This window comes from Phoenix dactylifera, chromosome 13 (genome assembly GCF_051530095.1).
Source record: "Phoenix dactylifera cultivar Ajwa chromosome 13, Ajwa_hap1_PhDact_Kaust_v1.1, whole genome shotgun sequence".
Classification (NCBI taxonomy): domain Eukaryota; kingdom Viridiplantae; phylum Streptophyta; class Magnoliopsida; order Arecales; family Arecaceae; genus Phoenix; species Phoenix dactylifera.
This window is the reverse complement of record NC_143202.1, coordinates 28,667,467-28,739,555: the sequence shown is the minus strand read 5'-3', so window position 1 is coordinate 28,739,555 and position 72,089 is coordinate 28,667,467. Positions and strand designations below refer to the sequence as shown.

The following is a 72,089-nucleotide window of genomic DNA, read 5'->3' as shown; positions in this document are numbered from 1 at the left end:
TTTAGGGTTAGTACTTGATGTTCCTTTTGGAACCCAAACTTTCTTAAATTTAAGCTTATGATTATTACTCAATTTGTTTTGACTGGACTTTCTATAGTTACATTCATATGCTTTATGTCCTAATTTATTGCAGCAATGACAAATAATATTTTCATTTTTAGCTTTTACAAAAATGTTCTTTAAGTATTTTTGTTTCCTATTTGTTTTATATCCTAATCCAGCCTTATCATATACAGCTTTTTGACTATCAAGAATCATATTTAATTTGGTTGAACTAAGTGTAAACTTATCTACTAAGGATTTATATTTTTCAGCATCTTCTTTTAACTTGACATTTTCAGCAATTAGATTCTTGGTTTCATTTGTGAGTTTCCTACTTAATGTTTCATAGTTATGAGATAGTTTTAATTTATCTTTGATAAGAGATTGATTTTCTTCTTTTAGAACTTTATTTTTATTGATTAGTTTTTTATGTTCTTCCATGAGTTCTAAAAATACATCATGTAGTTCATCAACAGTAAAATCACATTCAAGTTCAGAATCTACCTCATCGTCATTGGCCATATGGCATATTTGGGCCGTCTCTTGATGATCTTCCTCTTCCGAACTTGACTCCTCACTTTCACTCCATTCAGCCATGAAGTTCTTCTTTTTAAGTTTTCTTGCCATCCACTTTAATTCCGGGCAATCTATCTTATAATGCCCGAGTTTGTTACACTCATAACAAATAGATGTTTCTTTTCCCTTTTCTTTGTCCTTACCCTTTTCTTTGCTTAAGCTACCTTTGAAGAAGAGTTTCTTTTTATGAAATCTATTCTTACCTCTCATGAATTTTCTGAATTTTCTTCCAAGCATAGCCATTCCTTCTTCATCAAATTCATCATCATCATCAGAATCTTCCGACTCTGTTTGTTGTTTTAGAGTGGTAGACTTTAGGGCAATGGTCTTTCTTCTCTTGACCTCATCTTCTGAATTTTGCCTCATGGTCAACTCATGGGTCATGAGTGATCCTAGAAGTTCCTCTAATTGCAGTGTATTGAGGTCCTTTGCTTCCTGAATTGCAGTTACCTTGGCCTCCCAAACTCTTGGTAGAGACCTGAGAATTTTTCGCACCAATTCAGAATTAGTATAAGACTTTCCTAAACTCTTTAGCCCATTTGTAATTTCAGTAAAACGAGTAAACATATCAGTTATGGACTCAGTGGATTCCATTTTAAACAATTCATACTTATGTACTAATATGTTTATTTTTGACTCCTTAACTTGATTAGTTCCTTCATGTGTGACCTCAAGTTTGTCCCAAATTTCTTTTGCAGAGATGCATGTAGATATTCTATTGAATTCACTTACATCTAATGAACAGTAAAGTACATTAATCGCTTTAGCATTTAATTGTGCTAATCTTCTATCACTTTCATTCCAATCCATTTCTAGTTTGGGTATGATAGTGCCCTCTATACTAATTGTGGGTGTGTGAGGTCCTCTAGTTATAATATACCACAATTCATAGTCTAGAGCTTGAATGAATATCCTCATCCTAGCTTTCCAGTATGTGTAATTTGTGCCATTAAATAGAGGAGGTCTATTTGTGGATTGCCCCTCACTCATAGAACATCCCACTTGGGTTGTCATGATCTTTAACTCTTGATTGTGAGATCAATAAATACTATTGGAGCACCTTGCTCTGATACCACTTGTTGCCCAAGGTGACAAGCCAAGAGGGGGGGTGAATTGGTTTCTCTTAATTTTTACTATATTACTTATGTCAATTTATGAGTTAGTGGAATTTAACAAAGCACAATACAAACACACAAGAAGTATAGTGGTTCGGTGCTCTCCTAAGCACCTACGTCCACTCCCCAAGCGACCCCTTGGGAATTTACTATAATCCCGCGGATTACAGTTGGATTGTTTTCCGGGCTCACAATCCAAAAACCTTTACACTTTGGTTTTCCGGGTTCACCAAAAACCTATGTTGGTTTTACGGGCTCAACGAACCTATGTTGGTTTTCCGGGCTCACCAACGAACCTTTACAATTGGTTTTACGGGTTCACCAATAAACCTACACCGTTGGTTTTGCGGGCTTACCAACAAACCTTTACAAGGTGATTAATAAAAGAAGTAAGAAGATTTAAGCTCCTAGATGAGCAAATATAACAATATAATCTACAAAGAAGAGTTTAGAGAATATAATCTACAAAGAAGAGTTTAGAGAATAGTTATCGCTTGATGAGACTTCTCTCTTCTTTGTCAAGGATGCTTCACTCTTCAAGGGTGGATGGAGCTCTTAATGACTCTTGAAATCTGCTCAACCACTTTCTTTTTACTCTTGAATGAAGCACTTGGATGAAGAAGATTAGGGCACTTATCTTTCTTGTGTACTCTTTGATATTTTGCAAAAGTATGTTCTCTCTGATGAATAGTGCCACTTTAAATAGTTTCCTTCATCCATTGGACAAGCTCCAATGGTTAGAATTCAAAAACTAACCGTTACTCACTGTTGGAAGGACAAAAAGTACTTCTGCAGAACTAGCCGTTATGCTTCTGCCCGTGCTTGGGTCGACTCAACTTTTACTGGGGTCGACCCAACTTTCACTTGGGTCGACTCAACCTTTCCTTGGGTCGACCCTCTCAGAACCACAGAAACTTGCAATTCAGCCTTCCTTCACTTGGGTCGACTCAACATTTCTTTGGGTCGACTCAAGGTTCAGTTGGGTCGACTCAACTTCCACTTGGGTCGACCCTCTCAGGGTTTCCAGAGAACCTATTCTGTCAATGTATTCTGTCACTGCCTTTGGGTCGACCCTCTCAGTGTTTGGGTCGACTCAAGCTTGGGTCGACTCAACTTCCTCTTGGGTCGACCCTCTCAGTGTTTCCAGAGAACTGTTTTCTTGAGGCTTGAGAGGCTTGAGGTTTGGGTTGACTCATGCTTTCCTTGGGTCGACCCAACTACTGTTCATCCGTGCCATATTTTTGCAGAAGTGTGCCAGATGCTTTCTTGATGTGCCGGGGTCGACCCCAATCAACCTTGGGGTCGACTCAAACCACACTTTACTGCAACTCAAGGTTAGATTCATCCATATAAACAATGAAATGCATCTTTATATAATTATACGAATATACTGAGAGTAACAGACTTATAAATGAAGTATCGAATTAACTTGTAACATACTCTTGATTATTGCTTGTTAATCATCAAAATACCACTATCATCCTCAACTCGAGCATGTGCCAGAACTTCTGAAACACTTAGAGTCGACTCGTAATCTTCCGGAGTTGACTCGAGCTTCAGACTTTGGTTCAAACTGAGTCCCATACTTAGCCAAACTATATTGAACCAAAGCTAGAGACACTTAAACATAAATTCACAAATATTTGCCTGAAACACTAGATTGAATTCATTAGTATAACATAAGATATACTCAAATGCTTTGAGTTCATCAAAATCAAATAGGGTTATAATCAATCACTCCACAATCTCCCCCTTTTGATGATGACAAAACATTGAGTATTTGTAAAGTGAATTGCTCAACCAAGAAGTGATTCATAGCAAAGTTTTGAAATGAATTCAAATATCTAGTTTTTTTTAATTTATCCAAAATTGAAAGGTATGAAACAGTAAATCCTGAAATTAAAGCTCCCCCTTTCATTTGGAATTATATAAGCCTTCATATCATGCAATCAATTGTTTGGCTTATATGTGTTTAGTAAATTTGCTTTCTTAAGATTTCAGATTCTCCCCCTCAACATATGCATTCAATTTTGTTTAGGTTCTCTGAATTTTCTTTTAATGTCTTGAAGCTTTTGAGCTTAAATTTTTAGTTTTAGAGAAAAAATCTGACAATTTGTTCTTGAGTATGATTCAACTAATCTCCGAATATTTCTTGAATAGATTCTGGAGATTACTCCTTGAGAAGCCGCAACAGAGAGATAATGAGCCTCGAGGTATCGAATCCACTAAGAACAAATTACTTTTTGCATTAAGGATTTTCTTTTTTAGTGATTCCCTTTACATTTCAAATCTACATATTTTCTCCCCCTTTTTGTCATCATAGCAAAAAGGCAGAAAGCACAGAAAAGTACAAGAACTTAAGAATGCACAATTTTGAAAGGAAATTTTTACTCATTGTATTAAATTCAAATTTGAGTACAAGTGTGATTACATATCAAAAAAAAAAGTCCTCAAGGGACTGTACATCACAAAAATAGATAAAAAATATACTAATTTTTCTTTGTAGTGGAGGATGTGGCTCCCGTACTCAGTCTAGTGTGTTTGATGACCATGCTTAACCCCTCATTGACGTTCCCTAGTTGTTTGAGAATCTCCAAGGTGGTTCTAGACTGTGTCGAGGAAATCTTGTTCACACTCTCCTGGAGGGTGTCAAGCTTGAAGATCAAAGCATTAGCTAGCCGCTCTGCACCCTGACTCTGGTTGCCTAGCTCATGTCTGATGCTGTCTCGCATCTTCCTTGTGTCGTCCTTGACGTCACTCATGTTCCAATATTGAGCTTGAACTAGGCTTCGTACATTGAATATTTCCTCCTTCAGGTATGCAACCATCTCTGTCACGGCTGCCAAGGAGGGGACTATCTCGGTGGAGGGAGCAGTCTGAGGACCTCGTAGCTCTCTCAGCAGATCATCCCTCAGCTCCCTCACTATCTCCTGCCTCAACTCTCGGAGCTGCTCAGAAGATATCCGAACCTCCAGGGGCTGCTGCTGAGAAGGTGGGGCAGTGGAGGTGGAGGGCTCAGTATAGGTAGGACTAGAGGTGGAAGAAAAAGTGGGAAGATCTGTATAGTGCTCCTAGTCATGGTCAGGGCTAGGGGAGTGATGAGTGGTAGGGTCAGATGGTGTGGATGTGGATGGTTTCTGTTGCTGGTGGTCCAAACCGAGAACGATTGGCACAGCGATGTGAACGGGGTTCCCTTTGAGTTGCTTTGGTTGCGCTCCGCCTTCCGCCGTGAAACCTGCAAACAAGCCTCGCACCACCACCGGGGTAGTGGGGGCCCTCCGACGATCAAGTCAGAGGAGATCGAAGGAGAAGGAGAAGGAGAAGGTAGTAGGTGAGTTGATACTCTGGAAGATATATCTTACCCCCCCTCCCCCCAGCCTCATATATATCAGGCTGGGGGGTTTTTCCGGGGATTCGTCATCGTGTGGCACGATGGGGCTGCCACTGACATGGCCGTTACAGGGCGTCGTGGGGCAGCGCTGGGTACAGCCATGGCAGGGCATAGTGGAGCTCCGCTTTGTACGGCTGTTACAGGGGATCATGGGGCAGCGCCGGATACGGCCGTTGCAGGGAGTAGTGGAGCAGGGGGCCGCGGCGTGCCTCAGAGGAACAGTCTGTCGTTGTCGAGAGATTGTCGACTCGGGGTCGGATTGCTGGATCAAGGGGCAGCCGACTCGGGGTCGGGCTGCGGAGCCGAAGATATCCGACCCGAGGTCGGATTGCTGGATCAAGGGGCAGCCGACTCGGGGTCGGGCTGCGGAGCCGAAGATATCCGACCCGAGGTCGGATTGCTGGATCAAGGGGGAGCCGACTCGGGGTCGGGCTGCGGAGCCGAAGATATCCGACCCGAGGTCGGATTGCTGGATCAAGGGGCAGCCGACTCGGGGTCGGGCTGCGGAGCCGAAGATATCCGACCCGAGGTCGGATTGCTGGATCAAGGGGCAGCCGTAGTCTTCCTGGGCGCGCACGCTGGTCACGTGGGGCGTGGTGGCTAAGTTCCCCCGTAACAGTAGCCCCCCACTCCCGAGCCTGGAACCAGGAGGGGAACGGGTGAAGGGAGTGATGCTTCGAGATTGCCGCCATCCCTCGGAAAGGCGCGCGCGCTCCGAGCTTCCCGCCTTCTTCATGGCGTATGGCAGTTGTCGCTGATCTGGCGGTCTGCGGATTTCGGCGGACATCCTTCCTTAATGGCGTCGATTCGCCTTTGGGGCGCGAACAAACTTTCGGCAGCCAGGCGTCCTCTGGCGTCACCGAGGTGTCACCCGCCTTTCCACCTATTTAACCGGGGGGCCCTCCCCCGGCCGCCTTTCTCTTCACAGGCATCTTCAAGTTTCTCTCTTGTGCCGCTGCCTTTGCCGCCGAACTGTTCGTTTGCTCCTCCTTTGACGCTCTCAGAGCCGTTCTTCCTTCCTTTCCGGTGAGTTGCCCCACTCTTCAATTTAGGGCTCTCCGTACTTTCTCCTTTCGTGTTAGTGTACTCCAGTCGTTCCGGTGCCTTCCCCCCTCTTGACCCCGTCCTGACCGTAGGTTCACTGGCCATTAGGGATGGACGAAGTAAGGGCGGACCGCATTCAGTCGGAGCTGGTCCCTGAAGACCTAGATAGGTTCGTGGCCCGGTACCACCTTCCCGAAGCCTGCAACATTACGCTCCCGGGGCCTGAGGAGAGGATGTCCCATCCTCCTCCAGGGAAGGTCGCCATCAATGAGGACATCTTTCGGGCTGAGTTCCGCTTTCCCCCCTCGGACTTAGTCGTGCAGGTGCTTCGGGGTTTAAGAGTGGCGCCGACGCAACTGGTGCCGAACTCATGGTGTATCCTGACGGCCTTTCAGGTTCTCTGCCGCATGCATGAGGTTCCCGCCACCCTGAATGTCTTTTGGAAATGCTACGCCCTGAACGGCCACCCCCGGGACAGAGGGTGGTGGTACTTCGGGGCGCGGCGAGGGTGCGGCCTCGTCAAGGATGCTCCTTCCTCCAATCACGGCTGGAAGGAGCGTTTCTTTTTCATTGACGTAGATCCCTCTTGGGGAATCGGGACAACCTGGGAGACGCCGATGAAGTCCCCGATCGGCTTATCGAGGTTGTCGAGGGAGGAGTCCGATGGCGTTGCCGTCTTGAGGGGGCTGGTTGCCGAGGGCCGGCTTCCCCCGGTGGCCCGCCTTATTTCCGAGGATGCCTTGGTGAACGTCGGTCTGAGCTCGGTCTCCGCCGACCGTGAGCCCGCCACCACTTCTTTTTTAGCTCTTTTCTCCTCTTTCGTTTCTTCTTTCCATCAGTTTCTCAGTCTCCGACCATCTCGTCCTTTTTGCAGAAATCGACGACGTCATGCGGTCGGACAAGGCGATGGCTGTCAGTAGGGCATCCCTACTGGAAGCGGTCCGGAGGAAGAAACGGACTCCTCCGAGCGGGGTCCCACCGGCGAAGAAGTCCCGCCAGCAGGCGACTCCGACGCCGACAGACGGGTCCGGACCCACCGATCAGGGGGGCGCCGCGGGCTCGGACCGACAGTTGACGCCGTATCAGCCCTCCGGTGATGAGACTACCGCTTTTTCGGAGGCGTCACCCGGGCGCGCCCGAGACGGCCGGGTCGGACGCAATCGGTCCCCAGCCCGGCCTTCGACTCGGTCGGCTTCGGATGATACGAGAAGGAGCGCGCCGAGGCCCCGGCCGAGCGGGACCCTGTCGATTTCTGGAGCGGCCCCCGCCCCGAGCACGGTCAGCATGACTCTCCCCCAAGCAATGGGTAAGGGTAAGGCCGTAGAACCACCGTCCGGCTCCGGGGCGAAGTCGGGGTCAGCCTTCACTTTCGCCGGCGCCCGAAACCTCATCGAGACGGTGCTGCTGGAGAGTGACCGTAGGCGGGTCCGGCAGATGGGGATCCCTGACGTCGGAGCTGCCAGCTGCGTCTGTCTCATGTCGGTGAGTGTTCTTCTGACCGCTTTCGTCATTTATAGGCTCTATTGATCCCCGCCTGACACCCTCATTTTTTCTATCTCTTAGCTCGCCCAGTACATGATCCGTCTGGAGGAAAGCCACGAGGAACAGGCGAGGCTTCTGGCGAGGGCCGAGAGCCGACTGAAAGCTGTAGAGGAGGGAGGCCAGGCTGCAGCAGGGAGGACGACCAGGGACCTCGAGACGAGGCTCCAGGTGGCCGAAGAGCGGGTACTCGGCTTCGCCGCCCTCGAGAGGCAACTGTTGGAGACTCAGGAGCAACTCAAGGTTGCCTCGGGTCTCGAAGGCGAGATCAGGAAGGCGGAGGAGCGGGCCGAAGAGCAGTCCCGAAAGGCTGCCGACTTCCGGGAGAGGTGGGAGAAGGCCCGGCAGTCAGCCGACAACGCCCGCAACCGAGCCCGATCTCTTGAAGCCAAGCTGGCCGAATTGGAATCGGCCTTGGAGGAGTCCCGCACGAGCAACCAGGAGCTTCATTCGCGCCTGGAGGAGACTGAGGCTGCTCGCGTTGCTGCCGAGGCGAAGCACATGGAGGCTCGGGCCGATCTGCTGAGGGTCTCCTCCGAGGCGGACGACCGGATTGTGGCGAAGGTCATGGAGGCGAAAGCTCAGATTACGGAGCGAGGGGAGGCGGCGCTGGCCGAGAAGAGCGCGGAAATCGGGCGTCAGGCGGTACAGGCCTATCGTCAGTCCGCCGAGTTCATCCGTGACATGTCGGACGCGGGGTCCGACTCCTTTGTCTTAGGCTTCGATGAAGGCCTGGCGAGGGTGTCCGCTAGATACCCCGAAATTGACCTGAGTGGGGTCTCCCTCCTCGACTCCCCTTCGATGCCATTGCCTGCTGATTCTCCAACTGTTTTCCTACCCCTTGCGGGTGTGCTCGCCGTTCCCGACCCAGGGGTTCCTCCAAGCTGACCCTCTGTATTTTTCTTTGTTCTTTTCTTTGTATGTTGGCGTTTTGCCATGTTGTATGGGTCTCGGCCCTGGTGCAACGAAAGTTAATGCAAACAGAGTGTTTCCTCATTTCACTTTCATCCTTCCTCTTTTTAACTCTCGGTAGCGCCTCGCCGACTCCTGACTCTTGAAGTTCCTCCGGCGCTAGCCCAGGCATCCGAGGGTTAGGCCTCAGGAAATTCTTCCGGCGCTAGGCCAGGCATCCGAGGGTTAGGCCTCAGGAAATTCATCCGGCGCTAGGCCAGGCATCCGAGGGTTAGGCCTCAGGAAATTCTTCCGGCGCTAGGCCAGGCATCCGAGGGTTAGGCCTCAGGAAATTCTTCCGGCGCTAGGCCAGGCATCCGAGGGTTAGGCCTCAGAAAATTCTTCCGGCGCTAGGCCAGGCATCCGAGGGTTAGGCCTCAGGAAATTCTTCCGGCGTTAGGCCAGGCATCCGAGGACTGAGCCTTGGGAAATTCCGCTCGTTGGTTGGCCAAGGCTGGCGCAAGCCGAGGCGACCGGTCGGGGCTTCAGGCTAGTCTGCTCCCGGGATGATCATCGGGTTAGCCTGGCATCCGAGGGCCGTGCCTCGGGGAATTCCGCTCGTTGGTCGGCCAAGGCTGGCGCAAGCCGAGGCGACCGGTCGGGGCTTCAGGCTAGTCTGCTCCCGGGATGATCATCGGGTTAGCCTGGCATCCGAGGGCCGTGCCTCGGGGAATTCCGCTCGTTGGTCGGCCAAGGCTGGCGCAAGCCGAGGCGACCGGTCGGGGCTTCAGGCTAGTCTGCTCCTGGGATAATCATCGGGTTAGCCTGGCATCCGAGGGTCGTGCCTCGGGGAATTCCGCTCGTTGGTCGGCCAAGGCTGGCGCAAGCCGAGGCGACCGGTCGGGGCTTCAGGCTAGTCTGCTCCCGGGATGATCATCGGGTTAGCCTGGCATCCGAGGGCCGAGCCTCGGGGAATTCCGCTCGTTAGTCGGCCAAGGCTGGCGCAAGCCGAGGCGACCGGTCGGAGCTTCAGGCTAGTCTGCTCCCGGGATGATCATCGGGTTAGCCTGGCATCCGAGGGCCGTGCCTCGGGGAATTCCGCTCGTTGGTCGGCCAAGGCTGGCGCAAGCCGAGGCGACCGGTCGGGGCTTCAGGCTAGTCTGCTCCCGGGATGATCATCGGGTTAGCCTGGCATCCGAGGGCCGAGCCTCGGAGAATTCCGTTCGTTGGTCGGCCAAGGCTGGCGCAAGCCGAGGCGACCGGTCGGGGCTTCAGGCTAGTCTGCTCCCGGGATGATCATCGGGTTAGCCTGGCATCCGAGGGCCGAGCCTCGGAGAATTCCGCTCGTTGGTCGGCTAAGGCTGGCGCAAGCCGAGGCGACCGGTCGGGGCTTCAGGCTAGTCTGCTCCCGGGATGATCATCGGGTTAGCCTGGCATCCGAGGGCCGTGCCTCGGAGAATTCCGCTCGTTGGTCGGCCAAGGCTGGCGCAAGCCGAGGCGACCGGTCGGGGCTTCAGGCTAGTCTGCTCCCGGGATGATCATCGGGTTAGCCTGGCATCCGAGGGCCGAGCCTCGGGAAATTCCACTCGTTGGTCGGCCAAGGCTGGCGCAAGACGAGGCGACCGGTCGGGGCTTCAGGCTAGTCTGCTCCCGGGATGATCATCGGGTTAGCCTGGCATCCGAGGGCCGAGCCTCGAGAAATTCCGCTCGTTGGTCGGCCAAGGCTGGCGCAAGCCGAGGCGACCGGTCGGGGCTTCAGGCTAGTCTGCTCCCGGGATGATCATCGGGTTAGCCTGGCATCCGAGGGCCGAGCCTCGGGAAATTCCGCTCGTTGGCCACGCGCCTGTCGCTTGCCGCTCGACGGGATTTCTCCGTGGCCAGCTACGATCGTGTTTCTCCTCTTCTCCAAGCGTCGCCTGGGGAACACCAGAAGGGTATTAAATGCTAATTGAGGCGTTACCTGGAAAATCGGATCGCCAGTTGCTGCTTGCAAGGAGTGTCAGTTAAGCGGCCGCGATACGCGCGTTCTTCGAGGCGGATGCGGCCTGGGCGCGAGCGGAGATACGTGGGCCGTGGGATACACACCGCCCGGAGTGTCCTGCATGAGGAATGTAATTAAGGAGAACGACGCTTAGGAGATCGTGGGAGGATACGCCTCGAGAGCTGGAACGGCTCCGGATTCGGTGCGCCCGCCTTTATTGGAGCCACCCGCATCGGAACGACCGGGGGGCCACAGTTTGGCTATAAATATAAGTGCAGGCGCGGTGATTGGTGCCAAGGGGACAGAAGGTACTCTCTGGACGTTGGCGTGGCGCTGGCAGGCGTCGCATTTCCGTACGTGATCCTTCGAGTCCTCCAACAAGGTAGGCCAATAATAGCCTTGCCTCATGATCTTGTGCGCTAAGGACCTAGCCCCCAAGTGCGATCCGCAGACGCCCTCATGGACTTCGCCGAGGACGTAGGCCGCCTCCGAGGGGCGGAGGCACCTTAAGAGGGGGGCGGTGAACGAGGTCCGATACAGCCTCCCTTCATAGAGTACGTAGTGGGCGGACTTCTTGACAAGTCGCCGAGCTTGATCTTCGTCTTCAGGGAGGATCCCTTCGGCGAGGTAGGCGACGAGCGGGTCCATCCAAGACGGCTCCGGATCAATCGCCATTACCGCTCCAGCCTCGTCGATGCTCGGGGCATCCAGGGTCTCCAGGTAGATTGCCCTCGACAAGTTGTGCGCCTCTGTGCCCACCAAGCGGGACAACCTGTCGGCCCTGGCATTTTCGCTTCTGGGGACCTGCTGGATGTCGACACTGCCGAGGTCGGGAATGAGTGCTTGCACCTTCCGGACGTAGTCCTGCATGGTCGGGCTCCGGGCCTCGAACTCCCCACGAACCTGCCCGACCACCAGCTGGGAGTCGGTGAAGACCTTCAAACGCCGAATGCCGAGCTCCCTGGTGAGTTTGAGTCCCGTGACTAGGGCCTCGTACTCCGCCTCATTGTTGGTCACTGGAAATCCAAACCTCAAGGCATACTCGGCTATCACTCCATCAGGACTGGTAAGGACCAGCCCGGCCCCTCCACCCTCGGGGTTCGACGACCCATCGATGTGAAGCGTCCAGATCGGGAGGTCGAGGCTGGGCGTTTCAGGCGGTCTAGGTTCCGCCTCCTGCACCGTGCACTCAGCGAGGAAGTCCGCAAGCACCTGGGCCTTGATGGCGGGTCGAGGCTGGTAGCGGATGTCGAACTCACCGAGTTCTACTGCCCACTTCACCAGTCGTCCCGCATTCTCGGGGTTGCTGAGGATCTGCCGTAGTGGTTGATCGGTTAAGAGGGTGACCGAATGAGCCTGGAAATAGGGGCGAAGCCTCCTGGTCGCGGTCAGCAGCGCGAAGGCGATCTTTTCAGCCTTCGTGTACCGCGTCTCGGCATCCCGTAGGACCCGGCTGATGTAGTACACAGGCTTCTGGAGCTTTGCCTCTTCCCGAACCAGCACCGCACTGACCGCGGTTGGGGAGACCGCCAGATAGAGGCAGAGCATCTCCCCTTCTTGCGGCTTGGACAGTAGGGGAGGAGACGCCAGGTATTCCTTGAGCTGGTCGAATGCTGCTTGACATTCGGCCGTCCAGAGGAAGTCTTTCGGGCGTTTTAACACCTTGAAGAATGGTTGGCAGCGTTCGGCCGATTTTGCCACAAATCGTCCAAGCGCGGCGACCCTTCCAGCGAGCTCCTGAACCTCCTTTACTTTGGTCGGAGGGGACATACCTTGGATGGCCTTGATTTTGTCCGGGTTGGCTTCGATACCCCGCTGGTTGACAATGAAACCGAGGAACCTCCCGGCCGAAGCGCCGAAGGCGCACTTCGCTGGGTTCAGCTTCATGCAAAACTTCCGCAAGGTGGTGAAAGTCTCCTCCAAATCCACGATGTGCTGGTCTGCATGGCGGCTCTTCACCAGCATATCGTCCACGTACACCTACATGTTCCGGCCGATTTGCTCTTTGAAGATTTTGTTGACGAGGCGCTGGTAAGTGGCGCCAGCATTCTTCAGACCGAAGGGCATTACCTTGTAGCAGTACAGCCCCCGGTCTGTTATAAAGGCAGTTTTCTCCTCGTCCTGTGGGGCCATCATTATCTGGTTGTAACCGGAGAAGGCATCCATGAAAGACAGCAGCTGATATCCGGAAGTCGCGTCGACCAGTTGGTCTATTCGCGGAAGCGGAAAGCTATCCTTAGGGCACGCCTTGTTCAGGTCGGTATAGTCGACGCACATCCTCCACTTCCCGCTCGCCTTCCGGACAAGTACAACATTTGCCAGCCACTCGGGGTAGCTTACCTCCCTTATGAATCCTGCCTCCAAGAGCTTGTCTACCTCCTGGTCGACCACCCGGATCCGATCTGGGGCACAGTGTCTCTTCTTCTGCTTTATTGGTCGGTGGGTCGGGTCGACGTTGAGGGCGTGAGAAATGACCTCCGGGTCGATCCCAGGTACATCGGCCGCCGACCAGGCAAATACATCGGCATTGGCTCGGAGGAATTCCACCAACCGGGCCCGAGCTCCCGGGTCGAGATTGGCGCCGACCCGGACCGCCCGGTCGGGGCGGCCTTCCTCAAGGGGGACTTCGACCACCCCCTCGGCTGGCTCCCCCTGCCGCAAGGCCACCTCGTCTCTGGCATCAAGGGACTCGACGCTTAGGGCTTCCACGGGCTTCTTCCCTTTGAGGGTTGCTAGAAAACATTGCCGTGCGGTCGGTTGGTCACCTCGGACCTCTCCGATCCCGACCGCCGTGGGGAACCGCATAAGCAAGTGGTACGTGGAGACCACCGCGCGAAGGGCGTTCAGCCCGGGTCGCCCGAGGATAGCGTTGTAGGCCGAGGGAACACGGACGACCAAGAACCCGAGTCGCACCGTGGCTTCTGCGGGTGCGACGCCCGCAGTCACAGGCAGCTCAACGACACCTTCCGCCGGGACAGCGTCACCGGTGAATCCTACGAGGGGGGTGGACATTTTGTGCAACAACTGTCTGGACAAGCTCATCTTTTGGAAGGCCTCGTAAAACAAAATATCAGCTGAGCTTCCACTATCCACAAGAACACGCCTTACATCATAGTTTGCCATAGTGAGGGAGATCACCATGGCGTCATCGTGGGGAGTCTGAACCCCCTTTACATCCTCATCAGAAAAGGTGATTACATTGCCGACCTTCTGCCTCTTTACGACGGCCGTCCCTGACGCTTCCGTCGAGCCTCCTGCGTTCCCCACGGGCCGAGAGCAGCCCCCAGTGATAGTGTGGATCACGCCCGCAACGGGTCGATTCTGCTCCCGAGGCTCCGGAGGAGCCGGGTCGGCTGAACGCGGGTCTGCGGGGGGACGTCGGTCGCTCACATATCGACCGAGACACCCCCGACGGATAAGAGCCTCGATCTCGTCCCGAAGCTGGAAGCAGTCCTCTGTGTCGTGGCCGTGGTCTCGGTGGTACTCACAGTACGCCCGGGAGGGCCTCTTTCCAGGGATCCTTCGTATCTGTCTCGGGGCCGGGAGGTCCTCCCGCCCCTTGATCTCCATAAGAATCTGGGCCCGGGGAGTCAGGAGAGGGGTGTACCGGTTGAAACGTCGGGGCGGAGAACGAGGGTGTGGGGCGCCGTGGTTCTTCGCCGGCGTCGGGCTCCTCCTCTGGCGTGCCTCTTTCCGCCTTTTCTTCCCAAGCTTTTGTGGGATCTCGGCGGCCTCCTTGCTCCGGTAGGCGGCCGCCTCCTCGGCGTCCGCATACTGGTTCGCCCGGGACAACAGCTCTGGGAAGCTCCGCGGCAGGCGTTTGTCCAGGGAGAAGGTGAGTCTGCCCTTCTGGAAGCCACGCTTCAGGGCTGAAAGAGCTACCTCCTGACTCAGGTTCCGGACCTCCAACGTAGCCCTGTTGAAGCGGGTAAGATAATCCCGCAGGCTTTCTCCCTCGTTTTGCCGGACATCAAAGAGGGAGTCGGAGACCAGTCGCCGCCGGCTACTGACGGCGAAATGAGTGATGAAGAGGCGAGTGAACTGGTCGAAGGACCGGATTGAGTCAGCCTCCAGCCCGGCGAACCATGCCCTCGCCGGGCCACGGAGGGTTGCCGGGAAAGCCTTGCAGAGAAGGGGATCTGATGCTCCGTGGAGGAGCATAAGGGTCCTGAAACTCTCGACGTGATCCCGCGGGTCCGCCGCCCCGTCATAGGGCTCGATCGCCGGCATTTTGAACCCCGACGGATTCGGGGTCCGCAGGATCCTCGAGGCGAGCGCCGGCTGGGAGGAGATCTCTAAGTCGGCGAAGGGATCTTTGGAATGGCCCTTCAGGACCTGGAGTTGTCGGTGGAGATCGTCCACCCGCCGGTCCAGGGAACGCGACCGGCGGGTGGGAGACAAGGAGCGGCGAGAGGGGGACCGACTGGAGCGCGGGTTCCTCGAGGACTGGGGGGTCTGGGAACGCGCCCGGGCCCACCTCTCGTACCCCGCGCAGCTCCGGTGGGAAGGTCCCGGCAGAATGGAGCGTGCTCGAGAATCCTCCTCGCGCCGGCGCTCCTCCTCATGGGAGAGGAAGGAACGCGGGTTGAGGAGGACAGGCGAACGCTCAGGCAGCGGCGGCTCCTGAGCCTGCTGCGGCGCCCGGGACGTCGCACCCTGCAGATTCTGCACCGCCTCCGCGAGGGTGCGGACCTGCTGGGTTAGCTGGTCGAACTGGGCGGCTTCGACCATCTGAATGGGCGGTGGGGCGGTGGAGTGTTGCTGAGAGCGTGTTGGGGATGCAGCGGCCTCCCGGCCAGTGGCGCGAGAGGCCCCGCGACCGGAAGCATTGGAAGCTCCACGACCACCTCGCCGTGCCATTACGATCGCTCTGAGATTCGGGCCCTTCCTCTAGCGCCAACTGTTGCTGGTGGTCCAAACCGAGAACGATTGGCACAGCGATGTGAACGGGGTTCCCTTTGAGTTGCTTTGGTTGCGCTCCGCCTTCCGCCGTGAAACCTGCAAACAAGCCTCGCACCACTACCGGGGTAGTGGGGGCCCTCCGACGATCAAGTCAGAGGAGATCGAAGGAGAAGGAGAAGGAGAAGGTAGTAGGTGAGTTGATACTCTGGAAGATATATCTTACCCCCCCCTTCCCCCCCAGCCTCATATATATCAGGCTGGGGGGTTTTTCCAGGGATTCGTCATCATGTGGCACGATGGGGCTGCCACTGACATGGCCGTTACAGGGCGTCGTGGGGCAGCGCTGGGTACAGCCATGGCAGGGCATAGTGGAGCTCCGCTTTGTACGGCTGTTACAGGGGATCGTGGGGCAGCGCCGGATACGGCCGTTGCAGGGAGTAGTGGAGCAGGGGGCCGCGGCGTGCCTCAGAGGAACAGTCTGTCGTTGTCGAGAGATTGTCGACTCGGGGTCGGATTGCTGGATCAAGGGGCAGCCGACTCGGGGTCGGGCTGCGGAGCCGAAGATATCCGACCCGAGGTCGGATTGCTGGATCAAGGGGCAGCCGACTCGGGGTCGGGCTGCGGAGCCGAAGATATCCGACCCGAGGTCGGATTGCTGGATCAAGGGGGAGCCGACTCGGGGTCGGGCTGCGGAGCCGAAGATATCCGACCCGAGGTCGGATTGCTGGATCAAGGGGCAGCCGACTCGGGGTCGGGCTGCGGAGCCGAAGATATCCGACCCGAGGTCGGATTGCTGGATCAAGGGGCAGCCGTAGTCTTCCTGGGCGCGCGCGCTGGTCACGTGGGGCGTGGTGGCTAAGTTCCCCCGTAACAGTTTCCGTACCCAGACTCCCCCGACCTTGTGGAATCCCATCCGATGGAAGGTCCCCTCACCCATGCGATCTGTAAAACGCAGTGAGCGAGAGGGTTCCCCCTCAGGGATAGGAACCTCTAACTCCCTAAAGATAAGAGTGAATAGCATTCCATATGGGAGACTCAACCTAGGTTTGTCTAGGGGTTCACAGAGATACTTGTAGATGAGTTTAGGGAAGTTGATAGGAGTGTCTTGGAGTATGTGGAACATCAAAGCTAGGTCTCTCTCTGAGATGAAGTCAAACCTACCAGTTTTGGGGAAGAGAGTCCTAGAAATGATACTTAGGAGAAGCCGCATTTCAGCTTAAAGCTGATTTGCGAACACCTCCTCTATGGGGGACTGAGGTGGACTCCCTAAGATGGCCGTAAGGGCCTCTGTCCTATCTGAGGGGTGTGTGGGAAAGATCCCCTCTCTGGAGAGATGGAGGACTCGAGCAATGAAGTCCTCGAAAATGAAAACTGGGGCACCCGCTACAGTCCCCTGGATACCGCCGCTACCCCGTGCGACAGTACCGTAAAATTTCCTAACTAACCCTGGATAGGTAGGGAGGTCAAGAGAACAAAAGAACTCTAAGCCCTGGGCCCTAAGGTGATGCCCTAGGTTGAACCCTTCCCGGGAGAGGAAGTCAAAGTTGACTTGCCTCCCGGTAGAGACAACCTTTCCGGCGCATGAGCGCGAGGGAACTGGCCTAGGCGGGGAAGGAACCGGAGGTGGTGGCCTCATGGGTTCGTTCCGAGCCTTGGACCGTCGCTCGGCCCCACTCGCGGAGAAGGGTCTCTTCCGGCTTGGGACAACGGCTTTCCTAGGCATTTTTGACCTAAACACGGAGTGATGGACAAGAAAAATGGAGGAAAACTCGACGGAGAGGACCTAGAACGGGTCGGAGACGAGGTCGGAGACGACTCTAGGGTTTTGGAACAGTGGCGGCTGAAAATAGAAGTGAAGAGAAAAACATTCCGCTTAGGGTTAAAAGTCGGATTCCCGACCTCGAGTCGACTCTGGTAAGTCGCGAGTCGACTCGACCTCGAGTTGACTCCCAAATATGCGCGAGTCGACTCGCCTACGAGCCGACTCTAAAATCTTTTCGAGTCGACTCGAACTCTGGCACATAATCAAAAAACTTGTTATTTCCGTGCCAAAAGAGAGAGTTATGGAACTATCAAAGATTTAAGAACTGATTTGATGATCATAGATAAGAAACCCTATGTCTAACATAAGCTAATCACCAAAATCAATGAATTAGAGGAAAGTATCACTAGAATGGATCAATCACTCCTAACCCTCTTCTAAGTATACAAAATCGATCTTCACTCAAAGGTTTTGTGAAGATATCAGCAAGTTGATCATCAGTACAAACAAATTGAAGTGTCACATCACCATTCAGTACATGATCTCTTATGAAGTGATGTCTTATCTCGATGTGTTTAGTTCTTGAATGCTGAATTGGATTTTTAGTTAGATTAATGGCACTCGTATTATCACAATTTATGGGAATTTTATCTTGTTTAAGGCCATAATCTTCAAGTTGTTGTTTAATCCACAAGATTTGAGCACAACAACTCCCGGCAGCAACATATTCGGCTTCCTCCGTAGATAGTGCAACCGAGTTTTGTTTCTTGCTAAACCAAGAGATTAAATTTTCTCCTAAGAATTGACATGACCCGCTGGTGCTTTTTCTATCAAGTTTACAGCCAGCGAAGTCTGAATCAGTGTACCCTATTAAGTTTATGCTTGATTTTTTAGAGTACCATAGACCTATGTTTTTTATTCCTATGAGATATTTAAAAATTCTCTTAACTGCAATTAGGTGTGATTCCTTAGGATTAGATTGATATCTAGCACACATGCATACACTAAACATGATATCAGGTCTACTTGTTGTAAGATATAATAAAGATCCTATCATACCTCTATACATCTTTTGATCTACTGATTTACCTGATTCATCTTTGTCTAGTTTGCATGATGAACTCATGGGTGTGTTGATTGGCTTGTTTCCATCCATATCAAACTTCTTAAGTATCTCCTTGATGTATTTTGCTTGATTGATGAAGATGCCTTCTTTAGATTGTTTGATTTGGAGCCCGAGGAAATAGTTCAGCTCTCCCATCATGCTCATTTCAAATTCACTCTGCATTAAGTCAGCAAATTCTTCGCAGAGGCGATTGTTAGTAGCACCGAAAATAATATCATCTACATAAATCTGTACTACTAACATATCTTTGTTTTTCTTCTTTAAAAACAGTGTTGTATCAACATTCCCTCTAGAAAATTCATGGTCTAATAGAAATTTGCTAAGTCTTTCATACCATGCTCTAGGAGCTTGTTTTAGACCATAAAGTGCTTTGTTTAGTTTATAAACATGATTGGGGTATTGATGATTTTCAAAATCAGGAGGTTGTTCTACATACACCTCCTCATTAATATACCCATTCAAAAAGGCACTTTTTACATCCATTTGAAATAGTTTGAAGTCTTTAGAGCATGCAAATGCTAGTAACAATCTAATTGCTTCAAGTCTAGCTACAGGAGCAAAAGTCTCATCAAAGTCTATACCTTCTTCTTGATTATAGCCCTTTGCTACTAGTCTAGCCTTGTTCCTAATCACAACTCCATTTTCATCAAGTTTATTTTTGTATATCCATTTAGTTCCTATTATTGAGTATTCAGTGGGTCTTTCTACCAAATTCCATACCTTGTTTCTAGTAAATTGATTTAGTTCCTCTTGCATAGCATTTATCCAATTTACATCATTTTCAGCTTCTCCAATGTTTTTAGGTTCTAAGTGCGAAACAAAAGCTAGGTGATTATTTAAGTTCCTAAGAGAAGCTCTAGTTCGAATAGGTTGTGATGGATCATCTAGTATTAATTCTTTAGGATGACCGTATGCATACCTCCAAGCTTTTGTAAGCCCATGATCATCAATTACCTCTTGGCTTGTTGAGGTTTCTCCAATTTGCTTCGGTTCATTCTCTTGTAATGTCATATCGTCTAACTTTTTCTCAAGTATTCCTGCATCATCATCAAGAGCTACTCTCTTGCTAGAAGAGACATCATTAGTATCATCAAAAACAACATGTATAGACTCTTCAATAACAAGGGTTCTTTTGTTGAAGACTCTATAAGCCTTACTTGATGCAGAGTATCCCAAAAAGATACCCTCATCAGATTTGGAATCAAATTTACCTAAGTTATCTTTCCCATTATTGTGAATGAAACACCTACACCCAAAAACATGAAAATAGCTTACTTTGGGTTTTCTATCTCTCCAAAATTCATAAGGTGTTTTCTTTATAATTGGTCTCAGTAAAACTCTATTTAATATATGGCATGATGTGTTAATAGCTTCTCCCCAAAAATACTTTGGGAGGTCACTTTCACACAACATGGTCCTAGCCATTTCCTCTAGGATTCTATTCTTTCTTTCCACAACTCCATTTTGTTGTGGTATCCTAGGTGCAGAGAAATTATGATTTATCCCCTTTTTACTACAGAATTCATCAAATAGATGATTTTCAAATTCTGTTCCATGATCACTCCTAATAGCTATAACTGAAGCATTTCTTGCGTTAGTTACTTCCTTATGAAATTTCTTAAATACAGAAAATGCTTCATCTTTATGAGCTAAAAACATGACCCATGTATATCTAGAAAAATCATCTACAATAACAAGACCATATTTGTTTCCACCAAGACTTGTGGTTCTAGTTGGTCCAAATAGATCCATGTGTAGTAGTTCAAGGGGTCTAGTAGTAGTGACACAATTTATGGATTTAAAAGAGCTCCTAGATTGTTTGCCATATTGACATGCATCATAAATTTTATTTTTCTCAAATTTTAGTTTTGGCAAACCAATTACAGAATCTCTTTTAACTAATTTAGATATTGTATCCATACTTGCATGACCTAATTTACGGTGCCATAACCAACTTGCATCATCAACCTTAGTATCACTAGCTACTAAGCAAGGACTGTTTTTAGCAAGATCTTCAAGCTCTACTACATAGACGTTACCACGTCTAATTCCTTTAAATACTAAGCCATTGTCAATTGAGTTGGTTATGATGCATAAAGATGGCTTAAACAAAACATCAAAACCTCTATCACATAATTGACTAACGCTAAGTAAGTTATGCTTAAGACCATCTACAAATCATACATTATCAACGAAGGTTGAAGAGGTGATTTGTACTTTACCTATACCAATGATGTGACCTTGGTTATTGTCTCCAAATGTCACAGCACCTCCCTTCTTAGGCTCTAGGGTGAAGAATTGCTCCTTGTCACCCGTCATGTGTCTTGAGCAGCCACTATCCAAGTACCAACAGTTTTTGTCGACCTTGGCTGCAAGACACTCCTACACAAGGAAATCATACAATCTTAGGTACCCAAGTTTTCTTGGGTCCTTCAAGGTTAGTAACGTTGGTTCCTTTTGGAACCCAAATCTTTTTAATCTTTCTTTTAATTTCAGATTTTTTGTGATTACACACATTAGCTATATGTCCTACTTTACCACAACGAAAACAAGTTGCATTTTTGGTTTTGCTTTCTCCGGCCTTTACAAAAAAGTTTTAAAAAAATTTTTGTTTGTTGTTAGGCTTATACCCTAAGCCGGCTTTACTAAATACAGCTCTTTGACTATTAAGTATCATGTCTAGTTTTTCAGAACTAAAGGTAAACTTCTCAACTATAGGTTTATACTTTTCAAGTTCTTTTGTTAAGTTTAGTTTTTCTGTTTTTAGTGAATTTAGATCTTTTGTAAAGTTATCTTTTAGAGTTCGGTTACTGTTTTTAAGTTCTGAAACTTCCTTAGTTAGTCTTTTGTTATCTTTAATTAAAGTATTAGTTTTTTGAATTAGCAATTGGTTGCTTGTTTTAAGTTCTAAGTTTTCCTTGATGATAGAGTTCTTGTCCTTAATTAATGTATCGTGCTTATGAGTGTAAGATTGATTAGTTAGTTTCAATTCTTTATTTTTAAGGTTTATTGTCTTATATTCATCCATTAGTTCATTAAAAGCATCATACAATTCATCAAAGGTAAAATCTAAATGTGTTTCATATATTACCTCATTATCATTTCCATGAAGCAAAAATTTGCTTTTTCTTCTTGTTCTTCATCCGATGATGATGATGATTGATCGAAGTCTGTCAAGGTGGTGACAAGAGCTTTCTTCTTCTTGTATTTGATGCTCTTCTTCAGTAAGGGACAGTCGATTCTGAAATGTCCCGGTTTCTTGCATTTATAGCAACCGATTCCCTCACTTTCCCTTTCCTTACCTTTGTCCTTGTTGTAGGAACTTGAGGGACCTCGCCTCTGATGAAAGGACTTCTTCCGGTTGATGAATTTTCTGAACTTTCGCACGAGAAGAGCCTCATCATCATCTCCCTCATTGTCTTCTTCTTCACTGCTGCTCTGCAAGATGGATCTTTGTTAGAAGAAGTAGATTTGAGGGCTATTACCTTTTTCTTATGAGAGGATTCTTCTTCGCTGTGTTGTTTCATCGTGAGCTCATGCGTCATCAGGGATCCAAGAAGCTCCTCGAGTGGCAGCTTGTTCAAGTCCTTGGCTTCTTGGATTGCCGTTACCTTGGCTTCCCATGACCTTGGCAAAGATCGAAGAATTTTCCTAACAAGGTCACTGTTAGCATAACTTTTGCCAAGGCTTTTTAGACCATTGACAATATCAGTAAATCTAGTAAACATGCAAGTGATAGTTTCATTAGAATCCATTTTAAATAGTTCATACTTATGAACCAGCATGTTTATTTTAGATTCCTTGACTTGATTCGTGCCCTTGTGGGTCACTTCAAGTCTGTCCCATATCTCTTTTGCAGAATTGCAAGTAGAGACTCTATTGAATTCATTACGGTCTAAGGCACAATAAAGCACATTCATCGCTTTGGCATTTAGTTGTGCCTTCCTTCTATCATTGTCATCCCAATCTTTTTCAAGCTTGGGAATAGTAATGTTATCTACAAAAATAGAAGGAATGTATGGTCCATTAACTATGATGCTCCAAATCTCATAGTCTTGGGCTTGGATAAATATCCTTATCTTAGCCTTCCAATAGGGATAGTCGGTTCCATTGAAGAATGGAGGCCTATGGGTGGATTGCCCCTCAATAAGTGAAGATCCAAAAGGGGTTGTCATTTTGATCTTTTACCCTTTTAATAGAAGAGCTCCTGCTCTGATACCACTTGTTGCCCAAGAAGACAACCCAAGAGGGGGGATGAATTGGGTTTTAAGTAATAATTGCAAATTAAAACTTAATGAGTAACTAATTAAGATTATTGCAGACAAATTAATTAGATTACTAGTTGTAGTGAGTGGAGAGGATGGAAGAGACAATGAACCAATTACAAACACAAGAGGTTTTATAGTGGTTCGGAGCTAACCCTTGCTCCTACGTCCACTCCCCAAGCTTCACTTGGGAGTTCACTATAATCCCTAGGATTACAGCCGGTTGTTTTACAAGTTCACAACCCAACTTGTTGTTTTCACGAGATCACAACGAACTCGGTCGGTTTTCACAGGCTCACCGACTAGAACCACCCAATTATTTTCCCGGGATCACAATCGAACCCTTATACCGTTGGTTTTAACTTCGGCTCACCAACAAACCTTACAACCCTTGATTCAATCCCCTGATTGAATCAAGTAAGAAAATAGTTTGGGAAAAGTTACAAGGAAAGCTTCTTAATAAGCAAATATTAAACAATATGAAAAGAGAAGAGTTAGAAGCCCTCAAACAGATTTTGGAAGAGGAAGAAAGGGGCTTCTCGAACTCTGAGTCTCCTCTTTGAATGCGCTAAAGATTTGATGTCAGAAGGAGAGCCTTGAATGCGAAGGAAAGAGTTTGTTGGATGGAGTTCAATGCACTTCTTTCTTCTTTCTCTTGTATTTACTCTTGAGAGCCTTTGGTAGGTGGAAATCCCTTTTTGTTTGAATAAAATAGCTCTCTTGGTGTCTACTACTGTTCACTCTGGCTATTTAAGCAGTCTCCATTGAAAACTAGCCGTTAGACACTAATTTGTGGCCGTTCTGCACAATCTGCAACTCCTGACAATGTATCTGTTGGGGTCGGAGTCGACTCGCTCGATCTGGAGTCGACTCGGCTGTTGCTGGAGTCGACTCATGCTTTACTGGAGACGACTCGCCCACTGTTCAGGATTTGAATTAAAGTGCTGTCCCGTTTTGGAGTCGACTCGGCCAAACCTGGAGTCGACTCGCCAATGTCCGGAGATGACTCGGCCCTCTGGAGACGACTCGTTCTCAGGGTTCCAGAGATCTATTTTTCTACATTTCTTTCTCGAGTCGACTCGGATCTTGGAGTCGACTCGGCTCTCAGAGCCCAAAAACTGATCTTCTGTCTTTGGAGTTGAACTGCCTCGGAGTCGACTCGGATCGTCTTGGAGTCGACTCGGCTGACTTGGGAGTCGACTCTGGAGCACTTGGAGTCGACTCGGCTCTCAGAGTCCCCGAAGTTGGTTCTCTGACTTTTAGTCTTGCTTTCCTCTGAGAGTCGACTCGGACGTAACTAGGAGTCGACTCGCCAAACTTCGGAGTCGACTCGTAACCTTCTGGAGTCGACTCGGTTGCAGGGTCTAAAATACATCGTTCTGTCTTTCTTCTGTTACCCTTTGGAGTCGACTCGGAAACGTCGGGAGTCGACTCGGCAACCATCGGAGTCGACTCGAACCCTTCTGGAGTCGACTCGCTGACAGGGTCTGAAAATCAACTTTCTGTCCTTCTGTCAGTTCTCAGTCGGAGTCGACTCGTAGTGTACCGGAGTCGACTCGAGCATGTGCCAGAACTTCTGAAACACTTGGAGTCGACTCGTAATCTTCCGGAGTCGACTCGAGCTTCAGACTTTGGTTCAAACTGAGTTTCATACTTAGCTAAACTATATTGAACCAAAGCTAGAGACACTTAAACATAAATTCACAAATATTTGCCTGAAACACTAGATTGAATTCATTATTATAACATAAGATATACTCAAATGCTTTGAGTTCATCAAAATGAAATAGGATTATAATCAATCACTCCACAGTTACCACAAAATTGAGGAACTTGCTCGAGGTAACTCCGAAGGCACACTTGGTGGGGTTGAGCTTCATTTGGTACTTCCTGAGGGTAGAGAATGCTTCATTGAGATCGGCGATGTGATGCTCCGCTGTCTGGCTCTTCACCAGCATGTCGTCTACATAGACCTCCATGTTTCGGCCTATTTGGTCTTTAAAGACCTGGCCGACCAGCCTTTGATATGTCGCTCCGGCATTCTTCAACCCGAACGGCATCACTTTGTAGCGGTAGAGGCCCTTGTCGATGATGAAGGTCGTCTTCTCCTCGTCCTCAGGTGCCATTCAGATCTGATTGTACCTCGAGAAGGCGTCCACAAAGGTCAGTAGCTGGTGTTCCGAGGTAGAGTCGACGAGCTGGTCGATCCTGGGGAGGGGAAAGCTGTCTTTTGGACAAGCTTTGTTCAAATCGGTGTAGTCCACACACATGCGCCATTTTTCATTAGTTTTTTTTACGAAGACCACGTTGGCAAGCCAGTCGGGGTTGGAGACCTCTCGGATGAAGCCGGCTTCGAAGAGTTTGTCCACCTCCTCGGCCGCTGCTCGCCCACGAACCTCGCCTACTCCTTGCTCGGTAGGGAACCGCACGAGCAGATGGTACGTCAAGACCATGGCTCGAAGAGCGTTGAGCCCTGGTCGTCCAAGGATGGCGTTGTAGACCGAGGACAGGCGGACCACAAGGAAATCCATCCTCACGGTGCTCTCCCAAGGGGCGAGCCCGATCGTGACAAGTAGGCTAATCTCACCTTCAACCGAGACTGAGTCTCCGGTGAATCCGACCAGTGGAGCATTCGTTCTCCGGAGCTGGCCTTCTGTCATTCTCATTTTTTGGAAGGCATCATAATACAAAATGTTTGCTGAGCTTCCATTATCAACCAAAACACGCTTTACATCAAAATTATTTATAACCATGGAGATGACCACAGCGTCATCATAAGGAGTCTTAACTCCTTTTAAGTCCTCGCCCGAGAACGATATAACTTCAAAAGTGCGTTGACGCTTTGGAGGGGTCCTTCTCCTGATCAATTCTCCAGCCGAGCTCCCTTCAGCCGGGCCTCTTCCTATAGTGTTGATGGTGCCAGCGATGGGCCTGTTGTCATTTGGATCTTCGGGCGGCGCAGCATTTTCCACTAGCCTCCTTTCATCACGCCGGTTCTGCACGAACCGGTTGAGCACCCCACGGCGAATGAGTGCCTCGATCTCATCCTGGAGTCGAAAATACTCCTCTGTGTCGTGATCGTAGTCTCGGTGGAAGCGGCAGTACTTCCTGAAGTGGCGTCGGAGTTCTGACTCCCGCATCGGGGGTGGAGGTTGGAGATAGTCTCGACCTTCTATCTCCATGAGGATGTCTGCCCGGGGTGTATTGAGCGGAGTGTAGTTCTCGTTCCTTCCCAGGGGCATCTGCTGCTGAGGTGGGGATCTCGGTCGAGGCTGTTGTTGCCCAGATAGACAACCCAAGAGGGGGGGTGAATTGGGTTTTAAAATAATTATTGCAATTAAAATGTCTGTGGATAACTAATTAATACTTTTTGCAAGTTAATTAATTAGATGCTATGTGCAGTGAATGAAATGAAAGTAAGAGATGACAAGGCAATCACAAACACAAAGATTTTATAGTGGTTCGGAGCTAACCCTTGCTCCTACTTCCACTCCCCAAGCCTCACTTGGGAATTCACTATAACCCCTAGGATTACAGCCGGTTGTTTTACAAGCTCACAACCTAACTTGTTGTTTTACGAGGTCACAACGAACTCGGTCGGTTTTCTCAGGCTCACCGACTAGAATCACCCGATTGTTTTTTCGGGATCACAATCGAACCCTTACACGTTGGTTTCAACCTAGGCTCACCAACAAACCTTTACACCCTTGATTCAATCCCCTGATTGAATCAAGTAAGGACCAAATGGATAGAAAGAACAAAGAGAAAAATACAGCTTCTAAATAAGCAGATATTCAGCAATATGAATAATAGAAAAGTTAAGAGCCCTCAAACAAGTTTATGATGATGTAGTGGAGGGCTTCTCGAACTTTGGGTCTCCTCTTGAATGTCTTGAAGACTTGAAGGCAGAAGGAGACTTCTTTAATGCTGGGAAGAGTTGGTTGAATGGAGTTAATGGCTCTCTTCCTTCTTTTCCGCTGAAATCCCTTTGGCAGATGAAGTTATTGTGTTTTCTTTGAAAGGAATGTTACTTCTCTACTTTGCTACAGTTCTCTGTGGCTATTTAAGCCATTTCCATCGGAAACTAGCCGTTAGACACACTTTACTAGCCGTTCTGCACATTCTGCACATCCTGACAATATGTCCGTTGGGATCGGAGTCGACTCGCGCGATCTGGAGTCGACTCGGCTGTAGCAGGAGTCGACTCATGCTTTTCTGGAGTCGGCTCGGCAACTGTTCCGGATTTGAATTAAAGTGGTCTTCTCGACTGGGAGTCGACTCGACTTATCCTGGAGTCGACTCCCCAAAGTCTGGAGCTGACCTGGCACTTTTGGAGTCGACTCATCCCAAGGAATCCATAGATGTATTCTTCAACTTGGCTCACTCGAGTCGACTCGTGAATTCTGGGAGTCGACTCGGCGCTCAGAGCCCGAACTCCCGATCTTCTGTCTTTTGGCTCGTGCAGTCTTGGAGTCGACTCGAACTGTTCCGGAGTCGACTCGGCTCTCAGTATCCGAAAAACAGTCTTCTGTCTTTTTGGAGTAGCGCTGCCTTGGAGTCGACTCGAACTTTCTTGGAGTCGACTCGCGTCTCAGAGACAAAATACTGTCTTCTGTCTTTTTGGGGTCGCGCTGTCTCGGAGTCGACTCGGCTTTTGCGGGAGTCGACTCGGCCCTCAGTGTCCGAAAGTTGCTCTCTGACTTTTGCCTTGTATTACACTGAGAGTCGACTCTTGCTTCCTTGAGAGTCGACCTGCCAACCATCGGAGTCGACTCGCGTTCCTCAGGAGTCGACTCGGCTCTCAGGGTCTAAAATACCTTCTCTGACTTTCTGTCTGTGACTCCCTGGAGTCGACTCATACTAGCCTGGAGTCGACTCGGCAAGCATCGGAGTCGACTCGCCCTCTTCAGGAGTCGACTCGCTGACAGGTTTTGAGTTGTACCTTTCTGTTCGTCTGTTTGTTCTCAGTCGGAGTCGACTCGTAATGCATAGGAGTCGACTCGAGCCTGTGCCAGTGCCTCTGATACGCTTGGAGTCGACTCATAATCTTCCGGAGTCGACTCGAGTATCAGACTTTAGTTCAAATTGACTTCTTAACTTATCCAAAATGTCTTGAACCAAATCTAGAGACACTTAACCATAATTTTACAAGAATTTCACTGAAACACTAGATTGAATTTATTAGTAAACATAAGATATACTCAAATGCTTTGAGCTCATCAAAATCAAATAGGGTCATAATCAATCACTCCACAATCTCCCCCTTTTTGATGATGACAAAACATTGAGTATTTCTAAAGTGAATTGACCAACCAAAAAGTAAAAGTTTTGAAATGAATTCAAATGTCTGGTTATTTTAATCTATCCACAATTGAAAGGTATGGATCAGTAAATCCTGAAATTAAAGCTCCTCCTTTCATTTGGAATTATATAAGCCTTCATATCATGCAATCAATTGTTTGGCTTATATGTAGTTAATGATTATGCTTTCTTAAGATTTCAGATTCTCCCCCTAAACATATGCATTCGATTTTGTTTAGATTCTCTAAATTTTCTTTTAATGTCTTGAAGCTTTTGAGCTTAAATTTTTGGTTTTAGAGGGAAATTCTGATAATTTGTTCTTGAGTATGATTCAACTAATCTCCGAATATCCCTTGAATAGATTCTAGATATTACTCCTTTAGGAGCCCCAACAGAGAGATAATGAGCCTCGAGGTATCGAATCCACTTAGAACAAATTATTTTGTGTTTTAATGAATTTTCTTTACATGTCTATTCAATATATTTTCTCCCCCTTTTTGTCATCATAGCAAAAAGGAAGAAAGCACATCACAAAAGCAATTAGAGATCAAAATTGCACAATTCTGAAGAAAATGGTCTACTCCTTGTATTGATGTATAAGTGAGTACATTTGTGAATACAAAGAGGAAAGCAATAAATACATGTCAAAATACAATAAGTAAGCTAGGGCTTCTTTGAGGAGGATGTGGTTCCCTTGCTCAGTCTTGATTGTTCCATAAGTAGAGTGACCCCATTTGTGACGTTCTCTAGCTGTGTGATGATCGCCGAGGTGGCTCTACTGTGGATCGAGGAGAGCTCAGTCACACTCTCCTGGAGTGTGTCCAGCTTGGCGATCAACACGTTCGCCAGACGCTCGGCCCCCTGGTTCAGGGTGCCCATGTCATGTCTGATGTTATCTCGCATCTTCCTTGTGTTGCTTGTGACATCACTCATATTGGAGAACTGGGCTTGGATCAGACTTCTGACATTGTAGATTTCTTCCCTCACATGGGCCGTCATCTCGGTCACGGCTGCGAATGAGGGAACTAATGCAGAAGATGGGGCAGTGGCTGGACCTCGGAGCTCTCTCAGAAGATCGTCCCGAAGATCTCGTACAATCTCCTGCCGCAACTCCCGGAGCAGCTCAGGAGAAATCCGGACCTCCATCGGCTGAGTGAGTGGAGCTGAGGAGGAGGGTCCGGCTGAGGTGGAGGGTGCTGAGGTGGAGGGAAAGGTGGAGGGAAAGGTGGGGAAGTCTGAATCAGGGTCAGGACTGGGGGAATGTCTGGTAGTAGGTGTGGAGGAAGATGGTTTCCTGACCCATGTTCCCTCTACCTTATGAAACCCCATCCTGTGTAGGGTTCCCTCACCCATGCGATCTGTCCATCGCAATGCGCGAGAGGGTTCCCCCTCAGGAATTGGAATCCCGGACTCCCTAAAGATCAGGGTGTACATCATCCCATGAGGAAGGGTGAGCCTAGGTCTATCTAGTGGCTCACATAGGTATCTATAGATCATCTTGGGGAAGTTAATAGGTGTGTCTTGGAGAATGTAATACATGAGGGCTAGGTCCCTCTCAGACACAAAGTCAAAACGGCCGGTTTTAGGGAATAGTGTCCTAGAAATAATGCTCAGAAGGAGCCGCATCTCAACAGAAAGAGAGCCAGCGGACACCTCGTCTAGTGGGGACTGGGGTGGACTCCCTAAAATGGCCGTAAGGGCCTCAGTTCTATCCTCGGGGTGTGTAGGAGATACCCCTACTTGGGAAAGATGGAGGATTTGAGCTATGAAATCCTCCGAAATAAATAATGGGACACCCGCTCCGGTTCCCTCTATACCCCCATTGCCCCTATGCACGGTTCCATAGAACTCCCTAACTAGACCTGGGTATGTGGGGAGATCTAATGAACACAAGAACTCTAAACCTTGGGCCCTTAACCTCTCTCCTATAGTGAAGCCCTCCCGGGAGAGATAGTCAAAGTTGACGTATCTCCCGGTGGAGACCGCCTTCCCGGCGCACGGTCGCGAGGGAACCGGCCTCGGCGGGGAACGAGCCGGAGGTTGTGGCCTCACGGGATCGTTCCGAGCTTTGGACCGTCGCTCGGTGCCGCTCGCGGGTTGGGGCCTCTTCCGGCTTGGGACAACGGCTTTACGAGGCATCCTTGACCTAGGGATGGGGTAAAAACCTAAGGGACGGAAGAAGGTCGACAGGAAAGCCCTAACGACGGTCGGAGACGACCTAGGAGATGGCTCTAGGGTTTTTGAACAGTGGAGGCGGTGAATAGAAGTGTTGATTAAACGCTTGAATTAGGGTTAAAAACTCGGATCCCGACCTCGAGTCGACTCCTGTAAATCGCGAGTCGACTCGACCTCGAGTCGACTCCAAAACATGCGCGAGTCGACTCCCCGTTAATGTGCGAGTCGACTCCCCTTATGCTGCCATCGACCTCAAGTCGACTCCCGTCTATGTGCGAGTCGACTCCCCGTTATGAGCCGACTCTGAAACGTATCTGAGTCGACTCGAACTCTGGCACGCACCTAAAAATTATGCTATTTTCGTACCAATCAAGGGACACTCACTAAGTTATGATCTGATTTGATGATCATAGATGAGAAACTCTATTTTTAACACAATCTAATCATCAAAATCCATGAACAAGAAGAGAACATCACTAGGATGGATCAATCACTCCTAATCCTCTCCTAAGCACACTAAATCTCTCTTCACTCAAGGGTTTTGTGAAGATATCAGCTAATTGATCATCAGTACAAACAAATTGAAGTGTCACATCACCATTCAGTACATGATCTTTTATGAAGTAATGTCTTATCTCAATATGTTTAGTTCTTGAATGCTGAATTGGATTTTTAGTGAGATTAATGGCACTTGTAATATCACAATTAATGGGAATTTTGTCTTGTTTAATGCCATAGTCTTCAAGTTGTTGTTTAATCCACATGATTTGAGCACAACAACTTCCGGCAGCTACATATTCAGCTTCAGCAGTAGATAATGCAACCGAGTTTTGTTTCTTGCTAAACCATGAAATTAAATTTTCTCCTAGAAATTGACATGACCCGCTGGTGCTTTTTCTATCAAGTTTACAACCAGCAAAATCTGAATCTGTGTATCCTATTAAGTTCAGACTAGATTCTTTAGAATACCATAAACCTATACTTTTGTTCCTATTAGGTATTTAAAGATTCTCTTTACTGCAATAAGATGAGATTCCTTAGGATTAGACTGATATCTAGCACACATGCATACACTAAACATGATATCAGGTCTACTTGCAGTGAGATACAATAAAGATCCTATCATACCTCTATACAGCTTTTGATCTACAGATTTACCTGATTCATCTTGGTCTAGTTTGCATGATGAGCTCATGGGTGTGCTGATTGACTTGTTTCCCTCCATATCAAACTTCTTAAGCATCTCCTTGATGTATTTAGCTTGATTGATGAAGATCCCTTCATTTGATTGTTTGATTTGAAGCCCGAGGAAATAGTTCAGCTCTCCCATCATGCTCATTTCAAACTCACTCTGCATCAAGTCAGCAAATTCTTCGCAGAGGCGATTGTTAGTAGCACCGAAAATAATATCATCAACATAAATCTGCACTAATAACATATCTTTGTCTTTCTTCTTCAAAAACAGTGTTGTATCTACATTTCCCCTAGAGAACTCATGATCTAGTAGAAATTTGCTAAGTCTTTCATACCATGCTCTAGGTGCTTGTTTCAAACCATAAAGTGCTTTGTTCAATTTATACACATGATTAGGGTATTGATGATTTTCAAAACCAGGAGGTTCATACACCTCCTCATTAATATACTCATTTAGAAATGCACTTTTTACATCCATTTGAAATAATTTGAAATTCTTAGCGCATGCAAATGCTAGTAATAGTCTGATTGCCTCAAGTCTAGCTACAGGAGCAAAGGTTTCATCAAAATCTATACCTTCTTCTTGATTATAGCCCTTTGCTACTAGTCTAGCCTTATTCCTAATTACAATTCCATTTTCATCAAGTTTATTTTTATATATCCATTTGGTACCTATAATTGAATATTCAGAGGGTCGTTCAACTAGGTTCCATACCTTGTTTCTAGTAAATTGGTTTAATTCTTCTTGCATTGCATTTAACCAATTTACATCTTTTTCAGCTTCTTCTATGTGTTTGGGTTCAAAATGTGAGACAAAAGCTAGATGATTATTTAAGTTCCTAAGAGATGCTCTAGTCCTAACAGGTTGAGATGGATCATCTAAAATTAAATCCTTAGGATGCCCATGAGCATACCTCCAAGCCTTAGTCAGCCCATGATCCACAACAGCCTCTTGATTTGATGATGCATTTCCAATTAATTTTTGTTCATCTTCTTGTAATGTCATCTCATCAATCTTTTCTTCAAGTATTTCAGCATCATCATCAAGATCAACTCTCTTGCTAGAAGAATTATCACTAGAGTCATCAAAAACTACATGTATTGATTCTTCAATAACAAGGGTTCTTTTATTAAAGACTCTATAGGCTTTACTAGTTGTAGAGTACCCCAAAAATATATCCTCATCAGATTTAGAGTCAAATTTGCCTAGATTATCTTTCCCATTATTATGAACAAAACACCTACATCCAAAGACATGAAAATAGTTCACTTTTGGTTTTTTGTTTTTCCAAAGTTCATAAGGTGTTTTCTTTATAATGGGTCTCAATAAAACTCTATTTAATATATGACAAGAGGTATAGATGGCTTCTCCCCAAAAGTACTTAGGGAGGTTACTTTCACATAACATGGTTCTAGCCATTTCCTCTAGAGTTCTATTTTTCCTTTCCACAACTCCATTTTGTTGTGGTGTCCTAGGTGCAGAAAAGTTATGAGTTATCCCCTTTTTACTACAAAACTCATCAAATAAGTGATTTTCAAATTCAGTTCCATGGTCACTTCTAATAGCTATGACTGAAGTATCTCTAGCATTTGTTACTTCCTTATGAAATTTCTTAAAGACTGAAAATGCTTGATCTTTATGAGCTAAGAACATGACCCAAGTGTATCTAGAATAATCATCTACAATAACTAGACCATATTTATTTCCACCTAGACTTGTGGTTCTAGTTGGTCCGAATAGATTCATGTGTAGTAGTTCTAGAGGTCTAGAGGTAGAGACACAACTTATTGATTTAAAGGAGTTCCTTGATTGTTTGCCATATTGACAAGCTCCACATATTTTATTCTTTTCAAACTTTAGTTTTGGCAAACCTATCACGGAATCTCTTTTAACTAGCTTTGATATTGTGTCCATGCTTGCATGACCTAACTTACGGTGCCATAACCAACTAGCATCATTATCCTTAGTTTCATTAACAACTAAACATGGGTTATGTTTGGCAAGATCCTCAAGGTCTACTACATACACATTCCCACGTCTTATTCCTTTAAAAACTAAACTATTGTCATTTGAGTTGGTTATGATGCATAAGGTTGGTTTGAACAAAACATCAAAACCTCTATCACATAATTGACTAATGCTAAGTAGATTATGCTTAAGACCATCAACATATCGAACATTATCAATAAAGGTTGAAGGGGTAATTTGTACTTTACCTATACCAATGATGTGACCTTGGTTATTGTCTCCAAATGTCACAGCACCTCCCTTCTTAGGCTCAAGGGTAAAGAATTGATCCTTGTCACCCGTCATGTGTCTTGAGCAGCCACTATCCAAGTACCAACAATTTTTGTCGACCTTGGCTGCAAGACACTCCTACACAAGCAAATCATACAATTTTAGGTACCCAAGTTTTCTTGGGTCCTTCATGGTTAGTAATGTTGGTTCCTTTTGGAACCCAAACCCTTTTAATTCTTCTTTTAGTTTTTCCTTTTCTATAATCACACACATTTGCTTTATGTCCTAATGTTCCACAGCAAAAACATGTTATTTTCTTAGTTTTACTTTCGCCAGCTTTAACAAAGAAATTACTAAGGAGTTTTTGCTTATTTTTAGGTTTATACCCTAAACCGGCTCTATTAAACACAGCTCGTTGACTATTGAGTATCATTTCTAATTTTTCTGAGCTATATGTAAATTTTTCTACAAAAGGCTTGTACTTTTCAAGTTCTAGTGTCAATTTTTGTTTTTCTGTTTTTAGTGCATTTAAGTCTTTTGTGAAATTACCTCCAATAGTTTGCTTATCCTTTTTAAGTTCAGAAATTTTCTTGGTTAGTTTTTCGTTATCTTTACTTAAGGTATGAGTTTTTTGAGTTAACATTTGGTTGCTTGTCTTAAGTTCTAAATTTTCTTTAGTGATAAAATCCTTATCCTTAACTAATTTATCGTATTTATGGAGGTGAGATTGATTGGTTAGTTTTAGCTCTTTATTTTTAAGGCTTATTGTCTTATATTCATCCATTAATTCGTTAAACGCATCATATAACTCATCAAATGTGAAATCTAAATGCGTTTCAGATGTTACCTCATTTTTGTTTGCCATAAAGCATAGATTGGCCTTTTCTTCTTGTTCCTCCTCCGATGATGAAGATGATGTATCGGAGTCCGATAAGGTGGAGACGAGGACTTTCTTTTTCTTGTGCTTGCTGGCCTTCTTGAGCAAAGGACAGTCCGCTCTGAAGTGTTCCAGCTTCTTACATTCGTAGCATCCGATTCCCTCATTTTCCCTTTTCTTACCTTTATCCTTGTAATAGGAACTTGAGGGACCTCTCCTTTGATGAAAGGACTTCTTTCGGTTGATGAATTTTCTGAACTTACGTACGAGAAGAGCCTCATCATCATCTCCCTCATGATCTTCTTCTTCACTGCTGCTACTGCAAGATAAATCCTTGTTAGAAGAAGTAGATTTGAGAGCTATTACCTTTTTCTTATGAGAGGATTCTTCTTCGCTGTGTTGTTTCATTGTGAGCTCGTGCGTCATTAAGGATCCAAGAAGCTCCTCAAGTGGAAGCTTGTTCAAGTCCTTGGCTTCTTGGATTGCCGTCACTTTGGCTTCCCATGACCTTGGTAGACAACGAAGAATCTTCCTGACAAGCTCACTGTTAGAATAATTTTTGCCAAGGCTTTTTAAACCATTGACAATGTCAGTGAATCTAGTGAACATGCAAGTGATTGTTTCATTAGAATCCATTTTAAATAATTCATACTTATGAACTAATATATTTATTTTGGATTCTTTTACTTGATTTGTGCCCTCGTGGGTCACTTCAAGTCTATCCCAGATCTCTTTTGCAGAATTGCAAGTAGAGACTCTATTGAATTCATTTCTATCTAAAGAACAATAAAGTACATTCATGGCTTTGGCATTTAGTTGTGCCTTCCTTATGTCATTGTCATCCCAATCCTTTTCCAGCTTGGGTACAGTGACACCTTCTATATGAATGGATGGGATGTATGGTCCATTTAGTATGGTGGTCCACATCTCATAGTCTTGGGCTTGGATAAATATTCTCATCCTAGCCTTCCAATATGAGTAGTCGGATCCATTAAAGAATGGAGGTCTATGTGTGGACTGGCCCTCAATGTGAGAAGATCCAAATGGGGTTGTCATTTTGATCTTTTACTCTTTGGGTAGTAGAGTTCAGGCTCTAATACCACTTGTTGCCCAGATAGACAACCCAAGAGGGAGGGTGAATTGGGTTTTAAAATAATTATTGCAATTAAAATGTCTGTGGATAACTAATTAATACTTTTTGCAAGTTAATTAATTAGATGCTATGTGCAGTGAATGAAATGAAAGTAAGAGATGATAAGGCAATCACAAACACAAAGATTTTATAGTGGTTCGGAGCTAACCCTTGCTCCTACGTCCACTCCCCAAGCCTCACTTGGGAATTCACTATAACCCCTAGGATTACAGCCGGTTGTTTTACAAGCTCACAACCTAACTTGTTGTTTTACGAGGTCACAATGAACTCGGTCGGTTTTCCCAGGCTCACCGACTAGAATCACCCGATTGTTTTTCCGGGATCACAATCGAACCCTTACACGTTGGTTTCAACCTAGGCTCACCAACAAACCTTTACACCCTTGATTCAATCCCCTGATTGAATCAAGTAAGGACCAAATGGATAGAAAGAACAAAGAGAAAAATACAGCTTCTAAATAAGCAGATATTCAGCAATATGAATAATAGAAAAGTTAAGAGCCCTCAAATAAGTTTATGATGATGTAGTGGAGGGCTTCTCGAACTTTGGGTCTCCTCTTGAATGTCTTGAAGACTTGAAGGCAGAAGGAGACTTCTTTAATGCTGGGAAGAGTTGGTTGAATGGAGTTAATGGCTCTCTTCCTTCTTTTCCGCTGAAATCCCTTTGGCAGATGAAGTTATTGTGTTTTCTTTGAAAGGAATGTTACTTCTCTACTTTGCTACAGTTCTCTGTGGCTATTTAAGCCATTTCCATCGGAAACTAGCCGTTAGACACACTTTACTAGCCGTTCTGCACATTCTGCACATCCTGACAATGTGTCTGTTGGGATCGGAGTCGACTCGCGCGATCTGGAGTCGACTCGGCTGTAGCAGGAGTCGACTCATGCTTTTCTGGAGTCGGCTCGGCAACTGTTCTGGATTTGAATTAAAGTGGTCTTCTCGACTGGGAGTCGACTCGACTTATCCTGGAGTCGACTCCCCAAAGTCTGGAGCTGACCTGGCACTTTTGGAGTCGACTCATCCCAAGGAATCCATAGATGTATTCTTCAACTTGGCTCACTCGAGTCGACTCGTGAATTCTGGGAGTCGACTCGGCGCTCAGAGCCCGAACTCCCGATCTTCTGTCTTTTGGCTCGTGCAGTCTTGGAGTCGACTCGAACTGTTCCGGAGTCGACTCGGCTCTCAGTATCCGAAAAACAGTCTTCTGTCTTTTTGGAGTAGCGCTGCCTTGGAGTCGACTCAAACTTTCTTGGAGTCGACTCGCGTCTCAGAGACAAAATACTGTCTTCTGTCTTTTTGGGGTCGCGCTGTCTCGGAGTCGACTCAGCCTTTGCGGGAGTCGACTCGGCCCTCAGTGTCCGAAAGTTGCTCTCTGACTTTTGCCTTGTATTACACTGAGAGTCGACTCTTGCTTCCTTTGGAGTCGACCTGCCAACCATCGGAGTCGACTCGCGTTCCTCAGGAGTCGACTCGGCTCTCAGGGTCTAAAATACCTTCTCTGACTTTCTGTCTGTGACTCCCTGGAGTCGACTCATACTAGCCTGGAGTCGACTCGGCAAGCATCGGAGTCGACTCGCGCTCTTCAGGAGTCGACTCGCTGACAGGTTTTGAGTTGTACCTTTCTGTTCGTCTGTTTGTTCTCAGTCGGAGTCGACTCGTAATGCATAGGAGTCGACTCGAGCCTGTGCCAGTGCCTCTGATATGCTTGGAGTCGACTCGTAATCTCCCGGAGTCGACTCGAGTCTCAGACTTTGGTTCAAATTGACTTCTTAACTTATCCAAAATGTCTTGAACCAAATCTAGAGACACTTAACCATAATTTTACAAGAATTTCACTGAAACACTAGATTGAATTCATTAGTAAACATAAGATATACTCAAATGCTTTGAGCTCATCAAAATCAAATAGGGTCATAATCAATCACTCCACAGCTGTGCCCGCTGTCGAGGTGGACTCCTTAGACGAGGTAGATTCTTCTCTCGGCGGGGGGACTGACTTCTCGAGCGGCCGTGCTCCTCGCAGCTCCTTTTCTGCTTCTTCGAGACCTGCTCGGCAGCGCCCCGCCTGGAAGCGATGGCCTCCTCGGCCTTCGCATACTTCCGAGCTCGGGCCAGCATCTCGGTGAAGTCGGCGGAAAAATTCTTCTCAATGGAGAAGAGAAACCTGTAGGACCGAGCTCCTGTCTTCAGTGCGGACATGGCGATCGACTGATCGAACTCGCGAACCTTCTAGGTCGCAGTGGTGAAACGGTCGATGTAGTCCTTAAGAGACTCTCCCTCCTTTTGTTTGATATCGAGGAGGGAGTCCGACGTTCGCCGCTAGGGTCGGCTGGCAGCAAAGTTAGTGGCAAACTGCCTGCCGAGCTGTTCGAAGGAGGACACGGTGCTCGGCTTCAGTCCAGAGAACCAAAGTCGAGCTGTTCCTCAGAGTGTTGCAGGGAAGGCCTTGCAGAGCACGGCCTCCGAGGACCCTTGCAGTGCCATGAGGGCCCAGTAGCTTCACAGGTGGGCAAGGGGGTCGGTAGTCCCATTGTAGGGCTCTACCTGAGGCATTTTGAACCTTGGTGGGACCGATTCATCCTCGATCTGGCGGAAGAAGGGTGACTTGGTGGAGAACTCAAAGTCACCCTCGCGCCTTGCCTTCTAGTTGTGGAGCGCCTCAATCTGCCGCTCGAGTTTCTCGACCTTCCTATCGAGTTTCCCACCCTGGGGGATTGCCACGGTGGTCTGCTCCGGTGTTGGTTTGCCTGGAGCTGACTCGGCCTCTGAGGGCTGTGGCCGTCTATCCGGGTTCCTCCCTAGTGGTTCTCTCCGAGGAGACGCCCGGGTTGAATCCTGGTAGCCGTGTCGTTCTCCGTTGTTGACCCTCGAGGAGTCATGGGGATTTTGGCCTTGGAGAACCGGTTCATCCGGAGGGAGCACCGATTGGATCTGAACCTGTGGAGGCGGCATAGGAGGGGCCTCCACGAGTTGCAGGCCTTGGACTGCGGTAGCCAAGGCTTGAACTTGCTGCACCAGGGTGTTGAACTGCTCTGGTTGGACTTTAGGGACTGGATCCGCCAGAGGCCTTGGCGGTGAGTTCTGGACTGAGCGTCCAGGACTTGGTGCGCGGTGGCGGGAGGCGTTAGAGGCTCCTTTGCTCCTTAGCTTCATGATCACGACTCGGGCCCTTCCTCTAGCACCAACTGTTGTTGGAAATTAGACCCGGGGGTGACCACTGGCTGAGGAGGAGGAGCTCTGGCGGGTGTTGCGTCGGCGGGCTACGTCCTCCGAGGGACCTGCAAAAAGTCGGTGGCCGGGGTTTCCGGCGCCGGCCCTCCGATGCTTAAGTCAGAGGAAGCTTTTGTGGAGAAAGGGAGAGAGATTGCAAGCAAGGTCTAAAAGTCTTCTTTAAAGAGGAAGAAATTCCCTTTTCATAGGAGGAGTGCAGGGTTACCTATGATGTGACTGGGCGAATTAATGAGTTACCGTCATGATTGGGCATGATCGTATGAATTAATGAGTTGCCGTGGGTGACTGGATGGAGTTGAGTGAGTCAACTAGTTGCCGCGGATAGCCTGAGATTTTGAGTAAGCTGAAGGTCTGTGGAGATCGTGTGCATTTAATTGTTGACAGTCGCTCAGGCGGAGAACGCGGGATTAGGTCCTGGGAGAGAAGGAGAGGAGCTTGATTCTCGGTGGAATGGAGAGGTCTGCTTCATTCTTTGACTGGGTTTTCTTCGGACTTAAGGTCGATCAAAGCCGCAAGGCTGTGAGCTCTGAGGTCGGGCGCGCTGGGGTCGGACGCCTTGAGGTCGGGCGCCTTAAGGGTTGCTGCCATAGCGCCGTCATCACGTGCCAGCGATGCATCCATGTGCTTCGGGGCAATCCATTTTTCCCCCAACAGTGAGGATCCGTGCAGGTGTGTGTTTAGTCCCACATCAGTTATGTGCTAGATAAATCTTGGATACTTATATAGAATCAAAATATACAAATAATACCTTCCGGCTAGCCATTTTAGGTGAGATCCTAGAATGTGACAAATGATATTAGAAAGGATCTGGCCCATAACCTATGTGAACTAGGGGACACTGCAGCACAGATCCATTAGGACTGACCATGGGCCGATCATGGTGTTTTAGATTTAAATTGATTTGAACCCTTAGCCTGACAAAGGCGTCAGAGCTTAAATGAAAAGAGTATGTGAAGACCCGTGCGGGCGTGTGTTTAGTCCTATATCGGTTATGGCTAGATCTTGGGTACTTATACAAGATCAAAAAACCTAGATAATACCTTTCGGCTAGCTATTTTAAGTGAGGTCCTAAAATGTGACAAAGTTACATGAATCAATAATGTAGTTGCATATGACGACTGTAGCAACTATGACAATACTAACCGACTAGCCTGGTTCAAAATGAACAGCTGAAATACCACCGCTATTACGCTCATCACATATATATTCTGTCAATGTGTAATGTGGAAAAAAAGCTAATCAACGCTTAGCAATCCAATATAATTGCCAAGCAATTGCCAGGCCTGATTGACATCACCATTTTTTTTTCTTAAAGCAAGTGCTTCATATAATGCGTGTACGAATACACCCAATAAAGTCAAAATACAACAACTCGCGGAGTGCCAGTGGCAGCTCCCCCTCCTCCGATCGGTGTTGGGATCCATACTGATGTATCTCATTGACATCAGCAATTTGCCCGTGTACCATACCAATCTCCAACCAGGCAACCGCCGCATTAGCCTGGTGATCTGGTAGGCAAGTGGTAGCATACTTGTATATATATATTACGCACTCTTGCATCATTTTTGAAACATCCCGAGTTTTTTTTTTGGCTTGCCTCTTCTAATATTGAGAACAAATAAGCATCTAATGAGATCGGTAAGAGAAATCGCATATTCCTATGTAATAGGAGAAATATTAGACATCTTGAGCTCGGTCTTAACCGAGATGAACAACTTTTGTGAAAATTGAGGTATGGTGCTAATAAAAAACAACAGTTATGGCGACACCACATTTAATGCATGGTCAGGATAATTATCATTATGTGCTGCTCGCACGAGACAGTTACTATATTGTAAATATAATATCAACCATTACCATACAATTAAAACACAGCGCGCCAAATCAGATAACGAATCAATGTTCTACCCTATATAAAGAGGTAGCCCGAAAATCCTTAAGTTTATTTGAAAATTCCACTCAATAAATTTTCTCCATTCCATAATGTTAATCTACTATTCTGACTTAAACATCGAAAAATCTTCCACCAAAAACTTTTCGACAAGTGGACTTGAGGTGACCAGTTCCTCATCTCAATCTCATCCAACCTCACTCAGTTCGGTTCTTACCGACCTCAAATCAGGTTCAATCAAGTTCAGAATTTAGCGACAACACTATAGATCTAAAACCATTTATAAAGTAAAATCATATCATCTTTGCACACCATAACCAAAGCATCTATCAATTTGCCGATGCAAGCACTGCATATGCTATTAGTACCGGTCAACTTCTCAGCTAAAGCATGTCACTGATGAGGTAAAACATGTTGGGGGTGTTTAGCATAAGGTGATGACTCCAAAATTTAAGATGATGTGGGTAGAAAATATGAGATATGTTGAAAAATAATGCTCCTTTATAAGATCTCAAATCACCCTCATTCTCAAATCATCACCCAACCTTGATGATGGGAAATTCATTCTTGAAGATGAGTTTCTAAAATCACTTCAAAACATAGATCTTGGACTAAAATTTAAAAACAAAAATACCTCTCAATCCATCTATAAAAATTAATTTATTAATATATCATTAATATATTTTATCAATTTTATAAAAAATAAATTATATTAAATTAGAGATAAATTATATTTACACGCACTAGTAAGAAAAATCTATCCTTATCATTCTGAAGTTTAATCCAAATGCCACATCAAAAAAAAAATTAAAATAATCTTATATATCATAGCATCAGAAAATGTTTACATCCTCCTCACTCATGACAATTTTAATTTTTCATGAGGTATACAAATTCCTTTAATTAATTAGATATAAATACAAACTTAATAAACTATTAGATGATTTTTATAAAATTATATTATATCATACCATGCTACACTATAGTATATTACATATATAGTATTTAAGATATATAACATATTATAATCAATTATTAATCATATTATAGATATATTAATGTTCAATTATACTTTTAAATTACAACAAACATATATTATTATTCTTTATATTTATAATATAAAATTATTTAATATATTACTTCAATTCAACTTATTTTCATAGTCAAATAAATATTAATATTAAAATAACAATATACTATACATACAAATAAAAAAATTAATTCTATAATAATAATTAATATTTTTTTACAGATTTAATAATTTATAAAATTAATAATATATTTTTATAAAATATGTCAAAAACATTTTAGGCACTATGCGAGCAAAGATTTTAGATTTCCATTAAATACCTATTAAATTACTGAGTGATGCCAGAAAATCTTTCAACAAAGATCAAATTATTTCACCAATAATCTAAAAACATCTTAATGATCCCATTTGGATTTGGATCACCAAACCCTCCCAAACCATTTAACATGAATTCGGGAGACTCAAAATAAAACACTGCCTCTAACCAAGATTTCAAAAGCCCTGAGGTGGGAAATCAAGCCATGTCGATGAGATGGCATGTTGAATGACTTGATTTCACGAGCCAGAACCAGTGGCATAGGTAGCACACAACATACCCTGCCCGCTCACCTATGCAATGCAGTGCACAAGTCCCTCCCACGAGGTGACTATGCCCAAAAAACTCCATCAGCAATGCACCAAACCTATATTATTCCAAGAGCAAGCATCATAGCAATTCTCTAAGACTACACGACAGGGAGACTCAACATGCAATTTGAAGATTGTAACCAACTCCAGATATTGTTGGCTGTATTAATAGCATTAACTAGAGTAAGAATTGCCTCGGTGTCCACTCAATAAATTATAGGTATCTCAGCAAGCTCTCCTTTGAACCGGACCATCATGCAGGAATTGCTATTGTTCAGTCCTCTAACTCGATAATCTTGACCACCGAAGCATCCCCGACTTTCTGGCAGACGACAACTCGATCATGGGACTTTATCACACCAGAGGCCTTGCCGTGATCAAGAGCAACCTTCAGAACAGACTCATTGGTAGCATTTGTAGACTCAGCCTGCAGAAGCACAAAAAGTAAAACATCAGACCTCCAGCTGATGAGAATTATATGCACAACCTCAGGCGTATAATGTGCTTAAATATAAGAGAAAAAAGAGCCATCAATCAGCAGACCTGTTTCTTTCTAAAAGTAACAGGAATAATTAATATTTAGAACGAGTGAACATTAATCTAGAACAGAAACAAGCATCCCACGTGCCTGCAGCTCTAAAAAATCCATAAATTTCAACTGTTATAACCCATAGTCAAACCAGTTCGCCGATGATGTTGGATAATCCATCTACCTCTTACACCTTTGGTCGAACAACCATTTTAGCTAGTGTTGCTTGCTTGCAGTTGAAAATCTTATTTTCTGTTGTATTAGTTACGTGAATTAAAATTGCTATCAACTACCATGATGTGATACAATAAATACCCTGAAACTTTTTTACATAGAATCCAGCAACCTGACAAGAAAATTGTACTAATTTCAAAGCACTGAAACTAGTAAAATAAATAAAGCTTATAAAAAGGAAAAATATATACTTACCGGATGTCGAGGATCCGCGAGCATGGGAAAAAGGCCCCGGACTATAAGTGATTGCCTAGCCTGCCCATAACATAATCATTCATCAATTTGGGTAGTCAGATACAAGGCATCGAAGAGCCTTGAATAAACAAAAACCTATTAAAATGTGATGTAAGAAATAAGGAATAAAACAGGTTCACCATCAGCTTCTTAACACCACTATGTTTAGCTCATATCCCCCCACCCCCCACCCCCCCCCCAAAAAAAAAAAAAGTCTGAAACCATAATAGTAAAAAATAAGATTCGCCATACCGGTACCGGTAGGCATACCGATCGCCTACCGGACCGGTTTAAACCGGTACCGAACCGGAACACTCTTCCCCGCCAGAGCTGGGCTGGGGATGCGGCGGCGGCAGCGGCGGCCGCCTCTGCCGCGCCCTCCCCCGCCCTCCCTCGGCCTCCGCCGGTCCTCCGCGGGTGGCAGAGGCCTCTCCTCCCTCTCTTCCCCGCTCTCTCTTCTTCTCTTCATCTTCTCCAGCTCCAGCTGAGTTTGACTCGTACCGGTTTCCACGGCTCCGGCGTACCGATTACAAGCCGGACCGATCCGATATGGCTCGAACCGACCGGTACGGGCCGGTTCGTCAGACCTTGGTTGAAACGGAATAGCAAACAGCATCCTGCTCCAACAACTCATTTGCATGATCTAGAATAAATATTAAAGAATTGAAGAAAACCCACTTACCTCAAAAGCCCCAGTGAAACTCCATCGAAGTTGGTTTGTTTTGAGCCGCGGGATAACAACTGATAAGACAGGCATAGTAGGCCTATACTTTGCAATTAATCTGTGCATAATATGCAAGATATTAGAATTCCTCATGAATGTATGTGGAAGGAAAAAAATCAACATGCACCATTGAATTAACAAATGGCAGACCAATATGTAGTTTGTATCACAACAGCACCTTGCAGCTCTTCCTGATGAAGTAAAGCAAATGATAACAGAAGCCTTAACCTTGATAGCAGCACGTACCTAGACAAGATCATGATAGTGAACTTATTAAACAACATTTCCAATAAAAAATCATTCTTATTGTCTCTAATTTCTAAACTAAATGTAAATTAGAAGAAAAATACGCTGCGTTAAATGGTAGCGAGCTAAGGTTCATTAAGGGGGAACATACGGCAGATGAAGCAATAGACTCCAGGTGGGTCATTGGTTCACCAACATATTTCACGGTCTTCTTGAAGTACAAATCCTGGTTGAAAACCTTCTCAGCCTGCAAAGCAGATTTTACCATGAACAAAAACGCAATAAAAAAAAAAGCAGAATCAGGGAGAGGATATGAGCGTGGCCCTAACAATCACAACCATTAGGGAGCATGTCCCGCTTTATTGAAAACATTTCAGAAAATATGATATAAAACAAATAAATATATAATTTCATAAAAGAAGAGGCTACTTTTCTGCCAACTTCTTACAGCAATTTAATCCTCCATTCATGATATCCGTAACTTGGCTGAAACATCCCAACCTGCCTTATCATAGCCATATAAAGCTTCTTTCTATCTCTATTCCACCCAACACGTTCCTCATTTTTTTATGACCCTATTGAATAAGCTACTGAACCTTCAATGGACTCTCATTTATCATTAATTCATTATGTTACTGGAAGCCCGCCACAAAAGCTAGAACAAGAATTTATAGCCGTTGTAAAGAACTTAAGGACCAATACAAAGGCAACCATAACCCTTTCTTAGTCAGGCTAAAGCATGCATATATGCATAGATACATGTATACATATGTATCTATGTATGTATGTGTGTCTAAACTTTATCTAACCATGGCATAATCATTGTTTTTCTGAAATAGACACCAGAAAGTTGATCAGGTCACTTAGCAAGTGAAATGCAAACCTAAATTCAAGATCTTCCAGAATTAAGAATCCCTATAAAAAGCATCACAACAGAAAAAGCCACAAAAATCTGATGTTAAAAAAGAAAAACCACTTTGCCCCAAGTTTATAAGTAGAACCAGACTTTATGCAAAGAAAGGAGATCAGGTACAGCTCTACATGTAAGATAGTTACTGCAGAAAAACCTTGGTGCAATTATTCAATTGGCATGACAAATCCTTTTGCATCTAGCCCCTATCAATTTCCATCACAACAAAAAAATTTACAAAACCTTCCTCACAAGCTAAGCATAAAGACATACACCTCAACAAAGATCTAACACTAGTGAGCATTAGCAAAGACTGACCTCTGAACAAATTTTACCCACAATTGAAATAGTCTCAACAGGATATAATCCTCGAAGAGTTTCAGCACCTAAAAGAATTGCATCACTTCCTGAAACAAATCAAGACTGAGAATGAAAATTGCAAGTTCTTCATGATACAATTAAGAAATGAATTTATATTCTGGAATAACAAAATTAAATAACACAGAAATCAAAATCGTATAGAACATAATTCACCATCAAGTACTGCATTAGCCACATCAGTTGCTTCTGCACGGGTTGGTCTCAGGTTGTCAGTCATACTGTCCACCACACGAGTAACCACAGCAGGCTTACCAGCCATGTTACATTTGTAGACAGCAGCTTTTTGAAATAAAAACACCTGCAAACAATACATGACGATCAGATTATAAGGTTTAGATATTTTTAACGGTTAAAAAGTTGACGTTCTGCGGTAGCGAAGCAAAGAGAATTGGCAACATACAACAAAACAAGAATCAGGAATGACCATAGTAAAATAGTTTGCAAAATCCGAAAAATATCAGTCTTCCAAAATTTTTAAGAAAAGTTTTCTTACCCCACGAATTGCAAAAAAATGATTTAAGAAATTTCATATATTGTTCAGAAGTCTATTGGGATTCTATAAAATTCTCTTGAATTTCTTTTTTTTCCTTTTCTGTTTCTTTATTGCTTTTATAAGAAATTCTTACTCAATTTATCTCCAATACCCGCTGAACAAAAATAATTCACCCCATTCCAGGTCACATCAAATCCTGACTACGTGGTTGTTCTTGATTAGAGTGGTCTGTCCTACAATCTACAAATATTTCTTTCAATGAGCTTTCTAAAATTTCCTCAATGAGTAACCACAATGAGTAACCTTTGTCTAATTCAAAACTCAGCTTTTCTTTTTCCATGGTCTCACCTGTGTTCATATTCTCGAGCAACTTTCATTAAAGGTTCTCCCAAGGCCATATTTTATATGCTAAAGTAGCAAGAGAAGAAATATATCTGACTTGGAACTAATAGCAGCATACTACAAAGGAAAATGAAAAGTTTAGTTTGATTATATACATTGATGAACTGTCAAGATCCGGATATTATGCCAAGGGAGGAAACCGATTTCTCCACTCTCATATCATCTAACTCAGGTTTATTCACAACCAGTATGCCAAAGAATTGTTTTCACATGCAAAGAAAACAACTCATCATATTCGTGAGAGGATTCAGGGAATAAAAATACAAACCATGGAATGTCATGCAACAAAATAGAACTTCTCAGGACAGGAATTCCCATGTGCCATGTCAAGCATGATCCACTTGGAACACTATAAGCATATGGGATGATGATTGTTTGTTATGCCACTACTGTCCTTGGGAATATATAGAAAACCACAAATGCGTCAAACAAGTTGCGAAAACTTGTTATGCATGCACTGCAACACTTATATTTGTTTGCAGCGGTATCCTTACAATTTAAAAGCGTAACAAAGAAGAGCAGGATATTAGCTATTATCAACAAAAACCCAGTTACATGAAATTCATTCAAGTAATTCCATTTAGCCTAATTTGTTGTCAAATAAATAAAGGTGTCACCAAGATTCGAATGACTGAGCTTGCTTAAAAAAATGCATTCTTTACACAAATTCCTTATCATTATATTTATTTGCATCAAAAAGAACAAATAATAATGCATGTATCACATCTTATCGAAGCTAAGTTGGGATCATCAACCTTCTCAGGTGGGAGATCTATTCCCAGATTGCCCCGTGAAAGAATAATGCCATCTGCTTCTTGTAGAATCTCATCAAAGTGGGTTAGGCCCTGCAAGAAAATGAGTAACAGAACATTACTTAATTGAAATGAAAAAAAAAAGAAAAATAAAGAGAGAAAAGAGAAAGAAAGACTAGTTCAGAAAAATATCTTGCAACCCACCTCTATGTTTTCAATTTTAGCATATATCTGGGTTTGATTAAGATCACCTAACTTTGAGAGGAACACTCGTGCCTGCACCCGAACAACACACTCCCCATTATTGAATAAAATATTGGAAAAGGAAGCAAACCAAAATCTGAGCACCAACTATAGAGCAAACACAAATTGCAATAAAAAGACAACTACATCACTTCAATCAGAGGAAAAGACAAAAAGAAACCAATACAAGATGTCCTTACATGTCGAACATCTTCTGCATGTCTCGTATAAGATAATGAGAGGAAGTCAATTTTGTTTCGAACACCCCATGTACTAATAACCTGAAATTATTAATAACACATCAAATCAATTAAACGCTTTTGAAAATTTAAAAAATAATTAAGAAAATATTAAGATTTATCTGACAGTTAAGTATGATCATATTATATACATATATGCATGTGTGTGTGCATGCAAACATACATACATACATAAGCAAAGATTAGCAATTGCAGAAAAATGAACCTAACTTACTTATTGGTACCATTCTCTTTGTTTAGCAGAGTTCAGATAGCATGCTTGGCTTAGGATGACAAATACTATAGGATATAGTGATATGATATTTTGCAAAAGATAAAGTCAATTAAGCATTAAAAAGTCAAAAAAAAAAAAGAACATTCAAGAAAACCCTTGGCAATAAACCAAAACAACAATATACATAAACATGCGGAGTAATGTCAATGAATGGAGTATGCTCCAATACAAGTCAATTTTGCCTCAAAAAAGTTCTTTATATAGCTTAAACTATTAGAAGAGCGATTGACAAGATGACTGAAAGGCCATCGACCAACCAGCAACCAAACCAACAACCCGTATGTCATCTCTATGAGTTCAGCATTTATAGACAACATATGAACCATCGAGGTTTGAGGAGACTGTGTCCAAGGCTACAAGCATTACATTTAATGCTCCAATTTGGCATTACATACCTAGATAAGCCAACTAAGAGGGATTGCCATGAAAATAGAGGCGGTCAATTTTGACTCAAAATGATTGACATATAGCTTTATCTAAGAGAATAAGAAGAGCGATTGACAAGATGACTGAGAGTCCTTGAACAACCAACAATCCTTGTGTCGTCTCTATAGATTCAACATTCATAAACACGGTATGAATCAAGGTCGGCGGAACCGTCCCGAACCGGACGGTTCGAGTCGTACTGAGCTGCCCCAGCGGCGGACCGGGACAGTTCTAGTAACGAAAACGAAATCCGTTGCCCGAGGGGGAGAAGGAGAACGAAAGAGCAAAAAGAGAGCATGCGGGAGAGAGAGAGAGAGAGGGAAAGAGAGGGAGGCCGTCGGAGGCCGACGCCTGGGCAGGAGACGAAGGTCGTGGCCGGGTTCTCTGTTTCAATTGAAACAGGGGTCCAGCTGCTAAAAACTTTTACGATTTTTAAGTGAAATCAGCAAATGACATCGGCAAACAATTTACCGACTTCACTTAAAAATCGTAAATTTTTTTAGCGATCGGACTCCTATTTCGAACGGAATCGAAAACGCGGCCGCGGCCTCCTGCCCGAGCGCCGGCCTCCCTCCCTCTCTCCCCCTTCTCTCTCTTCCTCTCTCTCGTTCGCCCTCTCCTCCGCCTCCTCTACTGTGTCAGTAGAGGCCCGGCATGGCACAGCATAGACTCGAACCAACCCATGCCGCTGGACAACCGGTTCAGTACCCGGTACCGGCACAGCAGACCATGGTATCAACCATCAAGGTTCGAAAAGACTGTAAGAAAGACCATGGTATCAACCATCAAGGTTCCAGGAGTCTGTAAGAAAGGACAAACTTTACATTGAACCCACTAATTTGGCATTATATACCTAGGTAAGCCAACTAAGAGGGGTTGCCATGAAATATAGAAGGTCAATTGTGACTAACAGAACTACAACATACTGTTATACTAATTAACATTAACCAAGCAAGGGTTCCACTAGTCCCAGACATATACACATGCAGAGAGATAGATATGGCTACACTCAAATAGATCTCCACTCAAATCCAGTTGGGTCTAGATTAGATCCACATCGATAATCCAAGTTATTATATATGATCTACTACCTCTAAAATGCTTGAATACAAAAAGTTTTATGATTTGAAAACCCCTAACCTATGCATCAAATGGTGAAAAAAACCATGTATAACATTCATGTTATTTAAATTGTCCATTTTTTGACCACTTGATGCATGGACTAGGAGTCTCCAGAAGCAATTTAGAGATAATAGATCACACCCCCTAGCTCAAATCATCGATATAGGACCCTCATTGTCGAATTTAGACAAAAGTTACCAAAATGTTTTACCCATTTAAATTATATATCTACAAGAACTATGAAAGATCTAAGGTTCCTCTTTTCTATTTGTTGATTTATATTCCTTAGGGCACAGATCAAACCTATAGTACATGGCCAACCTAAAAGTCACATTGTTAGATGGTTAAGGTCAAGGGGGAAGATGGGGCATTTTAAGCAGAATCATGGAAAGCCTTTCTTTTTAGCAAGAAAGTTTCGTAATGCAAGAGGGAGAGAGAGAAAGAGCAACCAATTATGGCCATGGGAGGGAGGGGAGGGCTCACTTTCACTTCCTCCTTTTTTGAAGTTGGAAAATCAAAGCCACCCTTCTTCCTATAGGATGGTCTTCATGATCAATGTTTTCCATTGTTACTAATAATACATATATTTGAATTATATATGGTATATAAAATTAAGCATTAAGCCTGTTGTGAGGGAAATACAAGTCTCCCCAAAACACGTGATTGGAAGCACCCGACCTCGGACGACCAACCTGGCGCCCGACCTCAAACACCCAACCAAGCGCCCGACCTCGGACGACCGGCCTGACGCCCTACCAGGCGCCCAACTCCAAAGCTCTCAACCTCGGAACGTCCGACCTAGAAAACGCCCGATCTCGGAAGGCATCCGATCCCGGAAGTCGGACCTCACCGACTGCCCGCTGCGGTCACATCCTCCTACGGCCCGATTTGGGACCACGCCTTGAGCGGCTTACTCAACAATTAATGCACATGGTCTCTGCATACCCCCGGCTTACTCAACAATTAATGCGCATGGACTCTGCAGACCCCCGGCTTACTCAACAATTAATGTGCATGGCTCCTGCTGTCTGCGGATCTCCAGTCCTCCACGGCAAATCAGCTCGGCTGCGTTCAGTCAGCCGTGACAACTCCCTGATTCCGACCTCGTCCTCTACGGCAAGGCATTAATTCACATGATCGTGTACCAATTCATGCGATGTGCTCAGTCATACGGCAACCTGGTCCCGTCGCATCACAGGTAACCCAGCACCCCCTATAAAAGGAGAACCCCTCTACCTTGAAGGGGGCTGGACGCTGAAACTCTGGACATATTGCTCCTACTTATATCTCCTCCTCTAACTTAAGCATCGGAGGGCCGGCGCCGGGGTTTCCGGCCACCGGCTTGTTGCAGGTCTACCGGAGGACGCCGCTCGCCGACGGACCGCCTCCTCCTGCCGATCCAGCACCAGAGCTCCTCCTCAGCCGATCATCGCCCCCGGGTCCAATTTCCAACAACAAAGCCATTTCGCTGGCTATAATTAGGAAAGCATCATAAATGTTTAGACCTAATAACAAGATAGGTACGGACCAAGATTTGCCATATCGGTGCATACCGCCCCATATCAGGCATACCACCTTGATTTAGCTCTACCATACCATACCGATACCGAACCAAAACTTATATGTGAGGTCATACCAATTCTTGATACGTCAAACCGAACCCGTATCGAACATACCAATACTATATCAGCATGGTGGTTGGTATAGGGTCCGATCCTGAGATTGTGAATCTTGGTACGGACACTGCATTTTAAGTTTCAACAATCCATAGATATCAGTCCAAAGAACAAGATCATGTGTATAGATGCTCAAAAAAAAGTTCAAAGAATCATGTCAAGAAATGAGGATTTAAGTAGATATACAAGGCCACAAAACATATTGTTGCACTAAAAGAAAATATACATATATATAACGTAAAAAATATATCACTTACATCCTTGTCGGCATCAGAAAGTGTAGGCAAATTAATGTGGATTTGCGAGATATGCAAGGTGAATAGAGATCCAGCCAGAGTAGCAGTGTTCTTTATCACACAAACAACATCATCACCTTTCAATTCAGCTACCTGCATCATATAGCCCCAAGGCTTTCTTAAGAATGCAAATAAATACAAAAACAATATAGATAAAGTTGGTGATAATTTCAACTCATGCACTGAGTCAGCAAATCAAATCAATTCCACCTAAGCTAGTGGGTGAAGATAGAGATTTTGTCAAGCCATGTTAGTCCATGAGCACAATGAACCAAGGGAGGCAGCGTTTGGGTCAGCTAATCACTATGTTAAGAAATTAGATCAGCTAAGTCTACCAAATTCATACCTCCAACCAGACAGAAGTAGTTTCACTTCCAGTAAACAAGTATTGGCCGATGAATATTGTGTCTCCTGGCTTCACAGCCTGCAATTAAAAGATTAAAACTATTAAATATAAAGAGAAAAATGGAAGTCGAAGTACAAATTACAGTTATATTGTATGGTAGCGCCAATGCAGACATTTTAAGTTGAACTTGATGGCAATGTAGCAACCTAAATGATTTTGTTGGTCAAGTTGGACCTTATAATCAAGAAATCATAGCCATATGAACTCATTAAAAAAAATGCAGGCAGGCAGATGAGGTAATGTGATATCGAGTAACATGTCTACAATGTGCAGGTGAGGTTTGAGAAATTTTCAACAGTAACATGCATGTGCAAACATATAGTAACAATGAGGATGTAAGAACACATATTTGCATGTCAATAATGTATCGCAAAACCACAAAAAATGAAGATAAACTTTTGAAGATACTGAACTAAACTACAAACTGCCATGGATAAGGATAGTGAAAAATTTATTATGATGCCATAAATGACCATCCCTTTTTTACACTCGTCGAAAACCACCCTTCCTATCCTAACATTTAACTTCATTTCGAGTGCTAACTGCAATCTTTTTAAGACTAGTGCCTCTTGCATCCCCTTCTAGAGTGGTTGTTTTTTGTCTAACTTTCTTACATTTTTCATATTTTATTTATTATATTGTTTCAAGAATATGTTGTCCATATATGGTCTTAATCATGAGAATCTGCATCATGAGATAAAATACTCACCCTTGCATTTCTACTTTTCTAAAATTTAAAAGAGAACTTCCTCATAGAACGAATTTTTGACACATAATTTGAGCTCTTTAACTAATGAATTATGCCTTAGAGATGAATGTAATTCCTTCCATCAAAATCTTCACCATTCCACCATTACCTCTTTTTCTAGACTAATTCAACATATATGGGACCTTCAAAGGATTGCTCCTTGGATTCGTAAGCTTAAATTGTGCAACGACAAAGATTTATTCCAATTAGCTATCTAAATTGTGTAAGTGGCATGTCCAGCAAAATAAAAGAAAGGGTTCAAGCACATATCTTGAATTCATACAAATCGCATGGACAAAAAGGCACAGGCATCAGGTTGAGATATAACAATTTTGTCCAGACGAGCACAGTAAATTAGCTCAAGACTCGTGCAAATGCAAACGATGTTTATAACATCCATGGTGCATTGTAAAACATAGGAAGAGGCAATATTTTGAGGATGACCATTGCTTGCCTTTGATAGTCCGCTGAAATTAATTGGCAACAACTTAGAGGAGGCTTCTTGCTCCTGGTCAGGGGTCAAAACAACAAACGCATCCGCCTCAAGTGAAATTGCACGTTCACTTTTATTGACAACCTGCAGCTCTGGACCCACCGTATCTAGCATAACCTAGAAAAGGAGACAAAATTCAGTCAATTAAAATCATATAATCCATGGAAAGAACATGACACCATAGACAAAAGTTAACATCAACCTCGGATTTAGTTGAAGCTCTGACTGAGACCACTAGCAGAAAAATGAATTTAAAGGGACAGAGGATTGATTTCTAACTGAACACTCAAGAAAACAAAAAGGGCAGCGGCAGCTAAGAGGGATCTCGCAGAACATAATTTGCAACCGGCAGATGGGATTGTCGGGTGGCTGGTAATAATAAACTTACCGCACACAGCTTTTTGGTGCTTTTGACAGCCATCTTGAGATTTTCCAGAGTCTCCTGGTGATAATCAACGTCCCCCCATGAAAAGTCAAAGCGAGCCACTGCCACAAGAAGTTTTTTTTTTATATAAGAAACAATTGTAAAAGAGATAGAGAAGCTTTAAATCATCAGAAAGATGGGAAGGATATATAAAATCCAAGAGGAAGTTACCGGACATCCCAGCCTTGAGGCAGGCAGAGATCACCTCGACGGTTCGGGACTTGGGGCCGAGCGTCCCCACGATCTTGGTCATCGCAGGGAAAAAGCTCTGCAGAAACAGAAAATTCAAAGCTTAGCGAGTGAAATAGCATACGATCCAATCAGCATCATCGATCCTTCTTAGATCTTTCACCCGAGATTTTGCCTCACTTTTCTACCTTTGTAAACTGGGCATCGAAATAGAACCACCCCAACAAACAAGGATGTATCATATCTTTAAAACAAAATCCTCCGTTTTTAGAAGTGAATATCCTAGGACATTTTTTTCCCGGAACTCGATGTGCTGTCTCCAGACCCACATCCATGTGGAAAGGTCAAATTCTTCCGGTTTTTTTAGGAAAAAATTACACACACACAAGGGAATCATAGTCGAGGAAAAGGAGGAGGCGGAGGAGGTGTAGGAGGCGGGGCTAATAGAACATACGGGTTTGGATGGCTCCAGGATGGAAGCCATCCTGATGGGCTCTTCGAGGAGCAGGTGAGTCGAATGCATCTTGTGCTTTCTCGATTCCGCTTCGCGCTCCGATCAGGCGGATGGATGGTAGAGAGACACCCACAAAACCCTCGTTCGACCACGAGTAGAGGAAAGCAGGGAGGCGGCTCAGCAGAGGCTCTCGCTTCCTTTGCCCTTCTCTGACCCTGCCTATTTATTTTTTGACAGCGATGATGCCTTCTCCCGATCGGCATCGGTCCCAAATCATCGTTAGTTATGGGATTAATTAACCCTGATTATTATTAAAAAATAATATAGGTACTTACATACCGGTGAAGGACAACCATACATTTTACCAAAAAAAAAAAAAAGGACAACCACACATACTTCCGTGCCGTTGTTCATAGCCCCGGGACGTCGTAGATGAATAATAAATGAGTTGAGGCTGCGCTCCGTACCGGAAATGCAACCGCGCTCCGTACCGGTAGCCGGGGAGCATCATCATGACCAAGTCCAAGGGACTAGATCGGTGGGCGCAGGCGGCCAAAAACCGGGGGCCCTGCCGTCAGCGCTCCCACTGGTAGATTTACTGCCTTCCGCCCGCAAAACCCACACCATCACGCCTGTGAATGGAATTTACCTCCTTGCCCCCCCGCGTGATGTGCTTACTCGCCAAGTCGCCAATCGCCGTCGTGTGCCGCGCGTGGTTTGACCCTGAACCCGGTGCGCCGCCCGCGGGTAGAGGACAAATCCGGCAGCGCCAGGATCCAATACCACCACGGCTCCCACGTCAAAATCCGGGCAGCCAAAACCAGGTACCGATGGGAACGAAGAAAGGGCAGAACTGGTGAAAAATACCCGGTGGTCCCGTTTTGGCGGATTGGGGAGACGATTACCGTCTTGCTTTTCTCGAAGCGGATATGCTGAGAATCTAGGGGAGAGGAGTTGAAATGGGTGTGCGGCCTGCCGATCGCATCCAATCAAAATCCTCCCCTTCTCCTCCCGCCTCCCTTTTATAATGGTTTACCACGATGGACAGTTATCGGATGTCCATAGAGGCACCCCACATAGTTACAGAATTTAGACTTCTCTATCTTTTTTTTTCTATTATTATTATTTCTTGCTTCCTCCATCCCATATTTTGGGCTCTATTCTCTTTGGATGTCTCGACAACAACTGCTGCCAAGATGTTTAAAATTCGAAGCTTCATGTTAGATGATGACTTTCTATCACTTCACGTTGAGAGGACTATAAGAACTTTGAATGAGAGGTGAAAATAATTATTTCTTCCAACTAAAATTTATCTAAATCAAAAGATATAATTTTAATTTTTAAAAATAAAAAATATATATGCAAAAAAATATGAATTATTGCTGAAGCAATGACTCCTACAACTTTTTTTAGGATAAATTGGTTGAAATATTTCAGATTCCTAATATTTTATTGCAAGTTATGAAATATCGTACAAGCACCCAAACCTTAGCAGCTTATTCGTAATGTATTATACCTTTTTATGCAGTATGTAATTTTAAAAATTTAACCGAAACTACTTAGAATGCAGATGCAAATACAAGTGCCTGCTATTAAAGATTTTATATATAAGAAATTTTTTTATAAATAATTGGTATGGATTAGGTTCTAATGATTTCCTCATAAATTTTTTAAATTGATTTATATATTATTATTTTTAAGAGAATGAAAGTGGGACCCATCTGCACTTTAGAATGTTAGCAAGTTGGATTTGGTTGGAGTTTGATCATATCTGACGTGCTTTTGAGCCGACCACAGCTTACATAGGAAGACGACCAACCAAATCTCTCCACGAAGCCTCTGAACTGCCAACCAGAGTCTGCCATGTGGCAAACCTAGAAGCATTCAGGCAGTTCTTCGAATTTCAAAATGCACCACAACTAGCAATACCTTAGCCATGATCATCTATGGTTTCCAAAATTGATGTGTGGGGCATGATACGAGTGTGAAACACTCACGCCTAATTATTAGAACATGCAGTGGCATGCCAATCACAGCTGACCCACGTACCAGAATTTCTGGATGATAGATGCTACCCTAAGCCTATACTATCCACTCTTAAGAGGACCTCTCAGGTACATACTTTGGTGCCCTAACAGACTATTGTACTGTCACTCCCAAAGAATCTCCTCTATTCCCTGAGTGTCACCCCAACTTAGGCATCAGAGGATCTCCAGTTGGACACTCTTCGGCAAGAAGACTTTCTTGCCTTTGTTGTTTCAATTTGGAGCCCAATCATGAACCAAGACCCTGAACACAATCAACGTTCCTGAAGCAGCCTCAAACAGACTGCCGCTTTGTACAACTTGAGCAGCTGATTACCAAGTCCTATAGCATATTCCACTACTCGACACTTAAGTCAAGCCAGTCTTCAGCAACAACAATATCTATGGCCAAACCCAAAATATTTTTACTTGATTCAAATGCAAAAGGAGCTTTATATCTATAAACAACATTGGACCTAGAAAAGGTTAGATACTAGGTCAAGTTTCAAGTAAAGATTAGGTATTTAACAAGTTATTTAGCTATAATTTTGAGTTATTTTTTGAATTATTTAATGCATCTAATATGTAATCTTATAAACCGTAAAACATGAAAAATATAATGATATAAAACATATAAAAGTTGGATCTAAAAGAGGCTATCTACTCAACTATTGCTTTAATACTTAAGCATTCACATGCAATCAAAGAATATGAAGCATGGAAAAGATCCTACAATAATCAAACTTAGCAAAAAAGTTAAACCACAACAAACATATTGTAAAAAGAAAACTAGAAATAGCATGAATTAGCATTTGGGGAACAAGACAGGTTATTGTAATCATGTATTTGTATATTTATATGTGGGAGTACGTGCAATATGGTTATATGCATGCATATAATCAGGTTAGGTTTCAAGTTCTTGGATATGGATTTTTACCAAAATCTGAACCTATTCCGATAAAATATCATGTCAAACTTCGAAACCTAAACCCAACTCAACAGTTTATTTAGTCTATTTTCCATGTCCAAATTTTGTCCTTCGGATTAGCTTCAGATTAGGTTTGCGGCCTCCATGGACAATCCTTCCGCATTTTAATTATCCATGCCTATATAATAAGGGATGTACTACCTAAGATTCAAGCTTAAGAAACTTTTATAAAGGATGAGAATAGGCCTTGGTTACTAAATAGAGGGGTGTGACATATATGGAATAGGCCTTGATTCACCATGATCAACAAAACCACTATGGATTTGGATTATAGAGAATGAGAAACTTTTATTATGCATAAAACTATAAAAATCCTAATTTAAGAAAATTTTCTCTCTTAGGCCTTGTTTGGCAAATTTTTTAAAGAGTCCGAAAGTCCTTTTTAGCTCTCCAAAAATATTTTGGATGATATAGTAGTATTTGGTAAAAAATCAAAAAACTATTTTTATTTTATCAGAAAGCTGAAAAGGTCTACTCATGGAGCTTCTTGCAAAAATACTTTTCAGGACATATCGAAAAGCTATTTTGGCTTTGATGAAATTTTGCTGGTGACCAAAATACCCATGAATAAATCTCAAAACTATATCTATTATATCATATCATATCACATCATATTATTATAGTATAAATATATTATATTATATTATTATTATTATAATATAATAATATATTACTATATTATATTATATTATTAAACTATGAATATTAATATCATAATAATATTATATTATATTATGTTATATTGCATTATATTACAATATACATTACATTATATTATATTATAATTATATTATACCATGTGATAATATTTTCATATATATTAATATATTATTATTATATTCTACTGTATAATACCATGCAATATCTTTTATTGTGATTTTATCATACCTAAAGTACTTTCTCGATTTGGTTACCAAACACTAATTAAAATTTTATGGCACTTTAGAAATGTGATTACCAAATAACAAACAACTTACTATAGAAACTCTACTTTCCGAAGCTCTACTCAAAATTACTACTTCAAAGGTTTTACTACCAATAGCAATTCCAAACAGGCCTAACTCTTTTCCAACTAGCACTGCAAAGATTGTTTTAATAAAAAATTAGATATTTTAAATCTCAAGAAACCAAATCAGGATTGCTATGGGAATTAAAAGTTTGAAAAAAACAGTTATTTTTCTATAACATCTCACAGTTATTTTATTCACTGCCTCCAACATTTTTTTCGTCTTGTTTTTAAGTAGAATTTCATTAATCTTGAGAGTACCAAGAGAAAAGTTCAGCGGGGATTTATATGCTCTTTCTTTTGGTTCTGCCAGTTCTGCCCCCCTCCCCTCTAACAATATTATTTTCAGAATTAGTATTAAGTTAGGATTAGTCAAGGATTTATAGGTAAAAAATCTTTGTCATCAAGTCACTTGCATTTTCAACGTTAGCAGTGGGGTGCAAATGAGCTAAGCAACTCACGAACTGCTTGAACTTGACTTAACTCAACTATTAGCGAGCTTAAGTAGCTCGAACATTTTTTGAGCCGAGCTTGAATAGCAAAATGCTCAGCTCGAAGGCTCACAGGTCTAATCAAGTTTATATATTTTTAATAAAATTATATTTTATTTATAATATATGTTATTTTAATTTAAAATATAATATTATGTTATATTTTGTTTTAATTATTTTTAAATTATATTTAAGATTCGAATTTGAGCTCGAGTATGGCTCAATCGATATTCGAGGCGAGTCGAGTCGATCTCGAGTTATTATTTTTTTCGATCTAGTCGAATTCAAATTTGGATGTTAAAATTTGATCAATCTTGAATTGAGTTTCCCGTCCGAATATTTTGAATTGAGCTGAGCTTGAGCCACTAGCTACTTAACTCGACTCAACTCGATTGGAAGCATTTTGTATGAGCAAGACTATGGGCTGGGTTGACCCATGATCCGACCCGACTTTACCTGCTTAGACTTGATTCGACCCATTTTGAAGGACCTGTGAGGACAAGTCAGATTCTAAATCTAGACCCATTCTAGATTTACTGAATTCAGATCCGACTCAACTCAACCCGCCCTTGTTTGAATTTTAGGCAATTTGGGGTTTCCAACCCTACGACCCGAGCCGACCCAAACCTAACTCGGTAAACTATTTGGGCTCGAAAAAGTCTGAACCCGTATTGTTATCTAAGTTATACCTTAAGACTGATGTGCATATCCTGTATGTGAGCAGTATTTTGCATCTCGAGTTTATAGCACCAATTCGAAATATAGAATGATTCGTGTAGTTCTGTTGCTTGGTTTTGAAAGCTTATTAAAGAATAATAAGCATTTGTAACAACAAAGTAACAATTGAGCCTCAAAAAGGCTCAAGTATGAAGACATGACTGTTTTTCAGATAATTTAATTTGATGGGCACTGCATGTTGTTTTTGCAGCCAGTCAATATTATCTAATTTGTGGTTTTTTATCCTTCAATATTTAAAAGAAAAGTCATTAAGGCTACTTTCTGTTTTACAGACATAATCATACCCTTTTAAATTTATTTGGACTCGACCCTAATCCGAATCAGACCCAACTCTAGACTCAAATTTTTGAATTGGGACTGGGTTATGCATAGACCCGACCTGACCCGAATGACATGTTGGGTTAGAATTTTAGCAATAGATTCGATTCGACCTGACCCGATCTTCTATTGGATTGGGTCTGGGTCCAACATTAGAACCCGAATAAGGAATCAAGTTAAGTCGGAATCACTCATGATCCGATCTGACTCAATCCATTTGCACCTCTAGGTATGAGGTGATCATCCCAAAATTAAGGGTGAGTGGAGATGATGAAATTACTGTGTTTGATTGCACCATAGTGATCCTACATGGCATTGATTCCAAATTACTCCTACCCTTTAAATCACCAGCCAACCTAGTGATGGGATGCATGCCCTTAAGGCCGAAAATCTAAGATCATCCCAGGGTAGTGATCCTAGGCTAAAAATTGATGACAAAAATACCCCTTATTCTAGTAGAAAAAATTGGTATATCAATATACTGTTAATATATTATATCAATATTATATATATTTGATTAAATTAATATTAAATATTATATTATAATATATTATTAATCATATTATTGTTATACTATTATTCAATGATAATTTTAAATTATAGTAGAAATATATTATTGTAATTTATATTTATATACTAAAAATATTTAATATATTACTTGTATTTGCCTTATTTCCCTAATCAAAATATTTTTTATTATTAAAATAATGTATTATAGGTATAAATAAAAGCATTAATTCTATAATAACATTTAATATATCTTTATAAAATTAATAATTATAAAACTAATAAATATATTTTTGTTAGATATATTAATAATTAATATATAAATAAATATATTAATATTTTATTATAATATATTTTACATAATTAATAAATATATTTTTGTGGGATACCAAATAAATTTTTGGGTTTTTTGCGTATATATCCTCTTAAATATTAAAATTTACATAAAAAATATCCTCCCAAAATTGATATTTGCATGTATATCCTTATAAAATACTTATTTTGTGTGTATACTCTTTTTCTTCTTTTTTCTTGCATATGTGTCCACACCATTTAATGCTGTTGAGAAACTAGTAGTTTAAAATTAAAAATGACTAAAATACCTTTAACGGATAAACATAAAAAAATATTGATAAGTGTATATATGCAAATAAAAACTTTATGATGGTATTCGTGCAATTTAACATATTAGAAATGTTTACACGCAAAAAATTTTAATTTTATTCTTGCCTATTTCAATTTATTTTAATACTCAAATTTTAGTTTAATGTTTGCCCTGAATTTTTTTTACAAAAAATATTGTACAAGAAAAAAATTGATTCGACAATTAGATAATAAAAAAATAATAAAATTCTTTCACCAATTTGAATCGCTATATTAAAGGTATTTATATAGAAATAGTATTTTATAAGGGATGCATGTAAATATCAATTTGGAAAGGTATGCATACAAATTCTAATATTTAGGAGGTGTCACGACCCCTGCCCCGTTCCCGGCGGGCCGCCGCGACGGTCCTAGGGTGCGGGTAGGCATAAGGCCACCAGCCACCGCGTAGAACCCTACTACCTATCAATCATCAATAAATCTTGAAAAATTTGGCATGATGCATGCACAAAATGATCACTTTTCCTATAGTGACCTGTCAGGATTATCTCAATACATACAACACACTACCTGTCAGAGCAGCAATCACATAATCTGTCACATATAAACCTGGACAATATATAGCAATACATTATCACAGGCACACAACTGATCTGCACATATATATATACCTGCTTCCCAATCCATCCATGGTCAAACCCATATCCACAACAGGATCTATGACTGTAACTATACACTATATACAATAGAAGGTTTATAATACACCAAAAGGGTATAAACCTCTATCTACATTATACTATACTATACTATGGAGCGGCACAGCTAGCAGGCAACCACTAATCCTGCTCCTCTCTATACAATACCTTTCCTGCAATCAAAAACATCAAACTGGGGAGTGAGTATATAAATACTCAGTGAGTGGAGTAGAGAGTACTATGCACATGAGACAAGATATAATCATGGCTCGAGGTAAAATCTCAAGATCAATAACAAGATGAACATGAACTCAACATAAAGAATATGGAGTAAATCATCAATATCACCACAATCAATATCAACTCATCTGAAGCATATATGGAATAATCAAGTCAACATATATGCTACTCATGAATATGTTCAACAGGTCATAGTACTGAATCATATAAATCAGGTGTCAATAGGCTGAATCATCAACAAGACAGCTATCGGGAGGTGGGTTTTACGCCCCAGGCGAACCAGCAACAACTCTCTACTGCCATATGCATACATCGAATATGACACCACACCAATATGTAAATCATCACTAGACAGCTGTCGGGAGGTGGGTTTTACGCCCCAGGCGAACCAGCAACAACTCCCTACTGTCACATGCATATGCAGGATAAGACACCATACCGATAACATAAATGCTAGACAGCTGTCGGGAGGTGGGTTTTACGCCCCAGGCGAACCAGCAACAACTCCCTACTGTCACATGCATATGCAGGATAAGACACCATACCGATAACATAAATGCTAGACAGCTATCGTGTCACGACCCACGCCCCATTCCCGGCGGGCCGCCGCGACGGTCCTAGGGTGCGGGTAGGCATAAGGCCACCAGCCACCACGTAGAACCCTACTACCTATTAATCATCAATAAATTCTGAAAATTTTGGCATGATGCATGCACAAAATGATCACTTTTCCTATAGTGACCTGTCAGGATTATCTCAATACATACAACACACTACCTGTCAGAGCAGCAATCACATAATCCGTCACATAATGAACCTGGACAATATATATCAATACAATATCTCAGGCATATAACTCATATGTATAAAAATCTGGTTCCCATTCCATCCATGGTCAAACCCATATCCACAACAGGATCTATGACTGTAACTATACACTATATACAATAGAAGGTTTATAATACACCAAAAGGGTATAAACCTCTATCTACATTATACTATACTATACTATGGAGCGGCACAGCTAGCAGGCAACCACTAATCCTGCTCCTCTCTATACAATACCTTTTCTGCAATCAAAAATATCAAACTGGGGAGTGAGTATATAAATACTCAGTGAGTGGAGTAGAGAGTACTATGCACATGAGACAAGATATAATCATGGCTCGAGGTAAAATCTCAAGATCAATAACAAGATGAACATGAACTCAACATAAAGAATATGGAGTAAATCATCAATATCACCACAATCAATATCAACTCATCTGAAGCATATATGGAATAATCAAGTCAACATATATGCTACTCATGAATATGTTCAACAGGTCATAGTACTGAATCATATAAATCAGGTGTCAATAGGCTGAATCATCAACAAGACAGCTATCGGGAGGTGGGTTTTACGCCCCAGGCGAACCAGCAACAACTCCCTACTGCCATATGCATACATCGAATATGACACCACACCAATATGTAAATCATCACTAGACAGCTGTCGGAAGGTGGGTTTTACGCCCCAGGCGAACCAGCAACAACTTCCTACTGTCACATGCATATGCAGGATAAGACACCATACCGATAACATAAATGCTAGACAGCTATCGGGAGGTGGGTTTTACGCCCCAGGCGAACCAGCAACAACTCCCTACTGTCACATGCATATGCAGGATAAGACACCACACTGATCATATAAATGCCGGCCAGTATCCAGAACAGAAATCCATCTCACATCTACATACTAAACGGCACCTCGCGGGAATTCTACATCCGCGGAAAGCCATACTGCACCTCGCGGGGTCTTACTATGCCCGGCGGCAAGCAGAATATAAGTCGTAGGACCGGCCGATCCTACGCCTAGGGCCGTGTCCCCCCTAGGAAGGGACTGGGCTCCGCCCACCCAGAAGGCTACTATGTGCACAAAGGCCGATGTTCAACCCCATCGACTATAGGTGTCCTGCAGATACTGCCAAGCCATGCATAAATGCCATAATGCACCCTCCCAATACTATACTAAAAAGGAGTATAATCAAGATTACCACTCACTCGATCATGACCCAATCATAAACTAACGTCAGGGTTAGGAGTGAGGGTCAAGGAAGTGCAATACAACTCAATATACCACTAAAAAGGCTCTACAAATCTTTGAAATGGAGGAAATGAAATCAATTTACAAAAGAAGTTATTTCACAATTTGGAACCAATTTAATTACTCATAAAAGAGTATAATCAAGCTACGACTCACAAGTCTTTAAAATAGAGGAAATGAAATCAATTTACAAAAGAAATCATTTCACAATTCGGAATCAATTTGATTACTCATCAACCCCTCGTAATTCCTCTCAATGTTCCCTCAAATGCATGTACAGAATAATCAAGCATGGAGAATCAAGATTATAGAGGAATCTACTACAATATCAATCAATATGCTCAAGTGGAATCAATTCACACTTGGCGACATTCATGAAAATGAATTAAGGATGCTCATAGTGCAAAGTACATGACTCCCACTCACCTGTCAATCCGGCACGGCCTCGATACGCCTCTAGAATTTTACAGTAGGCAGCAGGGGACTTCTTCCTCTTGTTCCCTAGCTTCTTGCCCAACTGTGACATGCATTTACAATACATTTAGTCTTGTATCAAGGGCTATAATCTACGTGCCAATTATAACATAGGGAACTTTAATTGATTCAACTCCCCTGTTTCCTAAATCTTTTCTTTTCTTTCTTCTTTTTCTTTTTAATTAATTAACTCACCATTTATGTGTATTAGGGACTCCTTTGCATGAGTACAAGGTCCCTTTTAGCTTGATCTAGGCTTAATACTCTATTATAGCATGAAATCCCCTATTTTCCACCCGGATAAACAGTAACCCGAACTGACAGTGGGTTACTTCATCCCGGTTTTGATCCACTTTCAGGACTCCAAATTTGATGAAATTTTTACCTAACATTCTACACTCATAGAGGATTCCAAAGAGATAACATGCATCATCATCGGAGGCCGTTTGACCCCCTAAATAATTCACCGAAGTTGGGACTTCGACACAGTTTTTCCGTAGTGCCGGAAAAATTTGTTAAAATCCGATTCTTCCTCTTTTAACCACCTCTACAACCCTTATCCGACCCCTCTAGACTATATCCACCCTTTGTATAGCCTAATGTCATCAAAAGACTAGATAGGGACGGATATTTACCTTTTTCTTTTTGGAAATCGAGGTCCTTGCGTAGAGGGGAAGGAGATCTACGTTTTTCCCTTCAGCTGGAAGTGCAACCGGGATCCCCCTCCTCCTCGAATCCCCTTCCTCTTCTTCTTTCTTCTTCTTCTTCTTCTCCTTTTCTTTCCTTCTTTTCCTCCACGCCTGAGAACCCCCTCTCTGTGACTCTCTCTCGGTTTCATTCCCGTGAGCCACCAACCACCCCATTTAAATCACATCAAAGCACTATTCACCTTTGTTTAATATTATTAAATTCCCATTTTGCCCCTAACACTTCAACATATCTACAACTATGCCATTATCTTTTGATTCCTTCCAATTTTACCCCTTATATCAATTTTAAAGGACTATTCTATCCTTTTTTTATATAAAAAAAAATATTTTGGGGTTATTACATCCTCCCCCCTTATATAAAATTCGTCCTCGAATTTAAAAGAGAGTAAATTACCTGATTACTCAAAGGGATGAGTATATCTACTCTTCATATTCTGCTCGGTGTGGTATTGGAAATCAAATGAATTGCGAGTGTTTTACTTTCTATCTCTACCACACAGGTAGGATACACATACTTCGCTTTTATACTATCCCCTACATGTGTACTAATAGCTAAGGGAATATGCATTAATATCTTATCCTTAGCTAACTTTTTAGCAAAATAAGGGGACTGAATGGGTAGCTCCAGAATCAAATAACACTCTAGCTTTAATCTTATCAATGAGGAGCATACCTGTCACAGCTGCATTTGATGCCTGTGCCTCCTGTGGATTTACCGTGAACACCCTTCCTTGCCCTCTGCCTACTGGAGCTGACAGTTGAGATGGTCCAGCACTCTGCTGTGATGTTTGTGCTTGACCTCTATCTCTGCCTACAGGCTCCCTACTACTAGGCCTGTCCATCTGCACAGAAGGATAGGATGCCAAAGGCACAAACTGCTGGGTGGCACCCTGCGGGCATTCTCTGACAAAATGACCCGGCTGTCCACATCTGTAGCACACTCCCTGACCCATTCTGCATCTGCCAGGGTGCTGCTTCCCACATATGCCACATACTGGCCATGATTGGAACCTAGATTCAGTTCTGGCCATAGTGACTGGAGGACGAGGTACTGATGGTAGAAAAGTATCTTGTGATTGACCTCTTTCCCTCCATTTCCTCTTACGTGGGGCAGGTGGAGCTGAGCGTACAGACTGCTCCATCGGGCCCTCCGAGAGATCTACTCCCTTAGATCTATCTCTACTGCTTTGCCCTTTCCCCATACTCATTTTCCTCTGTTCTCTTTCAGCTCTTTCCTCTTTGTTTCTGGTCTCCCACTGTTTTGCTTTATCAATCAGCCTAGACAAGGTGGGGACCTCTACTGCCAGTACTGCATTATAAAGCGGAGAAATCAGACCTCGTCTGAACCTTTCTATCCTGGCAGCTTCAGTGGGGATGATGTAAGGAGCATACTTCCCCAATCTAGTGAACTCACGAGCGTACTCAGATACGCTCATTCCGGGCATCTGCTTCAGCCTCTCAAACTGAAGAGCCCAATTCTACCCCTCAGCCGGAGACAAAAACTCATCCATCACTGCTTGCCTGAACTCTTCCCAGGTTGGAGGATTCCTATTGTACAATCTGTCCTCCACTTGTCTCTGGTACCAGTCCCAGGCATCTTCCTTCATTGTAAGCCCTACAAGTTCTATAGCTCTTGCATCAGAACAGGGCAGTCTCCGTATCATCTTTTCAGTCTCCTCCAGGAATCTCTGAGGATCTTCACCTTCTTCCCCCTTAAACTCTGGGGTTCTGAGCCTCAGAAATTCCTATACAGTAATCCCCTCATTATCTAGAGCCCGTCTGGCCAAACTTCCTGGCACAGGTACAGGAGGTGGGATGGATACTACTGACGGGGCAGGAGATTTCCCCCGAGCAATCTGCTCCCTCAGAGCCTGATTCTCCGCCAGTAACTGTTCCATCAATGCATCTCTACTTCCTACCTCTCCTTGATCATCAACCCTCCGTCTATCAGCAGGAGGAGATTTTTCTATTTGGGGCTCGACATGTGCAGAACCCGCATCCAATGCTATATCTGGCTCCATTTTCCTTGGAAGTATTCTTTATATCTCTCTAAAAAAGTCAAAAAGAGAGGACGGTCGCTGCACATTGAGTCATGATATATTTTACTGAGTTGTAAATGACTCATAAAATAACATACAGAAAAATTCTATGCTCCATAGTATAATCCTATACTTAATCCTGACTCATCCTATTGCTCTGACAGGACTCTTCTTAACCTTTGCTTTGATACCAAGCTTTGTCACGACCCACGCCCCATTCCCGGCGGGCCGCCGCGACGGTCCTAGGGTGCGGGTAGGCATAAGGCCACCAGCCACCACGTAGAACCCTACTACCTATTAATCATCAATAAATTCTGAAAATTTTGGCATGATGCATGCACAAAATGATCACTTTTCCTATAGTGACCTGTCAGGATTATCTCAATACATACAACACACTACCTGTCAGAGCAGCAATCACATAATCCGTCACATAATGAACCTGGACAATATATATCAATACAATATCTCAGGCATATAACTCATATGTATAAAAATCTGGTTCCCATTCCATCCATGGTCAAACCCATATCCACAACAGGATCTATGACTGTAACTATACACTATATACAATAGAAGGTTTATAATACACCAAAAGGGTATAAACCTCTATCTACATTATACTATACTATACTATGGAGCGGCACAGCTAGCAGGCAACCACTAATCCTGCTCCTCTCTATACAATACCTTTTCTGCAATCAAAAATATCAAACTGGGGAGTGAGTATATAAATACTCAGTGAGTGGAGTAGAGAGTACTATGCACATGAGACAAGATATAATCATGGCTCGAGGTAAAATCTCAAGATCAATAACAAGATGAACATGAACTCAACATAAAGAATATGGAGTAAATCATCAATATCACCACAATCAATATCAACTCATCTGAAGCATATATGGAATAATCAAGTCAACATATATGCTACTCATGAATATGTTCAACAGGTCATAGTACTGAATCATATAAATCAGGTGTCAATAGGCTGAATCATCAACAAGACAGCTATCGGGAGGTGGGTTTTACGCCCCAGGCGAACCAGCAACAACTCCCTACTGCCATATGCATACATCGAATATGACACCACACCAATATGTAAATCATCACTAGACAGCTGTCGGAAGGTGGGTTTTACGCCCCAGGCGAACCAGCAACAACTTCCTACTGTCACATGCATATGCAGGATAAGACACCATACCGATAACATAAATGCTAGACAGCTATCGGGAGGTGGGTTTTACGCCCCAGGCGAACCAGCAACAACTCCCTACTGTCACATGCATATGCAGGATAAGACACCACACTGATCATATAAATGCCGGCCAGTATCCAGAACAGAAATCCATCTCACATCTACATACTAAACGGCACCTCGCGGGAATTCTACATCCGCGGAAAGCCATACTGCACCTCGCGGGGTCTTACTATGCCCGGCGGCAAGCAGAATATAAGTCGTAGGACCGGCCGATCCTACGCCTAGGGCCGTGTCCCCCCTAGGAAGGGACTGGGCTCCGCCCACCCAGAAGGCTACTATGTGCACAAAGGCCGATGTTCAACCCCATCGACTATAGGTGTCCTGCAGATACTGCCAAGCCATGCATAAATGCCATAATGCACCCTCCCAATACTATACTAAAAAGGAGTATAATCAAGATTACCACTCACTCGATCATGACCCAATCATAAACTAACATCAGGGTTAGGAGTGAGGGTCAAGGAAGTGCAATACAACTCAATATACCACTAAAAAGGCTCTACAAATCTTTGAAATGGAGGAAATGAAATCAATTTACAAAAGAAGTTATTTCACAATTTGGAACCAATTTAATTACTCATAAAAGAGTATAATCAAGCTACGACTCACAAGTCTTTAAAATAGAGGAAATGAAATCAATTTACAAAAGAAATCATTTCACAATTCGGAATCAATTTGATTACTCATCAACCCCTCGTAATTCCTCTCAATGTTCCCTCAAATGCATGTACAGAATAATCAAGCATGGAGAATCAAGATTATAGAGGAATCTACTACAATATCAATCAATATGCTCAAGTGGAATCAATTCACACTTGGCGACATTCATGAAAATGAATTAAGGATGCTCATAGTGCAAAGTACATGACTCCCACTCACCTGTCAATCCGGCACGGCCTCGATACGCCTCTAGAATTTTACAGTAGGCAGCAGGGGACTTCTTCCTCTTGTTCCCTAGCTTCTTGCCCAACTGTGACATGCATTTACAATACATTTAGTCTTGTATCAAGGGCTATAATCTACGTGCCAATTATAACATAGGGAACTTTAATTGATTCAACTCCCCTGTTTCCTAAATCTTTTCTTTTCTTTCTTCTTTTTCTTTTTAATTAATTAACTCACCATTTATGTGTATTAGGGACTCCTTTGCATGAGTACAAGGTCCCTTTTAGCTTGATCTAGGCTTAATACTCTATTATAGCATGAAATCCCCTATTTTCCACCCGGATAAACAGTAACCCGAACTGACAGTGGGTTACTTCATCCCGGTTTTGATCCACTTTCAGGACTCCAAATTTGATGAAATTTTTATCTAACATTCTACACTCATAGAGGATTCCAAAGAGATAACATGCATCATCATCGGAGGCCGTTTGACCCCCTAAATAATTCACCGAAGTTGGGACTTCGACACAGTTTTTCCGTAGTGCCGGAAAAATTTGTTAAAATCCGATTCTTCCTCTTTTAACCACCTCTACAACCCTTATCCGACCCCTCTAGACTATATCCCCCCTTTGTATAGCCTAATGTCATCAAAAGACTAGATAGGGACGGATATTTACCTTTTTCTTTTTGGAAATCGAGGTCCTTGCGTAGAGGGGAAGGAGATCTACGTTTTTCCCTTCAGCTGGAAGTGCAACCGGGATCCCCCTCCTCCTCGAATCCCCTTCCTCTTCTTCTTTCTTCTTCTTCTTCTTCTCCTTTTCTTTCCTTCTTTTCCTCCACGCCTGAGAACCCCCTCTCTGTGACTCTCTCTCGGTTTCATTCCCGTGAGCCACCAACCACCCCATTTAAATCACATCAAAGCACTATTCACCTTTGTTTAATATTATTAAATTCCCATTTTGCCCCTAACACTTCAACATATCTACAACTATGCCATTATCTTTTGATTCCTTCCAATTTTACCCCTTATATCAATTTTAAAGGACTATTCTATCCTTTTTTTATATAAAAAAAAAATATTTTGGGGTTATTACATATCGGGAGGTGGGTTTTACGCCCCAGGCGAACCAGCAACAACTCCCTACTGTCACATGCATATGCAGGATAAGACACCACACTGATCATATAAATGCCGGCCAGTATCCAGGACAGAAATCCATCTCACATCTACATACTAAACGGCACCTCGCGGGAATTCTACATCCGCGGAAAGCCATACTGCACCTCGCGGGGTCTTACTATGCCCGGCGGCAAGCAGAATATAAGTCGTAGGACCGGCCGATCCTACGCCTAGGGCCGTGTCCCCCCTAGGAAGGGACTGGGCTCCGCCCACCCAGAAGGCTACTATGTGCACAAAGGCCGATGTTCAACCCCATCGACTATAGGTGTCCTGCAGATACTGCCAAGCCATGCATAAATGCCATAATGCACCCTCCCAATACTCTACTAAAAAGGAGTATGATCAAGACTACCACTCACTCGATCATGACTCAATCATAAACTAACATCAGGGTTAGGAGTGAGGGTCAAGGAAGTGCAATACAACTCAATATACCACTAAGAAGGCTCTACAAATCTTTGAAATGGAGGAAATGAAATCAATTTACAAAAGAAGTTATTTCACAATTTGGAACCAATTTAATTACTCATAAAAGAGTATAATCAAGCTACGACTCACAAGTCTTTAAAATAGAGGAAATGAAATCAATTTACAAAAGAAATCATTTCACAATTCGGAATCAATTTGATTACTCATCAACCCCTCGTAATTTCTCTCAATGTTCCCTCAAATGCATGTACAGAATAATCAAGCATGGAGAATCAAGATTATAAAGGAATCTACTACAATATCAATCAATATGCTCAAGTGGAATCAATTCACACTTGGCGACATTCATGAAAATGAATTAAGGATGCTCATAGTGCAAAGTACATGACTCCCACTCACCTGTCAATCCGGCACAGCCCTGATACGCCTCCAAAAATCTACAGCAGGCAGTGGGGAACTTCTTCCTCTTGTTCCCTAGCTTCTTGCCCAACTGTGACATGCATTTACAATACATTTAGTCTTGTATCAAGGGCCATAATCTACGTGCCAATTATAATATAGGGAACTTTAATTGATTCAACTCCCCCGTTCCCTAAATCTTTTCTTTTCTTTCTTTTTTTCTTTTTCTATTAATTAACTCATCATTTATGTGTATTAGGGACTCCCTTGCACGAGTACAAGGTCTTCCTTAGCTTAATCTGGGCTTAATACCCTATTATGGCATGAAATCCCCTATTTTCCACCCGGATGAACAGTAACCCGAACTGACAGTGGGTTACTTCATCCCGGTTTTGATCCACTTTCAGGACTCCAAATTTGATGAAATTTTTACCTAACATTCTACACTCACAGAGGATTCCCAAGAGATAACATGCATCATCATCGGAGGCCGTTTGACCCCCTAAATAATTTGCCGAAGTTGGGACTTCGACACAGTTTTTCCGTAGTGCCGGAAAAATTTGTCAAAATCCGATTCTTCTTCTTTTAACCACCTCTACAACCCTTATCCGACCCCTCTAGACTATATCCACCCTTTGTATAGCCTAATGTCATCAAAAGACTAGATAGGGATGGATATTTACCTTTTTCTTTTTTGGAAATCGAGGTCCTTGCGTAGAGGGGAAGGAGATCTACGTTTTTTCCTTCAGCTG

General features: G+C 43.7%; 2 protein-coding genes and 1 long non-coding RNA gene across 6 annotated transcripts; 1 reads left to right on the top strand and 2 right to left on the bottom strand.

Moving 5' to 3' along the window:
- The first annotated feature begins 7,288 nt into the window (after positions 1-7,288).
- On the top strand, positions 7,289-21,316 carry LOC149751486 (uncharacterized). The gene is made up of 3 exons (XM_089926912.1): positions 7,289-7,650; positions 7,732-8,036; positions 21,298-21,316. The coding sequence occupies exons 1-3, from the start codon at positions 7,453-7,455 to the stop codon at positions 21,314-21,316; spliced, it is 522 nt and encodes a 173-aa protein (XP_089783038.1). The 5' UTR covers positions 7,289-7,452.
- A 21,081-nt stretch (positions 21,317-42,397) lies between these two features.
- LOC103697643 (pyruvate kinase 1, cytosolic-like) lies at positions 42,398-54,836 on the bottom strand. 4 transcript variants are annotated; one of them, XM_088709870.1, is made up of 17 exons: positions 54,664-54,836; positions 54,268-54,513; positions 53,796-53,892; positions 53,589-53,686; positions 53,162-53,317; positions 51,900-51,977; positions 51,515-51,646; positions 47,700-47,780; positions 47,461-47,532; positions 47,260-47,349; positions 45,763-45,907; positions 45,547-45,635; positions 44,470-44,565; positions 44,251-44,318; positions 44,031-44,130; positions 43,310-43,369; positions 42,398-42,778 (listed from the first exon to the last, which is right to left on the bottom strand). In XM_088709870.1, the coding sequence occupies exons 2-17, from the start codon at positions 54,334-54,336 to the stop codon at positions 42,626-42,628; spliced, it is 1,584 nt and encodes a 527-aa protein (XP_088565996.1). In that variant the 5' UTR covers positions 54,337-54,513; positions 54,664-54,836; the 3' UTR covers positions 42,398-42,625. The 4 variants fall into 4 exon arrangements, with proteins under 4 accessions (XP_088565996.1, XP_088565995.1, XP_088565994.1 ...); XM_088709869.1 differs by having other exon boundaries at positions 54,603-54,674; XM_088709868.1 differs by having other exon boundaries at positions 54,607-54,674.
- Positions 54,837-66,378: 11,542 nt separating this feature from the next.
- On the bottom strand, positions 66,379-70,207 carry LOC149751485 (uncharacterized). Its single transcript, XR_016398211.1, has 2 exons — positions 70,007-70,207; positions 66,379-69,414 (listed from the first exon to the last, which is right to left on the bottom strand). It is a non-coding gene; the product is annotated as an uncharacterized LOC149751485 (long non-coding RNA).
- Positions 70,208-72,089: the final 1,882 nt, after the last annotated feature.

What these genes read in the sequence shown, in the direction of transcription:
- LOC103697643 (XM_088709867.1), bottom strand. Translation starts at nt 54,148, where the DNA reads ATGGATGTGGGTCTGGAGACAGCACATCGAGTTCCGGGAAAAAAATGT. An exon ending in CCTCAAGGCTGGGATGTCCG is followed by an intron (nt 53,687 to 53,795) that starts GTAACTTCCTCT and finishes TTCTTGTGGCAG; the next exon opens with TGGCTCGCTTTGACTTTTCA. An exon ending in TGGGTAAAATTTGTTCAGAG is followed by an intron (nt 44,566 to 45,546) that starts GTCAGTCTTTGC and finishes TCTGCTTTGCAG; the next exon opens with GCTGAGAAGGTTTTCAACCA.
- LOC149751486 (XM_089926912.1), top strand. Translation starts at nt 7,453, where the DNA reads ATGACTCTCCCCCAAGCAATGGGTAAGGGTAAGGCCGTAGAACCACCG. An exon ending in GCTGCGTCTGTCTCATGTCG is followed by an intron (nt 7,651 to 7,731) that starts GTGAGTGTTCTT and finishes TCTATCTCTTAG; the next exon opens with CTCGCCCAGTACATGATCCG.